This window comes from Eschrichtius robustus, chromosome X (assembly GCF_028021215.1).
Source record: "Eschrichtius robustus isolate mEscRob2 chromosome X, mEscRob2.pri, whole genome shotgun sequence".
NCBI classification, from domain to species: Eukaryota; Metazoa; Chordata; class Mammalia; order Artiodactyla; family Eschrichtiidae; genus Eschrichtius; species Eschrichtius robustus.
The window spans coordinates 41,439,450-41,511,538 of NC_090845.1; the positions used below are offsets into that span (position 1 = coordinate 41,439,450).

General features: G+C 41.2%; 1 protein-coding gene across 2 annotated transcripts; it reads right to left on the reverse strand.

Moving 5' to 3' along the window:
* Positions 1-13,887: 13,887 nt before the first annotated feature.
* On the reverse strand, positions 13,888-40,677 carry NDP (norrin cystine knot growth factor NDP). Of its 2 annotated transcripts, none has more exons than XM_068533743.1 (3): positions 40,537-40,677; positions 26,135-26,504; positions 13,888-14,533 (listed from the first exon to the last, which is right to left on the reverse strand). In XM_068533743.1, the coding sequence occupies exons 2-3, from the start codon at positions 26,294-26,296 to the stop codon at positions 14,306-14,308; spliced, it is 390 nt and encodes a 129-aa protein (XP_068389844.1). In that variant the 5' UTR covers positions 26,297-26,504; positions 40,537-40,677; the 3' UTR covers positions 13,888-14,305. The 2 variants fall into 2 exon arrangements, with proteins under 2 accessions (XP_068389844.1, XP_068389845.1); XM_068533744.1 differs by lacking the exon at positions 40,537-40,677 and adding an exon at positions 33,633-33,715.
* Between the last annotated feature and the right edge of the window lie 31,412 nt (positions 40,678-72,089).

Consider the following 72,089-nt stretch of genomic DNA (forward strand, 5'->3'; position numbering starts at 1 on the left):
CTGGTCAGATTTTTACAGCCCAGAATTTCTGACTAAGAAACCTCAGCTAAACTGAACTGGTAAATGTCTTCCCTTTGCTTAACAAAGTAACACAAGGAAGGTATTAAAAGCAAGAACACTTTGGGAACGTTCTGTTTGGGCAAGTGTAGTGACAAGTGTTGAAGGTTTGCTCCAAGAGGGCTTCTCTTTTCTTTTTTTAAAGATGTTTGAAATGCTTAAGAGAATTTGATCTACTAAATTTTGGGAAAGTTTTTCACACTAGATTTGTGAATCTGCCTTTGTAAATGTGAGAGAATCAAATGTATTAACTTTGTAAATGTAGTTTGAAATATCTAAGGTAATTCGAGTAATTAAAGTTGAAACTGGTGTTAAATATTGAGGAGAATTTGATATGTCAAGTTTATGAAATAAGTGCACATTAATTAAATGACCAATTTAAGTGATGGTTCTTTTTCTTATACAAAAATCACTAAGGTTATAAATATAACTTATAAGTTGAGCTTAAAAGCTTAAAAATATAGGTTTTTATATTTATTACTTTGATAAATTTAATAGTTAGACACAAGTAACTATAAGAATATTTTTCTGTGCATGAAAGCTCTTTGCACAGAAAACTCAGTAACACTTAAAATTTTTCAAAGGCTTCACAATGCACCTAAAATTAAGTCTAAAATCCTTAGCACAGTGCAAAGTTCCTGGAGAGGCAAGTCAACCGCTGCATCCCTTTCCTTGTCATCCCCATGCTTCTCCATCCTCTGCCTCACTTCCCATACCTAGTCTCTGGGGGCTACCTATTGCTGGCTGCCAGCTGCCCTACCCCCTATACATGCCGGTGCCATCTTAACCTTCCTCCCCATCTGGCTCTCTCCTGCCCTTCCTTCAAGTCCCGGCTTGAATGTCTCTTCCAACCAAGCCCCCTCTGAAACAAACTCGTATGATATTCTGTACTTGGCAAGTAAAATCCACATTAGAATTCCCACCTATGTATTAATTGCTATGGGCTCCCCTGGACTCTCAGGGGCTGCTTTTTGGGCAGAAACAACCTCCTCCGAGTGGTACCATTTGGCCAGGTCCCTAACAGGTGTTTTCTAAAGCAACAAGCAAGTTCCTTGTCTTTTGAGATTCAGTAAGAAGGCCACAAGTGACACTTCAGACCCCCAGGACGAATCCCCAACCACTGATGTTTGAGGCAAGGGAATGCAAGCCCTCTGCCCCTCATATGACCACACCCTCCCAATGCAATGTCCCCTCTACCCAGTCTTTCATCTGGGTGCAAAGTTTTGGCCAAATCTCTTCATCTATGAAAGATACCTGATGACTAGCAGGGCCATAATATTCTAAAGAAATGGAAATGGTACAATTGTATAGGAAAGAAAAAGAAAGAGAACTTTGACTCTTACTTCACTCCATTCACACACAAAAAACTTTTTGGGGATGTATTATAAGCATAAATGTAAAACCTAGAACTATAAAGCTTCCAGAAGAGGACCTAAGAGGATATTTTCACCACTTTGGGACAGGCAGATTTCACACACAGGACAGAAAAAGCCTTAACCACAAAGGTTTGGGGTTGTTTAGGTTGTTTATTTAAATAGTTCTTTTATTCTGCCACACTGGTAAGTGTTATATGATATACTTGCCAAGCTGATATTTGAAATTCGATATTTGATACAGTCCCTTTCATTTCTAAAAACCCCAAATCTTAAAAAGTTCATACTTATTAACATCACCAGAAATGTTATCCTAGTGGATCCTGGATCAGAGGAAAAAAAAAAAAATTGTTATAAAGGATACCATTCAGATAATTGCTGAAATTTGAGTATGGAGTGTATAATTTTACTCAGGTCATGTAAGAGAATGTCCTTATTCTTATGAAATGCATGATGAAATATTTAGGAATATAGGGATATTTATATGCCATTTACTTTCATATGATTCAGGGAAAAAATACGTATGAGAGAGAAAGAGTGAGAGAGAGAGAGACAGACAGAAACAGAGAGAGACGGTGAGCAAATGTGGCAAAATATTAACAACTGAGGAATCTAGGTAAACAGCATATGAGTGTTTTTTGTACTTTTCTTGCAACTCTTCTGTAAGCTAGAGTTTGTGTTTTTTTTTTTAATTTTAAGAACTAAAAAAAAAAAGTTCTTGCTGAAATTGAATTGAATCCTGTCCCCCAAAGACTCCCATCTCTTTGGATCTAATTCTGTCCCTTATGTGATCTTTCTGGACAAACTGATGTCCTTCCACTATGATAGCATTTCAGACATCAGAATGATGGTATCATGACTCTCCCCAACTTTTTCTCACCCGGTAGTCTGGATGGGAACTTCACTTCCTTCCTGACCTTTACCCTGCACTGCTCCCTAGATCTTCTTTCTGCTCCACTCAGGGCAGATATAAACACACATGTACACACACACAAACACACATACCCACAAGTATATATACTAAGTGTGGCATCCTACTTTGGGAACCTCTGTCAGCTCCCACATGTGCAGAGCCGTCCATGGGAATGCACAAGGAGTTATTTTCTTCCTTGCATAAAAAACCTCAACAATGTCAAAGGTTTCTCAATGCGACCGTGACACAGCCTGTCACCCGCTGCACTGGCGAAGAAAAACTGGAGAGCGAAGCATTGTCTCTTTTGGCAGGACCATGAGACAAATGGAGCCTCAGGAACTCACAATGTGTGGAAAAGAGAAGAAATGACATAAAAGCCTGCCGTAGAAAGGTTGCTATGGTGTGATGTCTTTTCAGAGCCAGAAAAAAAAAATGAATGATGGTAGGTTTCACCAGTTCTTTCTTAAGTGAATGAATGAGGCTTTCCCGAAGAAAACTGTCTCACAACATGAATGGCTCCATCACACAATCTGGCGACACAATCAGACATTCGAAACCGAGATCGTTATAAGCTCTAGTCAATGCACAAAGACACAAGATGAATCTGAATTCTGAGGATGTATATTCACATTTGAAGTATTGACTGATGGCATGGATTGCGTGAGACCTGCCTAGAGTAGTCCGGGACATTTAGCATGACCAAAACCTTGCTATAGCAATGAACACCCCAGAAATGTATTGTTACCAAGATACCTCAAAACGTGTTTGCGAGGGTGTTCCCAGGGGCCTGGCAAAGGAGGTTTGAAATATAGCCAGATTCTTGAGGTCCCTTCCACCTCCTTGATTCTGAGCATAAAGGGTTCTTGCAGACTCTGTGTTAATAGTAGAACATGAGCACCATCTAAAGGCTACATACCAGATGTCTTGCCAGTGTGAACGTTGCTTGAAATGCTGTTTGCTGTGATATATGATGCTTTGGGGGATTGACACCGAAAAATTTTGCCTACCTAGAATGAAGCAGTGGGCCACTATCACATGCTATGTGTCTGGGATGGTTATATTTCTGGAGAGGTACATGTTATCTGTAGTGCTTGCCTGTTTGAAAGAGTAGGCCATGGTTGGTTTGGTTTTTTTTTTAATTTTTATTGAAATATAGTTGATTTACAATGTTGTGTTAGTTTCAGGTGTACAATAAAGTGATTCAGTTATACATATATATATATAAACATATATATATATATATATATTTTTTTTTTACATTCTCGTCCCTTAAGGGTTATTACAAGATATTGAGTAGAGTTCCCTGTGCTGTACAGTAGGCCCTTGTCATTTATCTGTTTTATATATAGTAGTGTGTATATTTTAATCCCAAACTCCTAATTTACCCCTCTCCCCCCTTCCCAAGGGTAGGCCATGTTTATCAGAAGCTCTATTGGCTTGCTGTATTGTAGGTACCTGTTATTCCTTAGCTCAGACTGCCAGTGGGCCTAGTCTGAACTTGGCCATTGGCGCAGTGGGGGAGGAGGCTGAAGGGCGGGGAGGATTAGGCAGTTATCCAACAGCCATCAGCCTTGGTGGGAGAGATGGGGGCTCCAGTCCTGCTTTGCTGTTTACTAGGTTTCTGGCCTTAACCTCTCTGATCCTCTCATGCATAAAACAAGTCTGTTCAACTAGATTATCTTTAGGGACCTCTCCTGTTTTACCATCAGTGTGGCCCTGGGTTCTGGGAAGGTGATGTAGACAACCTGGTCCCATACCTCTATTTTATATCATTGCAGGGAGCAAAAGAAAATGATCCAGGTAGGTTTCTGTTGTGTTAAACCCAGTTGAGTTTTACCCAAATCCTTTGTATTCAAAGCCAAGTGAAGTCTGACTTAAAGTTTCTTTGGGAAGTGTCCAGGGTCCCGGTGATAAGCTGGAGTCCCCAGATTACCTAGAAGTTACTAAGGACCTATTAGAAATAGGAGCTGGTCTTAAAAAGACTTGAGTGGTAGGAGGTTTCTAAAATAGATTGACCTTAGATCCTGACCCTCTGATACAGTCCTCCAATGCGAACGTGACTTCTGAGGGTCAAACCTTGGTGGGTGCGGGGACAGAGAATGGATGGAGCAAAAAGAAAAAGAATCTTAAGCTTAGTAGACAGAGATCTGTGGTTAGTTTGCCTCTGCCCCTTAACTGGTTGTGAGACTCAGGGCAAATCACTCAACCTCTCTAAGCTTTGGTTTCCCTGTCTGTAAAATGCACCTACCAACCAAGTTGTTGAGAGGATTAAATTAGAGATTGTACTCATCCGTGTCTAGCCCAATACTGGATGCAGCATAAATATTCCACGAATGATGTCATGGGCTTATTATTTTAAAATCAGACTCTCCTGTTTGAGGCAACACAGTGAACAAAGAAAGGCTTAAGGTTCTCGGGCATTAGCACGGGGCCCCAGCAATAGAATCGGAGTCTCAGATCTAACAATGCCCACCAGGTTCCTCTGACACACAGCCCAGGCTCTTGCTTTTGTCTTTCAAAATGGCCTCTCTGCTCAGTGCTTCCTTAGTGTCTGCCATCGGCTCTGCCTTTCCCCTGCACGATCTTGCTTCTGCTTTTAGCACAGGTGGTTTTGCTGTCAGGGTATTTGAAGTTTTCCTTTGATGGCCCTGCAACTAAGCAACTTAATTACGAATGAGCACTCTGCCTAAAAGCCTGTATCGCTCCGCTCGCTCTCTTTTTTCCTCAAATACCCCTGGCATATCGCCAGGGCCTCGATACACAAAAGCAAAGGGATGGCTGACCCACCCTCCCACCACTGAACGACCCCCATCCCTTCCCATACATCTGCTGCTTGCTGCCTTTGTTAGAAGGGAAGAGAGGAAGAGTGAGCTAGGAGGAAAGGATCACGAAAATGTAATACATTTTTCATGAAATGTAACATGTTTAACCTTTTTTAAAAAAGTTCTCAAAATGAATGATGCATTATCAGCAATTCATTCTGTTCTGAGATGGGTCAAAGCAATATTTTAATGAGCTTACTTCTATTTTTTGCTTTTTTAATTTAATTTTTATTGGACTATAGTTGATTTACAATATTGTGTTAATTTCTGCTGTACAGCAAAGTGAATCATTTATACATCTACATCTATCCACTCTTTTTTAGATTCTTTTCACATATGGGTCATTACAGAGTATTCGGTAGAGTTCCCTGTGCTGTACAGTAGGTTGAGCTTACTTCTATTTTTAATCACGTATATAAAATATCACCCATGTACAACTCTTGAAAAGAAGAAAAGGAAACATGGATAAAATCAATAAGTAAAAATATCAGGTTTCTCAGTGGTGAAAGTACAACAGAAACAGACTGTTTAGAAGTAACTTTACCTTGAGAATAGGTGAGTGTTAGAGCAGGGCTCTGTGTGTGTGTGTGTGTGTGTGTGTGTGTGTGTGTGTAAAGAATATTCATGATATGGGAAGAGATCTTCATAATCTGGTCTACAAAACTGAGTATTGGAAAACGTAAGTGACTCACTCTGGATCACACAGCTGGTTGGTGGTGGAGCCAGGAGTGCATTTGGGTTTCCTGACTCCTAGGATATTGTTGAGCAAAGCCACGTGGACAGTAAAGTCTCTTAAATGTCCAAGTAACTATTGTTTGTGAGGCTCTAAACCAATTCAACCATAATTTGTTGCCTCAACCTCTTTGATCTTGTTCTTAGACTTGTCCACCATATTTGCCCTTTTTTTCACAGGGATTTCAGGACGTATATTTCCAAAATAATGTATGGTTGGAATTGACATGCACTATGACTATAAAATAAGCACCAGATTTCAAAGACTTGTTGTGACAAAAAGAATGTGAACGATCTCAGTAATAAATTTGCATATTGATTACATGTTGAAACGATAACATTTGGGATAGATTCGATGGAGTAAAATATGTTGTTAAAATTAATTTTACCTGTTTAAAAAAATTTTTTTTAGTGTGGCTACTATGAAATTAAAAATGATTTATGTGGGGAATTCCCTGGCGGTCCAGTGGTTAAGACTCTGTGCTTCCAATACAGGGAGCATGGGTTCGATCCCTGGTCAGGGAACTAAGATCCCGCATGCCATGTGGTGTGGCCAAAAAAAACCACAAACAAACAAGAAATGATTTACGTGGCTCACATTACAGCTTCAGTCATACAGAATTGGAATTTTCCAATTTTAATTAGATATTCTACTCTTTGCTCAAATCCAATATTTGCAACAAAGGTTTCTGGCTCTGGGTAAATGACTGCTGTTTTGGCAAAATAGAAATTAATGTAAGAAATAGATGATTTAGATATACTAAGCTGCGCTAATCAATAATTGTGCTGTTTTGGGAAAATGTATAAATTGTGATAATCCATAGGTGTACTATTCTGCAAAAGTAGAAATTAATGTGAGGAATAAATGATTTAGATGCATTAATTTGTACTATTTAATATAATTCCCCCTTCCTTGTGGTGGAACATATAGTCCCTGACTCTCTGGTGTCCTTAAATTTAAATTTAAATTTAACCAAAAATGTGCCTTCATGAAGTTCTTCCAGCAGGCCACTACTCAGAACATACTTCAGAATAGGCTCGTTAACTCACAGCTGCAAGAGTTATTATTAAAGGGGGGTGTGAAGCAGGGGGAGAGAAGACAGGGTTTTTGAGAATAACTGAATGATGGGAGGAAGAGAAGGCTGTACATTATTTTAGAGCAAATTAATTTCCCAGAAAAATATTTAAAAACTTGCACATTTCATTGCTTTAGTTGTTTTCATCTAAGCCTGATTCATGCATGGAGGAGGGCAAATAAAATGATCTAATAAGTGTCTTCTGCCACTAGAATGAATGTAATTTTAAGGCAGAATACACAAGCTAAAAATTAAGCTGTAAAATAACAACCAGCTCTGATTTATTTCTACCAATTTAGTACTATAACCTTAAAAATGAAAACTTTTTATCGTATAGTAATATAACAAGAAATGTTAAGAATGCATAAATTTTTGCTGGGGAAAAATATGGATAAGAATAATGTTCAGCTTAACCAAAGCTCTATTAGAGAAGTTACAACTTGTTTGAACTCTGAATGCATAATGCAAATGGTTACTAATACTCATGAGTGCTACTCAGTGCCAGGCATGGTTCTGGGTTTCTACACATCAGGTATTAACTCATTTAATCCTCATAATAGAATCATGAAGTCTATACATAGACTCATCCTATCTTACAGATGGGAAATCCAAGGCACAGAAAGGCCCAATGGCTTGCCCAGGAGTCACATGGCTAATAAACAGCCGAGCAAGGGTGTGAATTCAGGCAGCCTGGCCCCAGAGTTCATGCTCTTAACATGCAATGATACGTGTGCTGAGCACTATGAATTAGTGGGTAAAAGTGGGCAAACAGTTATTAAGAAAGTCTTAGAATGTTGGTTTCAACAGCAATAATGAAAAATTCATTTTCATGGTTCATGGGAGACTGTGATGCAAGAAGAATCAAGAATAGAGCACTGGCCAATGGCGTGAGCATTGGTTGAAAATTCAGGAGACACAAGATCAAAAACCTCTATAGAATGAGAGAGTTGGATGACATGCCTTCCATGTTCCTTTTTCGGACCACTGATTCCGTTAGCTATGGTTTCTCATGGCTTCTTCCAATGACAGTTACCTAAAAAGTCATGAATCACAAATGAAGCTGTGGAGTTTAATAAGGGCAGGCAAAGGAGACTGTCCCAGTGTGAAGAGGAAAGAATTGGATGGTAGTATTATGGAAAAAAACACACAGCTGGTGTAGAACAAGATTGAAGAGGACACATTGTTAAGAATTTAGTTATTTATAACCATATGCAGGGGGCTTCCCTGGTGGCACAGTGGTTGGGAATCCAACTGCCAATGCAGGGGACACAGGTTCGAGCCCTGCTCCAGGAAGATCCCACATGCCGCGGAGCAACTAAGCCCTTGCGCTACAACTACTGAGCCTGCGCTCTAGAGCCCGCGAGCCACAACTACTGAAGCCCGCGCGCCTAGAGTCCGTGCTCCACAACAAGAGAAGCCACCGCAACGAGAAGCCCGCGTACTGCAACGAAGAGTAGCCCCCCGCTCTGCGCAACTAGAGAAAGCCCGCGCACAGCAATGAAGACCCAACACAGCCAAAAATAATAAATAAAATAAATAAATAAATAAATAACCCAAAACATACGCAGGGTTTGGAATGTCAGCTCTTACAAGGAAAGATCTTTGCCTCTTTAAGTTTATTTCCACTGCGCATATGCATGGACAGTTACTTTATATACACTTTGCGATTATGATGGCAATATTAGGTTTGGTGATCATTTTGAAGATAATGAAGAATTCTAGGATACCAAAAAAGAAAGTCCGAGTGATTAGAAACCATAAGAATTTATTCATACTATCTGTGAAGTGGGGACAATATTAACCTCAAGGTCTGTTGGGAGGATTAAGTGAGATAAAGCAGAGAAAAGTGCTAAGCACGATGTCTGCTTCATTACACTCTGTTAATCAAGGTTAAAAATGATGCTGGTGCTGAAGACGACAATGATGAGGACAACCATGATGATGACAGTGACATGCCACACAAGTCAAACTGCTCCCAGGGATCCATGTCTAACTCTGAACAATTTTAAAATAAACCATTCAATTTACCATGTATGTATAACACTAGGATATTGAAGCTACTCAAAAGATTACAGCCAAATGCAAAAGGGTTTTAAACTCACAAGCACAGCTTTGGTTTCATATATAATTTGAAACGTATTTATTTTCTGCAGAAGTTTGTATTTGAATAGTACATTCTCTAAAGTTCTATTGGGTCAAGGCCCTGTATGCTTTGTGTCAACAAGCTCTTCACATTCCGGAATCGTAGTTTACTAATGAGAACTGACAGATACCAACACAAGATGGTTTGGTGGTCTTTTCCTTCTGTCTTCAATCTTTAGAAAAAAGAAAATGAAGGTGTTTGGGAATCGCAAAGAAAGCACAGACTTTAAGATCAGAAGACAGCCTCTGGTCTCTTATCCATGAGATTTTTGTAATAATTAACTTACCTCATAAGGATGAGATACCATCTGTGCAAGTGCTGTACCAATATAATGTTATTATTGAAAATCATAGCTCCTTACTTTTAAAATGGCCACCTTAAAACCAAGCACACAAGATTGTCGGCTTTGTGGATTATCTCTGTATGTCACCAGTGCACTTATTATAGTCATCTCTCACCCTCTCTAGGTTGTGCACATATGAAAATCAAAGTTATGGCTTTTTCACCACAGTATCTCCAGCATTTAGCATTCTAGTTGACACATAGTAGGTGCTGGTACATATGTTTAAGCTATGCATTTAGAGGAAGCAGAAACATTGATTTGAACCCTAAATATTATTGGCCACTTAAGAAGACAAGATGGCGTAGATACAATCGCTTCCTTTTACAGGTCAATAAAATATGTAAAAGTTACTGTTGCAGGTTTGGTTCCCAAGAGTCAGAGGCTGAGATGGAACTTGTGATGCAGGGTATTTATTAGGGGTCAGCACCTGTGGAACACAAGGAGGGAAGCAAGTGCGGGCAGGAAGAGAGGTAGAGCTGACACGCCTCAGCCAACCCAGTTGGATGGCTCTGGAGAGAGAATTGCCCGCTAGAGTTGTCTTTCATCAGACTAAGATAGCCAGCCTCTTATTACCCCACCTACATATCAGTCATTGGATGTGAGAGCCACCCCTGGAAGAGGATGCCCTTGGGCAAGGTGACTCTGCAGCTGAGGCAGACCTGGAAAGGATTGACAGCTGAGGCAACAAATCCTTCCCTGGTGCAGGCACGTCCATGTTCACCATGGTCGCCAGATTTTAAATGTTCTGTCTACCACGTGAGAAGATGGCATTAATATTTGAGGGCACAGCATGTCTTTAATCAATGAGAAATTTGGAATTACATTCATAATTGAGTTAAAGAAATTACCCACGTGTTCATAGATTTATGGTAGAATATACCAAAATATTTCATTAATATAGTGAAGACTTACGGGCAAACATTGATTTGTTGGCATATGATGTCATTTTCTCATGAACTATTGTCCTTCAGCAAGTAGTTGCTGGGTACCTGTTAGCACACTGAAACAGGCTTAGTAATGCCTGTTTCAATGTGCAAATCGTCCTCCTGGGGTGTAATGATACAGCTATGGGCAGAACCTCTCTTCCCAGATCCAAGTCTCTCCATTATTCTAGCTCAGGAAGGGAATGGGCTCGTCTGTCTACCAGGATGTGGCTCTGCCCTGGGGTCAGGAAGAAGGCAGCATCAGCAGGATATGGCTTCCCTTTCCCATCTAAGCCTTCCCAAACCCCTGTCCCCCAGGCATTTGGCGTTCCATCTTGGGTAGCTCTCTTGCTCGAGTGTGTATGTTTCAACGGGGCCTGAAGAAGCGACCAAAAGCAAATCTGTACCTTAATTTCTCCAACGTCACAAAGAAGAAATCAACTTCCTCAAACAGTTCCCCAGTCATAATGTGTAGGCAGCCTGTTCTACCTAATACAAAATAATGTGTTGAGTGGATTAGCAAACACTTGAGTTTAGCAGAAAGCCAACTGCTATTTCCTCAGGACCAGGCACAGTTGATTTGTCCTTCATTCTAAACTTCTGGGGAAAGTTCAGGAGGTTACGTGAATAAAACTGAAGTGATTGGTCTGGGAAACTGAGATCCCAAGAAAATCAGTTCAGTCCATAAACTTCTCCATTTTCCACTATACTATTAACTCATTATTATTAAATGCTTATGAATTATGAGAGCAAGATCAGTTTACAAGAGGCTTGCCCTGCACCATTGTGGATTATCACACAGATTTTTAAGATGTAAGCTACTGAGATTATAAAATATTTTAATTTCCCTTTATTCATACAGAGCAAAGGGGGAAGACATTCCTTAGGCATTCCACAAGTAGTGTTTTTAAATGATCAATGTTTTCATTTGGTTCTCTCTCAATCCTTAGGGGTAGACATTAACATAAGGCTAAATATGTTTAATTTTTTAAAGATATAATGCAAATTCCATAGTAACTTAATATCCAATAATGTCTAAATTCTCTCAGTTCCCAGGGCTATTTTTAGGTCTTTAGGAAAACTATAACTCTTTTTCCTCCTTCTCAGCCTTGATATGCCCCCATTAAATTTTTTTTTAAATAAATTTATTTACTTATTTTTGGCTGCTTTGGGTCTTCGTTGCTGGGCACGGGCTTCCTCTAGTTGTGGTGAGCGGGGGCTACTCTTCGTTGCAGTGCGCGGGCTTCTCATTGCGGTGGCTTCTCTTGTTGTGGAGCACGGGCTCTAGGTGCACGAGCTTCAGTAGTTGTGGCTCGTGGGCTCAGTAGTTGTGGCTCACGGGTTCTAGAACGCAGGTTCAGTAGTTGTGGCGCACGGGCTTAGCTGCTCCATGGCATGTGGGATCTTCCTGGACCAGGGATCAAACCCGCGTCCCCTGCATTGGCAGGCAGAGTCTCAACCACTGCGTCATCAGGGAAGCCCTGCCCCCATTAAATTTTACTCTCTCTCACTGTACTCTTTTCCAGCCCATTCACCATAATCAGCATGCAAGATCCTGAGAAAAGCGGGGCTCCTTTCACTGGCAAGGGGAAGGGAAGAACCCATGGCTGCAGAGAGCAGGAAGTCTGGGTTCTAGTTCCAAAGCCAAGATGACGTGTGTGACTCTGGGCAAGTTCCTGGATTTCTGCAGGTCTACATTTGCTCATCTATTTAGCGAGAGAGGAGAATGGAAGCTTTTTAATGGCCCTCCCAATGCCACCATTCTATGATTCTCTAATGTTCCAAGCATATTCTACTTTTTGCCATGGGGGAAACTTTGACAATAGACCACATAAAAGAATTTGAAGGGAACACTTTCTATGGCTTCAAGAGAATTTGGAAAATAATGACTCATATAACTGCCCCCCTCCAGTCCCAAATTGGTAGTAAGGAAATAAAGACTGGAGTTTGGGGCATATGACTCTCAAAGCAAATTGAGTTTTCAAAGCCAGGAAGAGATATTTTAAGACTAGAAGTATTATTTTCACTTTTTGATTAGTGACATGAAAGAATAGCTATGAATGTGACCAGCAGTTAATACTTTCATTATTGGTTAAGAACTATAACCATTTAACTTTAGGTATTAAATTTAATTCTTTTTTTTATGGCAAAATTTCTCTTCACGTAATGGTCCAAATTACCATTTCACATTTGCCTTCAGAATGGGGAGAACTTCCAATTTAGTGGACTGGCTGGCTCTGTCACTATGAAGGTTAAGATCAAGGTCAAGGTTTAATAGTATTAGTTTCATTGCATTCCAAAGCCACAAATATAAATTTAACCCCAGAGATGATGGTGTGTGAATTAATTTCCCACAGGTTGGCTGTACTAACAGCGGGGTGCACCATCACCTCTGGTGAACCAAGACAGCATGGTGTCAAGGTTGCCTTGGAAACTGAGTTGCCAGTCTGGGTTAGTGTTGAGATGCCTGAAGTGGATATAGCACTATGCTAGCACCATGAGTATTCTTGCAAATGCTCATGCGTACCATTGGCCCTGGATCACTGGACGGTCAATGACACAGAAACCATTGTTTGTGAACTATTTGTTTTCCTTCTGGTTCTTCAGACTTCATTTATGGATACTTATTTTCTTCTGAGAATAGTGGCTAAGGGAGCCAGAATGCATCAGATTTTGTGCTCATTCAGCAAGCTGAATTCTGAGACTAAAGGCCACATTTCATAAGCCCCCCCCCCCCACCCTAGTACATTGATTTCAAAAAAATGCCTCCACCGTGCATTCTGAAACCCAATCTCCCTCTATTTCTGGATCCCCCCCCACACACACCATAGGGGATGCGCTCTGGTAGGATGTTGAGTAGGAAAGAACAATCCTTACACCGTCAAAATTTTGAAGATACTCTCTTTTTATTTCAAAACATGGGAATAACTCAAATTTTGAGCCTCAAGGACCAAAATATATTTGAACCAAATGTTCAGAAGACGAGCCAGGCCACCATTTTCGGCAGCAAGCTTCCCACGGACAAGTGGATATTAGAGAATGATGCCCACGACATGGCTAAAGCTATAGCACACCCACAAATAGATTCGTACTTGGTTGTCTAATTTGCATGCATGAGTATAGAGCATTCTCCATGCCACTAGTACATATATGCCTTTTTCAAAGTCAGTGCAGGATCCGTATTTGTGCAGGTCTTTAAAAGTCTGCTCCCTTACAACATGTTAACATAATTTATCTGAGAGAGCCTCAAGATGACAAATTCTTTAAGCCACTTTTACTTCCCCAAAGTCATTTCTGAATAATAATGATGGCTATCAGGAGTTCCAGCATCACATAGGAGAATCTGTTTGTTAGTGATTTTAATGTCAGTTAGCTGGCTGTGAATGAACCTGGCTAAACATATCCACATGCTTGGTGCCTGGAATTTGAAATTGGTAACCTTTAGCAACAATGGCAACCTTAGACCAAATGACAAGATAAAAAAAAAAAAAAAAAAAAAAGCCAGAGGATGTCCCAGATAGAATTGGGCTTTCCTGCTTTCGAAAGCAAATGCTTCCCTAATCTGCACCAAACAGTGACAGCCTGACCCACTCTTGCATGGGGGCCTACTTTTCCCACTAATGCTGAATTGTTGGAAACCCAAACAGCATTCAGCGCCAAGGGGGAAATTGCCTGAATCTGAAAAGGAACCAAAAGAAATTGTACCAGGGAAAGGAGATGGGAATGGAAAACAAGTTCCCAGAGTATCTCTGTCAACAAGCATGTAGAGTCTTTATTACTAGAATACGCAGAATCCCGTGGGAATTGCTACATATTTTTTTTTTTTGCCTTAACTCTTCCCTTGCCAGTCCTTCCCTGGCTGGTTGAACTGCTTCAGCGAGGGGGAGGGACTGTCCCATCCAGAAGCCACTCAACAGCAGGCCTCAGGAGCTGCACTCCTCGCAGTGACAGGAGAGGATGTACCGGTAGGTGGCTGTGAGTCGCATGCCCCCAGAGCAGCGCAGCCGCAGTGCCTTCAGCTTGGACGTCTGGGGCCGGCAGCAGTGACAGGAGGAACGGAAGGGCTGCTTGAGGACAGTGCTGAAGGAGACCAAGGGCTCGGAGCGTGACGCCTGGCTGCAGTGCCCCTCGCACCGGGCCAGGAGTACCATCTGGGGAGAGAAAAGAAGTGATTACCCCCATTGTGGAAGCCAAAACTTCAGCCAGGTCCCGCAGCATCCTTTAAAAGGCCCTAACACTCCCGGCTGGATGAGTTCCTGCTGGAGAAGACCAGTGGCTCTCAACCCTGGTCACACATTGGAATCACCTGGCAAATTTGCTTTTCTTTTATTTTTTTCCATGATTTTAAAGTTTACTTTAAAAAGGTAAATGTCTCTCAATATTTAACAGGTAAAGAAAATATGATATTGGTTTATTTTATGTGGTTGTTATATTTTATTTTCCAAGTAATACCGCTTAAGAATATTTATACACCTACTTTTAAGTCCACAGTTTAGCACTCTTATTTGTATGGCTTTAAAAGTTATAGCACAAGATCTTTACAGTAAGGATTGGAGAAAAAGATTCATTCAGAACAAAGCCTGATATAATATAAACATGTTTTTCTCTGTACTTTATTTTAAATACATTAATTTTTTTAAAAAATTAATTAATTAATTTATTATTTTTGGCTGTGTTGGGTCTTCGTTTTTTCTGTGCGAGGACTTTCTCCAGTTGCGGCAAGCGGGGTCCACTCTTCATCGCGGTGCGCGGGCCTCTCACTATCGCGGCCTCTCGTTGCGGAGCACAGGCTCCAGACGCGCAGGCTCAGTAGTTGTGGCTCACGGGCCCAGTTGCTCCGCGGCATGTGGGATCTTCCCAGACCAGGGCTCGAACCCGTGTCCCCTGCATTGGCAGGCAGATTCTCAACCACTGCGCCACCAGGGAAGCCCAAATACATTATTTTTTAAATGATGCTCATCTGTTTTTCCATCTGGTGGTAAAATACTAGTGCAAATTTTTATCAAGATAAAGTTTACCACAGATATAAATAAATTTTTCCAGTTGAAAATGGCCCTTCAGCTGCCATTAAATGAAATTTCCCAACTTAAGTGAAAAAGAATTGGTAGCTGTCATTATAAGCAAAAATATAAAGTACTATAGCATCACCTACATTGCTGCAAATTCGCTTTTAAAATGTCAACACCCAGGCCCCATCTCAGACCAAGTGAGTTAAAATCCTTTGGAGTTGAGCCCAGGCTTTCGTGGTTTTCCAAGCTCTTTAGGTGATTCCAAAGTGTGCTGAGGGTTTAGAACCACTGGACACGGCCCACCACCACGATGTGCAAATAAAAACCAAAGAACAAAAGAAATTTCTACTGACAGGTGGTAGTCTACCGTTGGACCCATGCCAGTTCTATTAGTCTGAAAATGTAGAAAGTCATTCCAAATTGCCATCAGGGGTAAATAAAGAATGACTACAGAGAAAAGGAATTTGCTATGTGCAGAGAATTACTAAAGAAAAGGAATATAGTTTCTGAAGAAGAAAAAGAGGATAAGTTAGTGATACTTGGGAAGAAATATTCTGGGCACCACAACTTGAAACAAGAGAGTGAAATAGAAAAAGGGTATGTTTTGGGACCTGGAATCACACTTCTGGGCTTATACACTGAAGGATCCTGAGATTTGTGCAACTGAGTTTTCAGTCATTTAGGGCAAATACTAGGATGCATTCCTTCTGACCATCTCCATTTCCAAACGTAAGTTAGGATGATAATAAAGCTTGGGTTGAAGTAGCAGAGGTTGCATGTTCTTTATAGTGGCTCTTAGTGTGGCTTTAGTAAACAGATCCTTTAAGAATCTGGTGCAAACTACCAAAGGTATCCCCCAAACAATGGACATAAGCACACACTTTATATTTTGCATATAGATTAAAGGGATGGAGCAGAGGCTCATTTATGCATCCCATACATAAATGGTATCCTGGGAGTGGCTGTCATGGTGGGGTAGGGTGGGCAGCTTGATTCATTAAGCTATACAACCCTATACATTGAGGCACAGAAGGTGGGGGGAAACCTGAGGTTATTGGTGTATGTTTATGTGGGAGGGTCTGGCTTGGTGAACTTCATATTAAGTGATAGAGAAAAAGTTGCCCTATAATTCCAGAACCCACAACAAGAACATAAAAAGTAGAACTACTCAAATAAAAGATTAAAAGATACATAAATATGCATGAAACTGTTTGACATTTACCTCATGGTATTTTAGGAATTAGCAATTATTATTGAAACTCACCAGCTATTAAGTCTGATATCATCCTATAGGATAGAATTTAATGCCCAAGAATTAAAAGTAGGAAATGGCCTGCCCATCTTTCCAAAAGGAAGAGAAGATGACTTCTGGTAATTATAGATCATTAACATCATTATCTGAAAAGATGCTGGAATGAATCCAACAATCTCTTAACAACAAACAAGACAATATGAGATATTAGGAAACGACTAGCCGGGCTTGGTGAAGAATAAGTTGGACTAGACCTACTGATTTATTTTCTCTGAGAGGCCACAGAGGCAGGGAGAAAATGGTAGCTGTAAGTCACTTTGATTTTATTAAAGCTTCAATTCTATCCTGCCTGCCCTTCACATTGACAGGGAAAACAGACATGATCTGAAATGGGTTTTGAGAGATTATGCCATAGGTCTATATTACACAGGCCAGTTCTTGGTGCCCGCCCCATCCCTCTAATGAGAGAGAGAGTTCGAGGTCTTCCCAGTCCCTTCTCACCCTTTCTAGTACGTGGGAGTAGTTCCTTGACATCTCACTTTGGAGTAATGTTGAATTTGCTCATCTCTAATGTGGATTATCTATTAGGCAGATTAAGCAGTTCTTCAAAGAATCACCTCCCCAAATGGAGTCTTTAGAGATTCAATTTCAGTCTGGATGGGTATATCTAACCTGTGCCAACAGACTTCATTCAGAAGGGCAGAGACATGGCAGTGCATCGTACCCAAATGATACACGTACAGGTGAACCAAATGCTGACCTTGAATGACCAGGCAACTAGCACTGTCCATAATATGACCAAGTCAGCAATCTAGGGCCATTTGTAGAACTAACCTAATAGTGATTTCGCTAAAAGTCTTCAAGGTCTCAAGCTCTGCCTTCAGCTCATCCTGAAGGACAAGAACTCCAGCACTGAAGACTCTGGGGCCACCTCCAGTGGGTCCCTCTTCCTCAGGAGCTGGACTTTCTGGGCAAGGAGAATGCAGAGACATGTACAATAAACACCTTCAGTGGCTGCCACCAGCCTTCAGAATAAAATCCAAAATCCTGGACAGGCATTAAGGCCCTCCATGACCTGGATTTCACATATCTTTCCAATCTCACCAACAACTGTTCTCATTCTCATCACCCCCTCTCTATTTGGATCAAGCTTAATTACTTAGGAGTCCATGGAACTGCCCTGAATTTCCCTGCCTCTTGCCTTTGCCTTTCCTCTCTCAGGAACGTCCTTTTCTCCTGGCTGTACTTAATGAAATACCAACTATCCTCCACTGCCAAATTCAAATGCCCTCTCCTCCAAGAAGACACCATGAAATGATTATCTGGCCCTTGACGTTCTCAACATACATGCAAATCCCCTCTCTGGGAGATTCCCAGTACAGTTGACCCTTGAATAACATGGGGAGTCAAGGGCACCAACCCTCCGTGTATTCCAAAATCTGCATATAATTTACACTTGGCCGTCCCTATCTGCGGTTCCACATCCGAGGATTCAACCAGCCACAGATCGTGTACTGTGGTAATATTTCCTATTGAAAAAAAATCCGCATGCAAGTGGACCTGTGCAGTTCAAAGCCATGTTGTTCAAAGTTCAACTGTATATAGATGCCATCTCTATCTAGCCCTGTTTTGTGTGTGTGTGTTGCAGGAGTCAAGCAGGGAGTTTGGAAGATAAAGATCCATGAATGAGTGTCGTTAGGAATGGAAGGTATAAATACCTACTTCCCAGATTCACTCTTTTTTTAAAAATGTATCCATACATATATATGAATCATTTTTAAAAATTAATCATTAATTTATTTATTTTTGGCTGCGTTGGGTCTTTGTTGCTGCACGCAGGCTGTCTCTAGTTGCGGTGAGCGGGGGCTACTCTTCATTGCGGTGCGTGGGCTTCTCATTGTGGTGGCTTCTCTTGTTGTGGAGCATGGGCTCTAGGCACGCGGGCTCAGTAGCTGTGGCTCGTGGGCTCTAGAGCGAAGGCTCAGTAGTTGTGGCACAAGGGCTTAAGTTGCTCCACGGCCTGTGGGATCTTCCTAGAGCGGGGCTCGAACCAGTGTCCCCTGCGTCGGCAGGTGGACTCCCAACCACTGCGCCACCAGGGAAGTCCCCAGATTCACTCTTGATATTCACATTTTAGTCTTGGCCACGCCTCACCTGTATTACAGATTTAATGAACAACTTCTGACCTCTTCCAGACCAGAGCTCCTCAAACTGTAATGGGCATGTAAATCAGCTGAGGATCTTGTTAAAATGCAGATTGTGCTTGACTAGTTCTGAGTGAGGCCAGAGATTCTGCGTTTCTTGTAAGATTCTGGTTGATGTTGGTACTGCTGTGCTAACACCCACACTTTGAGTAGCAAGGCTCTGGACCTGTGAAAGTTTGAGAGGCTCTGCTCTAGATACATCACTAGATAGTGATCATTTCGCTAATAATAATGATGGCAGCCAACATTTATTGAGTGCTTACAACATTTAATCTCACTTAATTCTCATAACAATCCTATGTGAAAGGTACTATTATTATCTGTACTGTTATTACAGATGAGGAGACTGAGGCTTTAGAGAATTTGAGTAAATTGCCCAAACTCACATATCTAGTAAAACACAACACTGAAATCAAACCCAGGTCTGTCTAAAACCAAACCCCTGGTCTAAACCACTATAATATCCTGCTTCCTGATATTAAGGTGCTTGCCTGAGGCATGTGCCAACTCACACCCTACTCTAATCTTCCTTGACCTGCCTCTGGGAGTTGTAACCATATCATAACCACACGAGTCTGACCTTTTTCTTATGGGCTTCTTGGGACACATCATCACCACCTCCAAACTTAAGCAGAGCTGAATCTTCTAAGAACCATGGCAGTCCTAAATAATATCTCCTCCACTGTCAAGACCCTCGCCCGTTGCTCCGTCCCCCAGGGATCTGAGGACTCCCAGGGACTCCCAGCAGTTCATTGGATGATACCACATACTCTCTAACTCCTTAGCCAATTCATCCTTCAGTTCAATAAAACTTTGACACCTTCAGACATCTGTTCACCTGCCAAAACACATTGGCCCCCGGTTTATGGTCAATGCACATTCCTCATACGTGGGTGACTTGGCTGTATTTTATTAGCTGCTCTGCATTTTGCACTGCGCTTAACTGCTCTTAATGAAGAGCATACACGCTACTCCACTATCAAATCAAGAAATGAATTTTTTTGGACAAAGAACCCACATGGAGCTCCACCACTAAAAGAGTGTGTTCAGTAGGTGGTTATTGCTCATACAAACTTCTATTGAGGGGCTTCCCTGGTGGTGCAGTGGTTAAGAATCCGCCTGCCAATGCAGAGGACACGGGTTCGAGCCCTGGTCCAGGAAGATCCCACATGCCATGGAGCAACTAAGCTCGTGAGCCACGGCTGCTGAGTCTGCGCTCTAGAGCCCGTGAGCCACAACTACTGAGCCCGCGTGCTGCAACTACTGAAGCCTGCGCGCCTAGAGCCCGTGCTCCACAACAAGAGAAGCCACCATGATGAGAAGCCCGTGCACCGCAACGAGGAGTGGCCCCGCTCGCCGCAACTAGAGAAAGCCCGTGTGCAGCAACGAAGACCCAACACAGCCAAAGAAATAAATAAATAAATAAATAAAATAAAGAAATAGAAAAAAAAAAAAACACAAAAGAAACCTATTGACTTTTCACGACTCAGGTGGGTGACAGATACACGTTATCTGCTTTTGGTCCAGTTTAATTTTTGCTATCTTATGTTCCCCCCCAACAACTGGCTTGATGTTAGGAAGCTAGGCAACTTCTCCAGCAGCCCTTTTGTATCCCCCCAACCCTGGAGTCACTTGGCTCCAGCTGGATGTGATACCTAGTTCCTTCTAACACGAACAGGGCTGCTGGGTTCAGGGTATTAGCTCAAGGATAGATTCTTTCACGTTCAATCTGATTTCCATGTGCTCAGGTTAAGAGTAATGGAAGGTCCTTGGGTAATAATTAAGGAATAGTAATGATGATGATACGTAACATGTATTGAACGTTTACTAGGCTCCAGGCACTGTGCCAAGCCCTTCACAGGCAAGTTAATACTTAACAACTGTTTCAAAAGGTAAACTCTCCCCACTTTACAAATTAAGAAATTCAAAGGCAGAGGATAAGTTACCGGCCTAAAGTCACATAGCTGTACAATGGAGGGCCAGGATTCTGAACCGAGACAGCCAGATTCCTCAGCTCTCTCTCCTAACCACGGTGCGATACTATTAGGCCATGAGAGTCAGCCTTTCAAGCCTTCGAGTTTCATAAGCTGCTAAAGTCGGTCAAGGGCAAGTTCAGGCTACACTGTGAGGGTTGTAGCCAGCTGTGATTCCTGGGTCCAGACCAAGGACTGCACCCAGAGACCTCAGGCTCCTTCTCTCTCTGGGGACCTACCACAGTTCTTAGACAGTTAGGCCTTTTGATGCAATACACAACTGTCTTCTGAGTGAGAGAAAATCCAAACACAGATGGTTTTCATCACCCCTTGTTGAAAGACTTGCCATCTCCAAAGCCACTTTCCTTTCCTGTCACGTGGGGCCCCTGTGAATTCCTGGCTCAGGCCATGGTCTCCATCAATATCAGAATAAAGACCCACCTGTCCCATCCTAGAATAGAGCTTTGGCTATTTTACCTCAATCGAGTGAGAAACATATTTTGCCTTTTTCTCAACAGTGAATACTGTGCATCCCTTATTCCATGGCACCCCTTGAAGCACCCCCCTTTCTCCTCAGGAACATGATTCACCTCTGCTTCTCCCATTCCTCACTTCACCAGCACCCTCAATAAATGACTGTTCAGATCATCTCCAGAGAGCCAGGTCAACCTGCAGCTAGAAGCCGGTCCCTTCACTCTGGTTACAACTCAAACTGACCTGAAGAGACCTTTGCACCCAGAATGCTTCCCTTCCCTCTCTCCTCCATTTGCTTGTAATCATTATGAGGGCAGAAACGTAGTCTGTGTTTTCTTCTACTTTTGTGCCTCAACTGCCCACCACAGTATACATTTGTTCCTTTTTCTAAAAAATATCAAGTCATATCTGCCCACTAGTCAACTGTGTTATAAACTCAATACTCCCGACTCCCCTCGTTTCTCCTACCATGCTGTGAGCTTCGGGGGCAGCCCTGCGCATGACAGGTCCCCTTTCCTCAGGGAATTTCCCCAGGCTTTGTGCCCCGAACCCTCTTCCTCCTTCTCCTCTGGGGCCACCCCCCTAGCTGCTCCTGTGGCCCTTCAGGGTTCAGACAACCGTATGCCTTGGTTCTTCGCTCTCCTGGCTCGGGGCCACCATCTGCTGCTCCTCACCTAACTCAGACTTCACAGGCCTGCCCAGCTGGCTCACTTTCCCAGTCTCGGTTCCTGAAAACCCCTCCTTGGCCTGAATCCAGAACGCACCCCCTCCAATCCCTCCTTCCTCCTCTCACGTGGGAAGGGAGGTCAGACAGCAGGATCTGTTTCTCTCTGCCTTTGATCCCCCCCCTTTTAGCACCCAGCACAGTGGCTTACATTTACTTTGCCCTTCTGCGTGCTCCCCCAGCCCTGCCAGGTTTCTGTGTTTAACGAGAACCTCAGTGAGGTTCATTTTCCTAATCCTTTAAGGCTATAGGAGATCCCAATAGTTATTGAGGTTTCGGTGGTTGACTAAAATAGAACAGTGAGTCTAAACACCTGTCCACTTTATAACTTCATCCTCAAGATCATACTATCATCTATTAATGTCTATTATATGCCGAACACTAGGCTGGATGCGTTACAAATATTATCACCAATACCCATACCCACACTTTTAGGGAGACAGCATTAGCTCCATTTCACATGGGAAGAAACTGAGGCACTAAAGAATGACTTCACTTCCCCCTAAGTCACCCATTTGGCCAACTGTGGAGCTGGAATTTGAAACCAGGTCTCTCTCACTTCAAAGCCTGGGATCTCAGTTCCCTTGAAGATTCCCCAGATATCTCATTTCCACTAACCACTGACCCTTTGCTTGTTTGCTTTACCACCTTTACTAAAAAATTCAGTGAAGATTGTCAATGAAGCTGCCACTCCCAGAATCTTTTGTACCCACTCCTAGGAGGTGTTACCACTGAAAGCCACCAGGCGCATCCTAATCTGTGGCCACACTGACCTCCTTCGTGGACCACTGTGGCCAGTCTTTTCTGCCTGACTCCATCTCAGCCCTTTCCTGAATTGCTGGGAGATGGGCGACAGGTCCCCGGGTCTGGCCAGATGCAAGTTCAGATAGTCTCATGGAAGGCTCCCAGAAAAGCTTTCACTACTATTTTTATTTTTCTACAAAGATTGCTGAGTGTAAATCATGATTTTTCAACAGACTGGAAGTTGAGCCTGAACTTCGAAATAGTGGCTCCCATTTGCAGCAACATGAATGGACCTAGAGGTTATCATATTAAGTGATGTAAGTCAGAAAGAGATCTTAAATACGACAAAGGAACACATCTACGAAAACAGAAACAGACTCAGATATAAGAACAGACTTGTGGTAGCCAAGGGGGAGGGGGTTGGGGGAGGGAAGGATTGGGAGTTTGGGGTCAGCAGAGGCAAACCATTATATATAGAATGGATAAACAACAAGGTCCTACTGTATAGCACAGGGAACTATATTCAATATCCTGTGACAAACCATAGTGGAAAAGAATATATATATATATATGTATATATGTGTATAACTGAGTCACTTTGCCATACAGAAGAAATTAACACAACATTGTAAATCAACTATACTTCGATAAAATTTAAAAAAATCATAAGAAAAAATAAATGATGGCTCCTACATTCTATTTGCATTCCTCCAGTAGGAAGAGCCAAGTGAAAGATGAATGAATTGAATGAAATGAATGAAAGATGAATTGAAAGATGCATGCTCTGAGGCAGACATTGCCACTCCTGGGCTAAATGACATCGAACAATCTACTTAATTCTTCTTTCAGGTTTCAGTTTTCCTTACCAATAAAACGGGAATGATAATGCTTTCCATCACAGGTTTGTCAGCAACGACTAGATCATATAGTATGAGGTGCCTGACACCTATTACGTGTTCAAGCAGATGCTCTCCCTTCCCTGAGCCTGGGTCACATTCTCGCCTTTATCTGTCTTCCCGAGACCAGACACTGGATAAATGGGAGTCGGGAAGCATTAACAACTGACAGGCAAGCAGTAGTAAATAATGGGCTTTGAACCTCACGTTGAGGGGAGAATTTTTGCAGAGAGGAAAAATCTACCCTAGTCTCCTCTTTGCAAAAATCCCCATTGGTCGTTTCTGAGGCACAGGCTACATGTTTTATATCCCAAATCTGTAAAGATGAGCAATTTTTCTAAGGGAAACCCATTAGAGAGAAAACCAGCCTGAGTCTGTGAGAATTAAGAATTATAGAATATCTCAAAATGAAAAACAGTTTTTGTTCCCGGCTACATAGAGAAAATCTAATCCAGAAAGGGTCTGGGTAGTTGAGATTCTGCCAGGCATATTTTATGGCCAAGGAAGAAAGGTTTATAATTGCAAGCACCATTTACATAAAACTATTGCTATATTTGGGATAGTTTGGGATGTTTGAAAACAGATTGTTCCCATGAAATTACAAACATTTCTCTACAATCACAATTTTGCTCTATTTATCATGGTATTCTGGAAGAAACAGAGGTGAACAAAGGTAAACTAAAGTCTGTTTGTAGGACTCATGCTCAAGCACTGTGGGTTTGTTGCGTTTGAGTTAAGGCTATATCTTCTTTGACCTTTCCTTAACTAATGTGATAATTGCTAAGGCGCTCCTCCATCTTTTCATCAAATCTTTCCAGATTGTTCTTTAGTTTTCAGAGATGCTCCAATTTTCCTGTTCCTTCCTATCACCACATGAACACTTTCTTTGAAGTAATTTTATTTCCTTTCTTTTTTAAACATTTTATTTATTTTTGGCCAGGCCACGCGGCGTGTGGGGTCTTAGTTCCCCGATCAGGGATCAAACCCGTGCCCCCTGCACTCGAAGTGAAGTGCGGAGTCTTTTTTTCTTTGTTTTTGAAGTGAAGAGTCTTAACCACTGGGCCGCCAGGGAAGTCCCTGAAATAATTTTATTTCCTTTCTCTTTTTAAAGAATCATGATTATGGAGGACAACTCAGCAGAGGGAGAAATCATCCGTGGAATAAGAAACACTAAATACGAGTGCTCTCTATAGGGGGAGTGGAGGAGAAACTAATAATTGCTCTAGTCAACCTTACCTCAGGCCTACAGTTTCTGAGCAATCAGTTAGAAAAACATGTCCTATCTTTTTTTCTCAGTTTGTTTTATATTTTGTCCTAAGAAGGGATTGCAGGCTTGCAAAAATTTATCTATTTACTCTTTTTTTTTGGTTCGACAAGTACAAATAAGAGCCAGGAAGTTTGGGTTAAAGTGAGTTAACCCAAAATCTTATCTCCCTAAACTAAAACAAGCCATCATCATTGAGCTATAATCAGAGAAGTTATGGAAAATTTAAAGGCAGACAGAAATCGTAATGTTTTTAAACGGAGGGTAGAGCCATTAACTTATGTGGTCTCAAGTTTAGTGGTTGATACTACCAAAACTTCTTAATTATACCGGTAATTTAAAAAAATACTTGCCATGTGAGAATATTTAAGTGGTTTTAGTCTCAGGACTGGAAGTGAAAATCTCTGAGGTTGGGCTAAACAAATTCTTATTTACCAAATGTGGGCAAATTTCATTCGTGTGACTGGGGGCCGTGAGAGTCGTGAGAAGTCTGCTTCTGGGTCTATTTTTCCCTACTATGTGCCTCCCTTCTGGGTGGTCCAGGTGGCCTTGGAAGCATGGCATTCCTTCATACACCCCGTCTCAACACTGAGACATGACTTTTGCCTGTGCAAAAAGACACACAACCTACTCCAAACAAGAATGACGTGGCTGATCAAGGTAAACATGATAACTTATCAAAATGCCATTTCTGTTTTGAAATCATTTTAACATAAACATGGCAGGTAGAGAAAGGCATGGGCCAGGAAACACTTTGAAGAGCCCTCCCCCCCAAGAAGTACGTTTCACTGCTCAATCATATTTCTTGTATTCCCTTCCTCTTTATTGCTGGTGGAGATAGAAAGAGTTACGATAACCTGTAGATGCCATTTTCTTTCTTGAAAAAGGACCCCACTGCTCCATCACTTTCACAGCCAGGGACGACACACACCCCTCCAACCTTGTGCCTAGCAACAATTTTATTGTGAGAAACTTCCAGCCTTTCCTATTGACTTTGAGCAGGCTGAAAGGAGAGAAGCTGGCTGGGTGTGTACATGGTCAATTAGGCAGCTTTACTGACAAAAGTTCAAAGCACGGTGGGAAACCCTAAAAGGATGATTCTCTGGCAAGCCCTGTGGGTCAGCCATATAGTTCTCTGTCCCTTGTCAAAGGAATAGGGCTTGTCTCCTGTTTCTGGGAGTAAGGCTACTCTCACAGAGATCTCGAGCTTACCTTGGAGCTACACTTGTACAACGGGTGACTGATAGAATCGACATAGTGGTGTCTCATGCAGCGTCGAGGATCGGAGTCCATCATGAATGAGCTGTCTGTATCTCCCATCAGCGCCAGCAGGGAGAGCATAGAAAAGGATGCAGCTAGTACATGATTTCTCATTGTTGTAAGGGAAAACTTCTCAAGAGGAACAGCAGAGGGAGGCAAAGGACTAAAAATTGGAAATGCCTTCACCTCCTAGGCTCCAGTTCCTTTCAAGGAAAGGGCAGGATCCGGTTGGAGCTTTCTGGTTGTCATTGTTCTTTGTATGCCGGAGTTTTCGTCTTACAGTTTGCACTCGCAATCCATCATCACTGTATCTGAGGCACAGCTGGAATGAAAACAGAAATTATTTTCCCCAGAAACGTTTACCCAGAAAAACTAATGGAACCCTGGAGGTATTGAGTAGAATTTTTCCATGTCATTCTGAGTGGAGAATATTGGTTTCTAGAGTGTCATTAGCATAAGCTATCGTCCATTTCACACGCTTCCCCCATAGCTTACGGTACATATTTATAATCATTTGGAAGTGGACACAATGGTTTAATGGAAGCGCTTGTTGACTTTAATTGCTGGAGGATAGTTTGACCCCATAGTCAAGTGGTTCTGGCCAGAGCATAACTCGATTGGGTGCTTTCATCCTTATCCCTGGCTGGTGGGGACGAGAGGGTCTATTCAGTTTCTCGGTAAGCTTTGATGTCAGTGTCAGCTTACAGGGCTAGAGAGAAGGCAGGTCAGCGCTAACAAGCACACGCCACGTCCCACAGGAAGGAAGTACATTTTCCATGTCCAAGTCCAACCCACCCATCCACCTAGTTTTCCACTTCTATGCTCTGGGCTCATCCTGTTTTTGTGTGAAGCCCCGTGCCACCCAGCACCAATGATAAGCTGCATCGGAAATACACATTACACTAACTGGCCTCCAGTGCGGTTAAGGCAACACATGTGTATTTGTCAACAGACTCACGCATTTCTGAAGAGCCTTTGTAGCCCAGGCACACGTATAATTTGAAAAAGTAAGTGGTTGCTAGAGCAGAGACTTATCATTAAAGTGGGATCATGCCATATCTGAAATTTGCCTTGTTCTTTTAAGCATATACCTCTTGGGCAAAGGACTTGGGTCCAGAATCTCCTCAAATCGCCTCACTAACCCCACCCCCCAAGGCATGGCCAACACTATCACACCAGCAAACAGAGAGCATCAAAAATATTTTCAAACATTTAGGAAGATTGGGGGACTTGACATTACATCTAAAGCAAAAGGAACACAATAATTAAACCTTCAGAAAAACTTTCAAAGTTATTTCAGATAAAAGTTTGATTCTTTTGCTTCATAGTACAACCTTTTTTTTAAGCTTGCTACGCATGGACAGTCTGAATAAACAGAGCAAAGCACTGATAAGATGAAGAAGTTCAAGTCCATATAAGTCAATTAGATTTGCTCTAATATAGTGGCCCCAGACCGCCTTAACCTCAGTTTAGCTGTCTTGCGAGAGTGGGGCAGGGGACCCCAGGAGGAAAAGAGCGGCAATGGCAAAACTTCAGCACGTGTGTTTCAGGGAAGCCCTGTAAATTGCAGGAAGAGCAGGGAACAGTAATGAGGGGACCCACCTGGACTCTAGCACTTCCATTGATTAGCTGGGGGACCTGGTACAGGTCATTTAAGCTGTTCCAGCCCCAGCGTCCTCATTTGTAGAATAGGGGAGTGGGAAAAATGGCATCTGCAACCCTCTCTTGCTCTAAAATGCCAACATTTTAGATACTTATGGATTCAGTTACTGCCATGTCCATATGCAGGAGATAATCCTAAAGTTGAGGATACCATATTTTCACGCAACTGTGCACCACTTTCCTTTATGTGCATGCTAATGGCAATATTTCATTAAAATTGATCAAACCTGAGCCTAAAGCTCCAAATCAGCAGAGGATGCAGAAGAGCATTTTTTGTTTTCATTTCAGCTGCATATTCTAGGTTTTCCTCTGCACATTACATTGAAACTCAGCAAGACTTCAGCTCAAAGAGCCAGAGCTTTCTTGGGTTCCATGTTCAGAGGCTACAGTATTGCTGACCATTTCCTGAGTTTCAATATGACTGTATTTTCCCAAATGGTTAACTGTCTCTTTGAAGCCTTAATTAGTCTCCGAAAGAGAATTTATTAGATTTCTCCTTTCACCATTCCAGTTCACAGATATTTCCCCCAGGAGTCAATGGCAAGAGGATGAAGGGGAAAAGCAGACATTCCAGTCCTGACCTTCCCTCTCCACTGCCAGCAACTTCTTTTTGGAGCCATGGCCAGGAGATATGGTTAAATGAGCAATGCAAATGAAAGAGAAGCATGCATAGCATGATGGTAGAAACAAGCAATGACATTGACAACAAAACCCTATATACGTGTTGGCATTTGCATTTATTCCACAGAAAAGGAAATATAATCGGCCCTTAAATGTAGAAGATGGGCACCCTCACTCACCTAAGAGAAATGAAAATTAAAGCACTTTGAGACACTTTGTTCAACCAGTCAGAAGTCTGATCATGCACCCTGTTGGCAAGGCTGTGGGAAAACAGGTCTATTTTGGAGAAAGTACAGTAAAAATTGGTACAAATTCTGTAGAGGCCAATTTGGCAATATCTATTAAAATTGAAAATCTGTATAATTTAGACCCAGCAATTTCACTTCGGAGAACTATCCTACATGTGAGATCACACAAGCATATGGTTATTCACTACAGCATTGGTTGTCATGGCATAAAATTGGAAACAGCACAAAATTTCCATTAGTAGGGGACTGGTTAAATATATTACACAACGTTCATACAGTCGAATACCATGCAACTCTATAAGGAAGAATGCAGAAGCTCTACTGATTTGTGTTAAAACAAGGAGGGATAAGAATATATATTTGTGTTAATTTGTATTTACATAGAGAAGCTCTGGAAGGATACTCAAGAAACTGTACAGTTAGTTACCTGCGGGAGTTGGAGGACAGGCACGGGAGAAAGACTTTTCGTTGTATAACTTTTTTAAAGTTGTAGATGTCTGAACTTGTGAATGTATTGCCTATCCAGAATTTCATGAACAAATAACACTTTCTCTTTTCAAATCAAAGCTTGGCTTAAAAATAGTAATTAAGTTAATGGATGTTTAAAGTTTGTGCCAGTTTGAGTATTTTAATAGTATTAAACTTTTATTCCTGATAAATATGGGAAGACATGCTAGTCTCTTAGTCAAATATTCTTCCAGGTGGACCATTTTGTTCTTGTGCACTACTGCCACCTAGTAGCAACGTTCTGAATTGCAAGCACAGTTAAAAAAATTTTTTTTTCCTGAAAGGTGAATAAAATAATTTTGCAAGCAAATGTTATGACATTTATACTGATAAAGAGCTAGTTAATGTCACACAGAATGTAACTTTATTATCCGATTTTCTCTTTAAAGATGATAAGCTGAACCCAGAAGTAGTGATAAAGTATAAAAGAATGACAGAAGAAATATTGCTTCACCACTAATAAGAAATAGATTTTTCATTTCAACACGCTCATAAAGCATGATACTTTTTGTTCAGTTGTTATATTAAACTCTGAAATGAGAATGCCAGCAACAGTGTAAATATGCCACAGAACTCACAGAACCCTCGAAGCATAAAGGTATGATCCTTGCAACATAACACTGAGATTTTTGCCTTGTGTTCAAATGGAATGAACCAACACTGTTGTGTTGAAGAAGAAATGAACAGAATGCTCAAGAAAAGAGTGATGTTAATTAAGTCAAGTTGCCTTAACATTGTGTTGGTCCGGATGTGCACAGGTGAGGTTGTGCAGAGTGCCCAGGGAAGCACTCACAAAGGGGAAAATCAAGAATGAAGGAAGTTTTCATCACTCGAGATCCCAATTTTATGGCAGCCTAGGGGTATCTTCGTCTGTCTTGTAGGAGCTTCTGTCATTTTTCTCAAAATTAAATTAATTCTAACTTGCTTTAGTTTTGTGAAAGCCATGTAGCATAAAAATCAAATGCTGCCTATCAAGACTTAGAACCTCAGCCCAGCCAGTGATGGATTGAATGAGAAGGCGACTCTCTTGTTGAACTCAGTAGACCTGGGCTGCTCCGTGCTCTGGGTACAGTCTCTCTGAGACATGGACTTGGCCGATGTACAGAGCCCACATTCTAATAGCTCCAATGTGGAGCCTCTGCTGGAGGAGAGGCACGTAGGCTGGCGTGCCCGACTTTGGAGCTACCCTCCAAACGATACCAGTGGAAAAGAACAACTGGTGCCCAGATTTCCCCACCTGTCATTCTCAGCGAAATAATATAGCAGAGCTTACAGCAGACCCAGCCTCCTGGGTGAGAGATGGTGTTGTATCTACAGATCAGCTCACTCTTGGGCTGACCTTCTGCCTGGCAAAGGGTAAAGTGCTGGTTTCACACAAGTTATTCCAGCAACTGGCTAAGACAAGTGGCATGTGCCAGGAGTGGCCTTATTCTCGCCCTGCTTGCCAGACAAGGGAGGGCCGTGCTCAGTATCCGTATTTCCCCCGGGGGCTGTTTTCAGTATAATACATGCAGGTATTGCCTCCCGTGGCTTCTTTCTACAAATATATATTTAACACATATTCACTGAGCACCTACTATGTGTTTCCTTTTGCTCTAACAGATGAGACTCAAGGGTCAGGGGAGAAAATAGGTCCTATTCTAGTTCCCTCTTCCAGCTCACTGCATCCACAAGCAAAGAGTCTTGGCCCGCTGTTTTCCTGGGCAATTTTTTTAGACACGCTGATGAACTCATTTAACATCTAATTCATATGCAACATCCTTTGCTTCATTTCTAAGAAGATCAAGCTAAGCAGATGAAATATAGTGACTTTGGAATGCCATCAGTGTGCCAGACAGAATTATTTGATATTTACTATCATTTAAAACTATCATATCAGGCATGAGTAAGGTAAAGATGGCAGAACATAAAGCCTCTCTCAAAGGAATTGCAAAAAAAAAAAAAAAAATCAGAGATTTAAATGTGGAAGAAAGCTTGCCACTAGGTAACACTTCATACTGGGATTAGAAAAGCAAGAAACTCAAAGTCTCATCAGAGAGTGTGAAGTGCTAAGTAGCCCCTTCCCAGGAACTCAAAGAATTCCAATTGGAACTAGTCAACTAGATGCCTTGGAGAATAAGTCAGATGCCTCTTCCGAAGGCACTTAATTTATAAACTGTAAACAGCCTGTTGGATTTTATAAAGCATCTCATGTGCTCAATGAATGGTTTTTGATATTATTCCTATCTGGCAGCACATCAGTAGTGGCCAAGAAGCCAAGCCTGGGCTGCCCCAGAGGCAGCCGTCCTGACCACACACGCTGCCAGCCCTCCAGCCTGCCAGCCCCTGGTATCTCCAAGGATGGGCAGCTACAAGGTCAGTGGGGAGGGAGCAGCTCCTGCCCCTGTCACCTCATGGTGTCTGTTCTACAGTTAGAGGTGGCAGAGCGTAGGAGGCAATGCCTGCCCCCATAGAGCCATCTTAGGAGAAAGAGGACATCCTTGGGATTAAACCACAGTTCTCCAGTCTGGGATGGTCTGTTCTCTCCCAGCCTGCATTACTAGGCAGGCATGGCCAAACTCAGCGGTGATGGTGATGGAGGAAGAAAAGAGATGGGAGAAGCAAAAGGGAAGGAGAAATAGAGCCCAGGGAAGAAGCAATAAATCACAAGCCTGGGGTAAAGAAGGGTGTGAAAAAGAAGGATTAGGAATAGAAGTAATTTCTGGTCAACTGTCAAGTGGCCCCATCTGTGTGTGTGTCCTTGGATTGAATAGTTTTACTGTCTGGGGCAAGACTGGTGTGGGAGGACTGGACCTAGAGACTGACTGAAACTTCAAATCCTGATTTTTTCAGGAAATCCAGAGAAACCTCTCATTGTGATCCAAACTCCCACTTCCCTACAGGTTTCACCTCTTCCTCCCCAACCCATTTCTAGCCTGTGTTCCATGTCCCGGTGTTTTGCATTCATTTGCCAGAAACATTGGATAACTATTCCGCAACCTTCTGAAACCAGAAGAGCATTCTACTGCTGTCTGCTCTGGTGGAAGGAAGGCTGATCTGAGGAGCCGCAAGCTCTGAGCCCTCCCTTCCCGTCATTGGCTGTGTGGTCTTGAGCAAGTCACTTGCCTTCTCTGGACTCAGTTTGCTCATTCACAAAATGTACGGATTGTTCGAGATGTTTCTATGGTTCTATCCATTTCTAACATTCTCTAACTCTACCCAAGCTTCTCAGAGTACTTGCCTGCTTTGGGGCTACATGTTCCCCAAAGAAATATGACACAAAGAGTTCCTTGCTTACTCAAGAAGTTAACGATCACAGAAAAGTCCAAACAAGTTCTAATGTGGTGCCTAAGCCCCGTGGTGAGGCTGTATTGGTGGCCCAAAATAAAAATAGCCCGCCATAACCAGTTGACTTGGTGTTTGAATGTACCAAATACGGTTTATAAATTAATAACATGTTGTTAATAATAGGAAGCAGTTAGCGAGGATACTTAACCAGTTCTTATTTCTCTTAAAGCTGTCTTAAAATTTGTAGTGTTTCTTTCCAGTCTCTACCAAATGGGGAGAGGAGAAAGCGAATAGTAGTCAATCATGGTAGAATTAAACTTCTTTCAATTGGTGATGATGAGGATATAGGCTGAGTTCAACCCTCTTGCACCTTTCCTAGGAATGACCCTTATTCCTAACAGATTGAGCCGCAGGTCCTCATGCCCTAGTGGGGCCATTTATGATGCTCTGGTTCAGGATAGAAGAGGAAGATTGGTTAGAAGAGTTTTCTTCTCTGCAGATGTGGTTAAGAGCAAGGCCGTCCGCTTAGTAAAGCATCTATGGAACCTTTGTGCTAGGGTACCTGAAGCTCTAGGCTGGGACCTGGGTTGAAAAGAGTTGCCCATTGGGTACGGGTCTTGTTTCCTGTGCTGGGCTTCTGCGGGCTTCTACAGTTTCTGTGGAAAGACTCATTCTGAGTTCTTAACAGTTGACATAACTGACTTTTAGAGAACAAACCTTGCATAAATTGGAAATGACCGAGTCTGATTACCCATGTGTCAAGAAGCAGGATACGGCTGAAGTCTTCTCCTCTGGGGGTTTGGATTATTTCTGTAAATCTACCACTCCACTAAAAGCTGTGACTGATATGGTGACGAGCTGTCAGAAGAGGCTTAGGGGTGGGCTTTCTGGGGTGCCAAAAATCAACAATAGCCCTAAACATGGAGTCCCCTTCCATCCTTTCACCAATAATAGGGAGAGAGAAAGCCACAAAAGAGGTAACAGAAGAGACGGAAGAAGGATTATTTTTATGTTTCAAATCTGCCACTACCCTTTCAATGATTTCAAATAGCAAAATTCCAGAAAGGGAAGGTTCCCTTCATTTCACCCACTCCCTCCCAGGAAGGGGGTTTCACATGAGGAATGAGAAACACTCTACCACTTACCTTGTGTAAGACCCTTTGGAAGGAAAGCAGGAAAGTTCTGAGACACCCAACCCAGGGCACTTGGTCTCGCCAACACATGAATGTACACTCTCCCTGTGGAAAAGAAAAGGTGCCCTGGTGTTCTGGGGACCCTGGTGCTGAGTTAATTTGACACTTGCTCTGCCACTGGGCTGCTGGCTGTGGTATGGCCTTAGGAGAAGAGAGATAACCAATGTTAGCTCAGGGTACAAGCTCCCTTTTACCCTGGAGCCAAATGAGTATGTTGGCTTTTCTTCAAAGTGTCCAACAAAGTGTTTCCAAAGCTGCATTTGAATCTCCTCACCCACACTTTGGAATGATGGGTAGTGATCTCACCTAACAGCTGTAGAGCCCTTAGTTAGAAATTGGGCATAAACAATAGAGCAACTCAGTATTTCCATTCCCCATTCAATTTGCCTTTTCTGCCCAATGAGGGGACTTGAATACTGGATTCAATCCGGTGGCAATTTGGAAGCAACACTTGTGGACACAGACTCATGTCAAAGGGGCAAGGTTAAAAGCACGGGGAACTCTACTCAATGTTTTGTAATAACCTATATGGAAAAAGAATCTGAAAAAGAATGTGTATATATATATATATATATATATATATATATATATATATATATATATATATATAACTGATTCACTTTGCTGTACACCTGAAACTAACACATCATTGTAAATTAACGTATACTCCAATACAAATTTTTTAAAAAATGAAAAAAAAGCCAATCACATAAAAATATGTTTCCCTTATTGCTAATCACTCTGAATTTATTGGGCTTTTGGTTTTCTGTTCGTAGTTTGCTTTGCTTAAACCACACACACTCTGGCTACGTCTTTTGATTGCCAGTTCCCCTGTGACACTTCCATTCTGCTGCCTTTGGATTTCAAACCTCAACAGACACATTTTAATTCTGAAAAAAAGTCATTTTCCGTAATTTGGGGGTGAATCACAGAAATGTATGAAGTCCTTGAATATTGCCTCGCGCTTTAAAGAAAAATTGGATTTTAAGAACTGGATTTCTTGGACTCTTCACATCCATATTAAGAATGTGTGTGCCTACATTTTACTTCGAGTTAAGGAAGGGAGATATTTTCTTCACTGTAGGAGTTGACTTCCTTTTCTAATGTCAAGTAAAGAAGGCAACTTCAGAGTTCAAACCCCTCTTCCTGGGAGGGAGTAGGTGAAATTAAGGGAAGCTCCCCTTTCTGAAATTGTGCTATTTGAAAATCTCCAGTGGCAGATTTTAAACATCAGAAATAATCCTTCCTCCTTCTCTTTGCTTCTCCATGGTCTGCTCTTCGCCTATTTTTATTCCCTATTGATGGGAGGATGGGAGGAGACTCGATCTTTAGGGCTATTGTTGGTTGGTGGCACTACAGAAGGGTCGCCCCTGAGAATTTTCTGACACCTCATCAACTTTCTTGAATGTATTAACCTGTTGCCCTTTCATTTTTAAAGAATCTGGCAATTGGTTGGATCACAGCTTAAAAGAAAAAGTTGGGATTGAGCCCGGCCTTGGAGGAGAGAAAATGGTATGAAAAAATTCTTAGCTTTTGTAGAAAAACAAAAAGAAAAACATATCTACTGCAAATCTTATAGAACTGAGTTTAAAGCTATATAGTCCATGTTCGTGTGCAGATTCGGACATGAGGGTGAAATGGATTCTGATTGGATGAATTCCTGATTCTAAGCATGAGGGATATATTGCCTCCTAAAGTTACCCATTCTTTGCACTTTCTGAGTCAGCAGTCTTTCTAACAAGAAAGTGGTTGTCCCAGACTGTGAACCCCATCCAGGGTGTTACATTCGGACTATGGAACATGGGTCTGGGGGTGTGACTCTCAGCAATTATAGGCTCACCCATCAGACTCTGAGACCCTCTGATGAGGGGCACAGTAAGCGCGAAGGGGGACCAAGCAAGCTATTGCCAGACACACAAGAAGAAAGCTTTGCAGATGTGAGAGCATCTGGCATCAGAAAGAATGCCATCGGCGCAATCTTCCTCAAAAACTCAAATGTGTGGGTGTGTGAATTTGCAGCACGCAACCTGCGCAGCCAAGCCAGTCCCTGCCTCGCCCACCCCACTGCACATGCACGGGGGTTTCAGCAGGATTCGCCACCCTTTGTTTTCTCCTGGACGCAAACAGAGAAGCTCTATGGTTGCTGATCTGAAGGGTGAGGAGTGGGTACTACCAGCTGGAATGTTGCCACTGGCAGGGGCAGACAGGAAAATAGGAAGGCTCTTAATGTCCTCCCAAAGAAAACCTTTGATGGACAAAAGAGTGGTTGTATTTTTACCCTCTCTCTTCATGCTGCCAGGCGTCTTTAAATAGATTCTCTAGCCTAGGGACTTGTATGGAATAATTCATATTAAAACCCAAGAAGTGGCAGAGGAGGGGAGTTGGTTCTTTCTTCTCTTTCTTTTCTTTCCTTTCTTTTTTTTCCCCCTTCTTGTCAAGCTAACAGGAAAAAGACTCATTTTAATTCAGCTGTGTTCAATTTTTCCTTTTGGGTCTCTTAATGAACTTTAGCTAATTCGGAAAAGACTACCAAAGCCCCCAGGAAAAGAAAAGGGCTAGGAACCTGCATTGTAGAGCGCTCCTTAATACCTTTTGGCCCCGAGGACATTAGCAGCATCTTTTAAGGATGTTGCACACAGGGGGTGACACGAAGCTCTTAAATGGGAATGTCTAATTGAGAAGTCCAGTTCCTTCCATTTGCAACTCATAAACCGATCTGTTGTTCGGCTGTTAAAAGAAAGAAAAAAAAGAAAAAAATCCTCCCCATCTCCCCAGCCCCATGCTGGGTTCGGTTCAACCCAGGATCCATTTCTCCCCTCTCCCTTTCACAAAACGGGTTTCATAAAGACATTCAGGCCCGCGCTAGCCAAATTAAAAGTCCCGTCTGTCCTTCTCTTTCCTTGGGAAGGGAAGGATGTGGGAAGGACAGAGAAAGGGGGCAGGGCGCGGCCCAAGGATCCAGGGAGCTTTGTTTCAAGTCACTTGTCTCTCTCCCTTGAAACAGAGAATAACCACATTTCTCTTAATGTAGGCCGAAGTGCATCCAGGCGTTCCCATAGCACTCCCACCCCCGGCCCTTTGCCGGAGATGTGCGGGTCACTGTGATGGTATGTTTGTCCCTGCCAACCCGGTTCACTCCAGCCCTGCTCCCAGCAGCCTAAAGGGCAGCCCGAGCCATGAGGCTGCTCTTCTCTGCGAGTGGGTTCAGGCTCGGGGCGCTCCGAAAGGACCCCCGATCCTATCAGCCCGGCAGAGCTGCTGCCAAGAATGACATCCTGGGAATACTATGGAGATGGGGAGACCTCATGGGCTGTTGTCCCCAGATGGAACAGGACCCAGGCTGTCTGGAAAACAGGCAGAGCAAAGAGCGAGCTCACAATGGAAGGAGCTCAGGCGAGGGGAAAAGGGGGCGGGGTGGGAGTGGTGGAGAGCAAAAGCAAAGAAAAGCCACATGCCACCCAGGAAGATTCCAGGGAGGGCGGGAGGAGGTGGTGGAGGAAGGACTTGCAGGAAACAAGTACCCAGACATGGCACTGCCAGTCTAGCTGGATTCTTTTCTGAATTAGATTATGCGAAAGAAAGAGGGGAAATATATAGCCTGCCAGCTGTTCAAAGGCTTACAACCTTGCTTTTATTGTCCGGGTAAGTTGGTGAGGTGGGGCATCAGAGGAATTCCAAACATACCATCCCAGAGAAATTTTAATATGTTCCACAGTGTCATACACGAAGAGGAAATGACAGCTGATCACAGCCAGGGCAGGCCACAGCAATCTGGGCCTCGGAGCTCACCCACCCTCCCATGGCCCAGCTTCCCTCTTCTGCTTTAGCCCTTCTCCGTTCTGCCACCTGCCGTCCCATCCCTCCTGCTCCCACCGGCTCAGGCAGGGGGCCCGGACAAAGTCGCCTTAGCTGACTCTCATGGGAGGAGGTGAGGATGGCCTGGAAGGCCGCTGGCCAAGAAGCTGAGGGCTGGCTAGGGTGAGTCAGGCCCCCCAGGGAGTCAGAGGCATTTTAATCCAACCACAGGGGATTATCTGCTGATAAGGACCAAATCAAGGACTCTGGTGATGCTGTCTTCAGGGTATTTCCCCCCAGTAACCTATCCGAGGCAGAAAACACAAGATCGGATTATTTGAAAGCAACACCGTTAGTGGCTCTGACGGAGACCTGGGTTTGGGGAACAACTTCTGGCAACTCCTTCCCAGGGTCCTCTTGAATTTAGGCCAGGCCCAGAGGTCACTGGTTTCGATCCTGGGGGTGGGACAAGTAAGTGGTGGGAGATAGTGACTACATCTTCCTCCATGCATGTTTCTAATTCAATGATTCACCAAGTGGCCCTGATGTCAGTCGCTGAGTAGGTGACTCACAGCCATCCCCGATACAGACAGCACGTGGTCCTTTCCAAAGGGGGCTCAAGGGAGCAGAGAAAGGATAAACTGCCCCTTTTCTAGGCTTCTCCTGCCCAGGAAGGAAAGATCCAGGCTGTGCTAGCTGTGAGTGACGTGTCCCCAGGATCCGGTGATAAAGGCCTAAGGGGAACCCCTTTATCATAAATGGAAAGAAAACCCACCGATAAGCGACAATCATTTCCAGTAAATCTGGGTACCAGCAGATATTTGAAATAGTTCTTTCTAACAAGGAACTCATTGACCAGTTTACCCACTGGCCAAGTCTATTTCTGTTCCAAAATCTAACTGGAGATGGCATACAGACTGAGAATTAGGGCGCAGGACAATGTCTCGTTCACCTTTGCATCCACCAGGACTAGCATAAGTTATTGAAAGAATGATGGCATGAATAATTAACCAATAAGAATAATAGTGCTCGAATTGTGAGTTCTTAAAATACAGTAAAAATTGCCAGCCACCACTGGTGGCTATAATTCCGAGAAACTCGCCACATTTTTCAAGGGCCGAGGAAAATAAATGAGTTGGAAATTGTTAAATGTATTGAAAAATGATTTATTTTCCCCTTGACAGTGTCATTGGAACATGAATTAAGATTGAAAACTCCACAGGCGTGTTTCCATCTGTGGGTGTCAGCTGCTTGGTACATGGTCATCAAGAAGGCTTCAGCCAGCACTCCTTTTACCTGAACTAAATGTATTTTAAAGTAAATGATGCAAAACATTGCATTTTGTGCTCAGACCCTCTCATATAATGGTCTGAATCATAGTTTAAGAAAACTGTTTTGGATCGGCTAAATGCTTCGTTAACAGCAGTAGCTTAAAATTGTACAGCAATAGAATCCATGGTATCTTTTCAGGCTTTCTCAAATAAATAATGACTATCCCAGGGTTGTAAATTACCTCATTCAAAAGCCAGATTCTCATTCAACAACGCTTGTTAGGTTAGTTATTAGAGAAAATCAGAGGAGTTCCCCCATAAACCAAGTTCCCGTTCCACGATGAATATTGGTCTCTAGGAAGCTAAGAGTTTACTTTCAGAAGCCAGACTGGTAAGAAAAAAAAAAAAAAAAAGGGCAGATATCTGCATTTGGTCGAAACAATTGAGGAGCATCTTGTAGTCCCCACTGCATTTGATAGACACCTAGAGCCAACTCTGCATTTTAGGCATGTCTACATTTTCAAATGCACCTGGTATTTAATGTTATGTGTTGGAGCAATCTGCCAACGCCGGCTCCTTGTAATTAAAATACACTAATATCATACATGAAAAGAGACATGTTTCACAGCATCCATATCTGCTATTCATGACAGTTACAGAGCATAGAACGCGGGACTCCCGTCTTGCCAAATAGCTTCCTTCTCTGCACCTGAACCTCAGCAGAGGAGGGAGTCTACCTCTTTCATGCAGGTTTATCTCGCCTCCTCGATCACAATGAGCCTCAGTTACAGGGTGTTCTGAGTCATTAACATTCTGTACACAGTCAAACTTCCCGTCCCCCAAGAAAGAGTTATGCCCAGGCCTCCTACAGCCCAATTGTTCATTTAAAGAGAGAACTTGTATTCAGGAGCTTGCAAGAACCCTCCGAATATTCCTCAGGTGTTTGTAGGAGTCATTCCTACAGGTCCCGGTCCCTGTGCTGGTCGCGAGCATCCTTTCCCGGTCACTGCTTGGACTGGGGAGCATCGGTCGGCTGCAGGGACGAGCTGATTACTAAAAATAACCCTTTGCAATAAGGCCAAGGCAAACAGCATGCATTTCCTCGGACTTTTTGCCCAATCAAAATCCTATAGTAAATCCATCCTCCTCTCTCCCCGGCGCTCCTGACTGCATCTACGGAATTGAAGATGTTGCAAGTTGGGAGAAAGGTGCAAAGGAACGGGATTCCTGTAAAGCGTGACACAGAAAGCTAGAAATAAATGTTGCCTATTGTTTGAAGTCATTCTAAGCGCTCCGGCAGAGCCCTGGCAGGAGATCAGCAGCATACATAAGTAGTAATAAAAGTAAACAGTGCGCTTTTAAACTTGCAGTCTTGCCCGCGTTCATAGTGCCCCCGTTCTAAGAGGGATGAGGGCGGCGGGGAAGATACTGGGGCTCCAGGAATCCATGTCGGCGAGTAGCTGCTTCTCAGTCTCCTTTCACGGGGTCAAATATAAGAACCATTACAAAGTTACATCTAACTACGCAGAGTTTGAAAATCCAATCTCTTTCAGTCAAACCCAAAGAGATTTTCCAGCCTCTCTGTGAGGCTCCCTTGCCCTGTCACCGACTTCAAAGACCCGTTCATTTACAAAACACAATGCTAGCCCACTACAGATTAATGCAAATTCAATTAATGCAAATTTAAGTGGTATTTAAAGGTTGTCTCTTTGTCTGAGAGGAGGATGAAATGCTCCTTTTGGAAAGAAGTAATTTCCTAGGCAAGCCGTCAGCGCTGTTTTCCTGCTTACCTTGGGGGAAAACGCAGGGCTCCTTTCTCCCCAGACTTTTCTGAGAGCTAGAAAGAGGTCCTGTTACTTCCAAATGCTTTTGTTCTTCTGTCCCTCTGTCACATGGCTTGCCTTTTATATTTGCAACACACAAAAGTTAGGACTGTTGTTTAAGCGACACAGGGAGAGAGAGAGAGAGAGAGGCAGAGAGAGAGGGAGAGAGAGAGGGAATGTCAAATGGAAAAGTGCCATTGCAGTCATATATCAATCAGGCGTGCGGCCGCAGCAGCGCACTAGCAAATGGGAATGCCACGGAAATGTGAGGCGCCCGGTATCGGGGACTCGCAGCCGCTGCCCACCGCTAGGCTCCCTTCCACGGAGTATCTTACGATGGGAACGGCATAGGAGTAACAAGGGCGAGGAAGTCCCCCACCCCCTTCTTCTTCGTCTTCTTCTTCTTCTTTTGTGGTGTTATGGAAATAATAAGGGGCTAAATGATCTTCGGGATTCAGTTCTTTGGCAAGCATGCGGCCGCCCTAAAGAGGTGCCGTCCGCACGAAAGACACGGAAATACAGAGTGGCCTTCTGCTTAATGATTCAGCAGCTGACCGGGATGAAGTTGAAATTCTCAGTAAGAGAGGAGAAACATGGGAATCAGAACTCTTTCTCGGGCAATGCTGTGGAAGCAAGTGCAAAACGCTGCCCTGTTTTATTACGGTGTGGGTGGGTGGGTGGTGTGAGTTCTTTTCTGAGCTGTTCATCCAGTGAATGATTTTTAGCAGCAGATCCATGATTAAATCCACAACAGTACTGAAATCAGCGCCTTCTTTGGCATCATTTAGAATAAAACACTAGACCTGATTTAGACACAATGACAAAGTGGGAGTCCTTGACTCCTCGAGTTATGTGAGCGTGAGAATAACAGGTAAAGCCAACCCACGGCACCACAACTAGTAGAAAAATGACAAAGGTAACTACGTGTGTGGGCTAAATGCCTGCTAGCTGGATAATACTGTTATGAGCTGTAGGAATACAAAGGGAACTATTTCCTAATTCTTGCCCTTAAAAGCTGAAAATGAAGACAGAAAGCCATCAGCAACTTCTGTGGAAAACACAATGAACCATTGAACCATTTATAATTTTTTTTTTATGTCAGATGAACCCAGCTCCAGAATGTTTTTTTTTTTAATGAACACTGATGGAGAATTAAACTGAGAATATAAAAAAGTGATAAATATCTCATAAAACTTAATTATTGATGCTGAAACTGTCAGGTTCAGCTAGATCACGTCATTTATTATTCATTCATAAATTGGTAATCACATTATTACTTTTCCACAGAACCTTTACTTCAGTCACTGATGTTTACAGGAGGTGTCTTCAATTTTTCAGTTTGATCTCCACCCTTTAGTAAGAAGCCCCTTTTCTTTTGCTTTACCAGGAAAACCCTGTCTACCTGGGACCAGCCAGTCACAAAACAGAATCCACCTACAAGGATAAAGGATAAATGACAAGTTCGAAGCCTTGAAAGAAAACCTGGCACTTGGCCAATGATGATATTGGCTGAAATGTCTTAAAAGCAGAAGATCAAAAAGCAAATGGAAATTGGAGCTTAAAAATGGAAATAATCTGAAAGGGGAAATGACTTGTAGCTGAGTAAGAGCCATGGAAATAGTCATGAACACATTTTCTGGCTCAATTTTGTGGGTCAGATCGAGAGGGTGGATAAATCCTTTGGCCACCAACATTTTCAAATATCAGAGCTTGACGTCCATCAACATTTTCATTTCTCCTGATAATTTGTGTTTTTCTCTCAACATATGTTCACCACTCCACTCTGCTATCTTTTGCCTTTGGGTTCTCAGAACCACTCTATCTGCTCTGAAGTAACATGAAAAGGTGTGGTTCTTCCTGGTTGGAATTTTCCAGCCTCCTACAAGCTGCCCTTCTGCAAGGCACCACAGAAAGTGTAAAAATTGCAAACACATTGATTGCTTGGCCACAGAAGACAGGCTGTCTCCCAGATGGGGCCCCACTGCTCCCTCCAGCCGTTATTCTGTCAGGGGTGGCGAAGAATACCATCTGCTGCCCCTTTCAAGAGGGAGGCTTGCCTCCGCCTCTTGGGCTCCAGAGGACCTGTTTCTGAGCCTATCAATGGGTATCTGGCACCAGCAACTCTTTTCATCACATCACCATGCTTTTCAGAAAGGTCACTGTGCCACATGTGGTTACTTTACCAGCCATCATTAACGTTCCTGAGAAAGAAGGACTCTCTTTACATTTCTATCTACGCCAAAGGGGATGAAAATACTCCTGCTGTTATTTCATATGCACTCAGGATGGGAAGAGTTTGGAGAAGAAGATGTCTATCAGCTGGATGGGAAATTCTTTAAGGGACCCTCCTGAGCCTTTTATTTCTGGTTCTGCTTTTAGGTTGCCTCTCTCTTTCCTGGTAGCTCTAGTGGATATTTACAGGAATTGCCCAGCATCCAAATACCCCCGAAGGGATGGGGACTCCCAAGGCAGGTGGGAGGCAGGATCTGAAGGGAGCAGGTGTTTCCTCTCCCCTCCTCAGAGCAGCTGGAGAGCCAGGCGTGCCCAAGCCTGGCTCACCAGATGTGCCATTCAGGAGGAGTGGCCAAGACCTGCAGACATTCAGAGGTTATTCCCTATGGGCGCACTGGAATCAAGAGCCCAGAGGTTACGGCAGCCAATGTCAAGTGCAAGAGAGCCCAGCCATGTGACAAAGGGTGTTCCAGGGACACAGGGTCCACCCATGATGGCATTTGGAGCATTCTGGTCTTTTGGGCTGCATCCGTGTTTGTCACCATTTTATGAGCCTGGATCTCCAGCTTTCCTGGTGATTCTGTGAAGTGCCCCCCATCACCACACCCACAAATCCTGCCAATAAATTCCTTTCTGCTTTAATTAGCTAGAGACAGTTTTTGAGGTTGGCAACCAGGAGTCCTGACCTGAACACTGCATTTTCCAGATTTAGGTAAATTAACATCATTAACATACAAATGGAAATGTAGCCTCTCCTTCTTCCTAGCTACTTTTCCAAACAAACAAATGGTCTCAGATTCATTGTCAGTCTGCTATAGTCTCTGCTACAACATTTTGAAAGTAGAAAATTTCTAGGTGGGTACATAACAAGATACATATATATAATATGTACTTATCAAGACACCCACCAAAAGCCAATAACATTTGATATCATATCTACATGGATACAGATAGGGGTGTGGCGGGGATGTGTGTGTGTGTGTGTGTGTGTGTGTGTGTGTGTGTAAAATCCCAACACACCAGCACAGTCTGCTAGGCATGATTTACAATTATCTATGAGAATACTTGTCTTTACCATGCTCATGAATATAATAGTATTCATTCAAACATATCTATTAATAATAATAGCAACTATTTAATGGGTGTTTACTCTCTACTGGGCTTTGTGCCAAATATCTATATGCATTATCTCTTTTAGAGAGATACACAGTAACCCTATAAGGTAGATACTATTATTCTTTATTTTGTAAGTGGAGAAGCTGAAGCTCTGAGTGGACAGGTGATTTCCCTGAGGTTGACCAAGCAAGCAAATAGCAGATAGGAGCCCTGGCTTTGCTGTCTTTAAAAGGCCAGGACTTAACCACTATGCCACGCTGCCCCTATTCAACAGAAATTCACTGAACTGTGCTTTTACAGTAATGCTCTATTATTTGTGGGAGATGCAACTAAAAGTAGGACATAAATCCATTTCTGAAGGTGTTTGTGATACTGTAAGGAAGAAAGAAACTTTCACTTATGAAGACACTGCAGGGTATAACGTGATCAGGATGGTTCATCCAAGACAACACCCCTGGGTCTTGGCTTTGAAGCCACAGGGGGGGAACCAGAGGATGAAGATGAGTTTGTGGAGTGACACACAGTCCGACTTTTGGCTGGGCCTAAACCTATACTGTGGTGAGCCAGGAGGATGTGGGGAGCAGAGGAGGAGCCAGGCTAGGAGCTGGGGCCAGATGAGGTTAAAAAAGAGAGAATAGAATAGGAAGGCAGTCTGAGAAAAAGGAGAGGTTTTGTAAGTGGAAGAAGACTGAGTCAGAGGAGCAAAGATAAGTAGCATGGCAGGGATGCCAATAGGTACTTTCATTCATTCATACATTCATTCAACAAATATTCTTTCAGTGTTTCGTACCTGCCCGATGTCATTCTCATTGGGGTCCGGCATTGGATAAGACAGACAAAGTATCTGTGGTAATGGTCTAGGAGTATGTCAGCAAGGGCACTTTCAAGGCAAGTAACAAAAAACTTGAATATCGATGGCTTAAAACATAGGGAAATTTATGGCGCTCAATCAGGAAGTAATAGTTTTAGGGTTGGTACAGTAGCCATGGTATCATCAAAAACTCAAGCTCCTCCCACTTCCTCAACATTGCTGGCTTCTGTTCTCCTCTAGCAGATCAATTCATGGACGCAAGATGGCTGGTGGAACTCTAGAAATCACATTGAAATTCAGGAGTCAAGACAGAAGGAGAGAAGAGCTTGTTTTTTGTCTGCTTCTTCAATCAGGAGGAAAGTCTTTCCAGAAACCCCAAGGGCTTCCCCTTGCATCCCATTGACCAGAACCCGGCCACATTCCCACTCCAACAGTAATCTCTGCAAAGGGAAGCACAATTGCCATGACTAGTCTGACCCAATCATGATCCACGCCCTAGAGCTGGGTGCATGGCAGACTAGACATAGTCAGATTCTTGGTGATGAAAGAGGAGGAATGGTAGGAGTAGATAACCAGTAGTATCTGCCACAGTGAGAGAGACAATATAAACACCAGGTGACTTCAGAGTGTGACAAATGCTATGAGGAAAATGAAATAGTAATGAGCTAGAGAGTAACTGAAGTAGTGCAGGAAGAGGGGTGAGTTAATAGCGTGACCAGAGTTGGTTTCTCTGTGGACATGACATTTGAATGTAAATGCTAAGAGCAAAGTTGGCAAGCAGAAATGCCAAGGTGGCTGGAACAGAGTGAGATGGGCAAGTGGTAGGAGATGTGGTCAGAGATGAAAGCAAGGGCCATATATATTATGTAAAGCTTGATTGTAGGCAGTTTGGGTTTTTGCTCCTGGTTGAATTGTCTCCCCCAAATAAAATATTTTGAAGTCCTAACCCCCAGTACCTTAGAATGCAACCTCACTTGAAAATAGGGTTTTTATAGAGATAAATTAGTGAGGTCATTAAGGTGGGTCCTAATCTGATATGACCGGTGTCCTTGTAAAAAGGGGAATCTTAGACACAGAAACAGACATACACAGAGGGAGGATGTGAAGACACACAGGGAGAAGATGGCCGTGTGACTGGAGTAATGCATCATAAGCCAAGGCAGACCAAAGTTTGCCAACAAACACCGGAAGCTAGAAGAGACAAGGAAGGATTCTCCCCCTGAAGCCATCAGAGAAAACATGGCCCTGCTGACACCTTGATTTCAGACTCATGGCCCCCAGAACTGTGGGACAACACATTTCTGTTGTTTGACCCACCCAGGTTTTGGTACTTTGATATGGCAGTCCTTGGAAACAAACACAGTTTTGTTTGCAAAAGGATGGCAATTCACTGGTGGGGTTTAAAGCAATGATTGACATTTTTTTTAGAAACTCACTCTGGTTCACATGTAGAGATGGATCACAGGAAGATGAGGAAGTGGGAAGTGACAAAGAGTGGAAGGAGGGAGGTCACTGAAGTCTCCCAGGGAAGAGAAGGCAGTGGCTTGCACTATGGTTGAAGTACTTCAAGAGGAGTGGAGTGGACAGATTTTGGATGTACTTGGGGGTGTGTGTAGAATATACAAGACTTACTTCTGAATTGTTTGTGGGAGAAGACAAAAAGAGGAAACTTCAATCTGATTCTTGCCCCATGGTGGACTAAGGGAAGCACAGGTTTTGTGAAGGTTGGGGCTGGAAGCATATAATTCAGTTTGGAACAGGTTCTGTTTAACATTCTTATAAGACATCCAAGTTGGAATGCAGAAAAGATAATGTGACATACAAGTTTGGATTTCAGGGGCAGTTTCAGAGCTGGAGAAAAGACATTTGGACATTGTCAACCTATGGAGGGTATTTATAGCTATGCAGCTGATGGAGATGCTGAGGAAGAGAATCTAGCTAAAGAGAGATGGGGAACTAGGCTAGAGCTCTGGAGGTCACCTATGTTGTGTGAGATTGAAAAGAAGAGATCAGAGCGGTAAGCGGAAAATTAGGATATTGGGCCTTCTCCAGAAAAACAAATAATAAGTTTCGTTTGTCTGTTTTTTAAGTATAGAAAGTTGTTACCTAAAAGTAGAGAAAGGAAACTATGGCATTAGACCTCTGCTTCTCAAATTTAGAATTAACTAGAGAGCGTTAAAATGCTGATGCCCAGGCCTCGCTCAGGTTAACCAAAACAGACTCTTTAGGGCTGGAGACTGGGCATTTGATATTTTTAAAAGCTCTCCTCTCTTCCTCAAAAAATTAAAAATAGGACTACCATATGATCTGGCAATCCCACTCCTGGGTATTTATCCAAAGGAAATAAAAACAGGACCTTCAAAGAGATACGTGTACCCTCATGTTCACTGTAGCGTTATTCACAATAGCCAAGATATGGAAGCACCTTAAGAGTCCACCAATAGATGAATGGATAAAGAAGATGTGAGATATATATTTATATATATATATACATATATATATACATATATATATATATATTTATATACTCACACACGCACACACACAATGGAATATTACTCAGCTGTGAGAAAGAAAGAAATCTTGCCATTTGGGATGAATTGATGAAACTTAAGGGCATTATGCTAAGTGAAATATGTCTGACATAGAAAGACAAATAGTGTATAATCTCATGTATATGTGGAATCTAAAAAAGCCAAACTCTTAGAGACAGAGAATAGAGTGGTGGTTATCAGAGGCTGAGGGTTTGGGGAAATAAAAAGATATTGGTCAGACAGTACAAACTTCCACTTGTAAAATGAATAAGTTCTGGGGATCTAATGTACAGCGTGGTGATTATAGTTAACAATATTGTATTATATACTTGAAAGTGGCAAGGAGAGTAGACCTTAAACGTTCTCACCATGAAAAAGAAATGGTAATTATGTGACAGGATGGAGATGTTAGTTAATGCTATGGTGATAATCATTTTGAAATATATATCATATCAAATCAACATATTGTGCACCTTAAACTTACACAGTGTTATATGTGAATTATATCTCAATAAAGCTAGGGGGAAAAACAAAAGGAAGATGAGGAATATAAATAAATACATAAATACATAAATAAAGCTCCTCTTACAACATCAAAGGCACAATCCATTAAATAATTAATTTATGAGTTGGACTTCATTAAAATCAAAACTCCTGCTCTGCAAAGGCAATGTTAAGAGAATGAAAAGAAAAAAGCCAGGGACTGGGAGAAAATATATGCAAAGGGCACATCAGATAAAGGACGATTACCCAGAATATACAAAGAAATCTTAAACTCAACAGTAAGAAAACAAACACCCTGATTAAAAAATGGGCAAAAGACCTGAAGAGATACCTCGTTAAAGAAGATACACAGATGGCAAATAAGTATATGAAAAGATGCTTCACATTATATGTCATCAGGGAAATGGAAATTAAAACAGTGAGATACCGTTACATGTCTATTAAAATAGCCACAATCCAGAACACTGACAACACCAAATATTGGTGAGAGCAACAGAAACTCTGATTTATTATGGGTGGGAATGCAAAATAGTACAGCCACTTTGGAAGGCAGTGTGGCAGTTTCTCACAAAACGAAACATACCCTAACCATGTGATCCAGCAATTGCGATCCTTGGTATTTGTCCAAAGGAGCTGAAAACTTATCTCCACACAGATATTTAGAGCGGCTTTAGTCATAATTGCCAAAAACTTGGAATCAACCAAGATGTCCTTCAGTAGGTGAATAGATAAACTGTGGTACATCCGAACAATGGAATATTATTCACTGCTAAAAGGAAATGAACTATCAAGTCTCGAAAAGACATGGAGAATCTTCAATGTGTATTTCTTTACAATTTTATATGTCAATTACATCTCAGTAAAGCTGAATTTTTAAAAAATGCATCTTACTAAGTGAAAGAAGTCAAACTAAAAGGTTACGTACTGTATGATTCCAAAAATATATGACATTCTTGAAAAGGCACAACTATGGAGACAGCAAAAAGATAAGTATTTGCCAGGGGTTGGGGAGGGGAAGGGATGAATAGGTGGAACACAGAGGATTTTTAGGGCAGTCAAAATACTCTGTATGATATTATAATGATAGATACATGTCATGATACATTTGTCTAAATCCATAGAATGTACAACTCCAAAAGTGAACCCTAATGTACGCTATAGACTTTGAATGATAATGGTGTCAATGTTGGTTCATCAGTTGTAACCGATGTACCCTCTAGTGCAGGATATTGATATTGGGGGATGTTCTGCATGTGTAGGGACAGGGAAAATATGGGAACTCTCTGTACTTACCACTTAATTTTGCTGTGAACTTAAAACTGCTTTAAAAATTAAGTCTGTTTTTTTTTATAAAAAACAACAATATGGCATGCTCCCTTCTTTCTGCAAAAATATTACCCAATTAAAGGAGACAGCTTCAGGAAAAAAAACAAAACAAAACAACAACAACTCCCCAGGCAATTCTAAAGCTCAGTTAGAGTCAAGAACCAGTCTTTAGCCATTATAAAAGTACCCAGTCAATCAATTCAATAAACCATTTTATAATGTAAATTCAAGCTAATGAACCACTAGATATATGCTAATTTTAGTGAATAATCTTTTTTGGCATCTTTTCCACCATTTTATGAGCATCTTCAAAGCGTTGAGAGGACATCTTTTCTTACAACATACTGTACATCTCATCAAAGGCATAACTCGAGACAGTCTTTGGTTTATAAAAAGACGACGAGAGAAAAAAGACTCTCAGCTCTAAATTTAAGCACCTTTTGAACTTTGTAAAAATCACTTTAAGAGCCACATAGTTAGTGTCATAGAAAAACTAAGATGTTTATCTAGCCCTTTTCTTTTAAAATACATCTTTCTGTCCACGAGTTACTCCATAAGGATAATGAAAAATTATTTTATACCCAAGATTAAAAATGCAAGGATTCAAAGCAGCCCAAAGAACGTTTGAGAAAAAAAGGACTTATATTTAAGGAGGAAACAAATCCTCTAACAAAATGTGTTGTCTTGCTTCATTATGGTTCTAAAATTAGCCCTTCTTTAATTAGGTGAGAAATAGGGCTATTAAAATCATCAGTACCCTGCCAAATCGCTGGGGCTCCTTGCTGGAGGTAAGGACCTCAATGTCCATTTTATTTCAAAGACCTGATTCCCCTCACCCCACAGAACCCCTCAATAGTATCTGACACAAATGAGCGACTCTTCCTTAAAATTCATCCTTCTCTTAGTCTTCATCCTGTGATAGGATCCACTCCTACCATGGCATCCTTTCCTTCATGGCCTCAATTCTCTTCTAACCCACCTGAGTGATTTATCTAGTTCATGGCTCAAATATTACCTCAAGGTCCATTTCCGTTCTTAGTCTACTTTCTGAACTTCAAAACAAGAATTTCCACTTATTCCCGAGAACTCACCATTTAAATATTTCATTGGCACCTCTCACTGGGTGACTAAGTCCAATTGATTATCGTCTCCTTTCATGTTGCTCCATGTTTTGCATCCTTAACTCAATTGCACCACAGTTGCCCCAGCCTGGAAAATCTTATTAGCTCTGTAATTTGGAGAAAGTTGTTAGCTTCTTACAAACTCAGTTACCTCATCTGTTTTATGGGTAAAGAAAAACAATTTAAGAGGCTCGCTGTGAAGGTTATTTGAGACATTGAACTGACACTGCTTTAGATTTCAAAGATTATTGCTCTGTGTCGTTGTTAGGCAAGGCCCTGCTGGAGAACACCTAAGGAAATGGTGAACTCAGTCCCAGCTATAAACAGGACCAAGGTCTTCGACTCCCATATTATGATGCCTATAAAACTACTGGCAGGCTGGGAAGTAATGACTTTCTCCATAGTGAAACAGAATGGTTTCAGTCATATTGGAACTTCAATTTCTTATGTTCTTGCTATAAAATAATAGACTCTACTGTCAAATCTTAACTTTCTCAAATTCTTAAATTTCACAAGACTGAAAAATATTCCCTTCCTTTTGTATAAAATGTGACCTTCATTTAGAAATAAGGGATTTTTCATTAACTTTGCATGTCTCAGTGATCATGGACAAACTACATTCACTAGTAGCTCAACAAATTCATGTTAGGTCACTTTTAATCCTATTTAAGGTCAGTTTCACAGAGAAAGAATTATTATAAGAGTTTGTACTGACAGCTTGTAATTAATGTATGCTTTTGAAAGGATGAACAGTCATTGACTGGATGTTCAAAGAAAGATTTTTTGATCTTCCCCCTACACACAAATACATGATACTACTCATCATATTTGACACTTCTTTATCTTTCCCAAAAGAATTTTTTCACATATTGAACAGTTCGTCTTCCCCAAAAGTATGACTTTTTCAATGAAAACTTAATTTAAAAAACATATTTGGTGGTTTGAGTCAAGAAAAAATAACAGGCTTAGAGCTATTCCATAGTTGTTCTATGCAATGAATAAAGGCAGCTTCATTTTATCCATTTACTTATTCAATCTGTATTTATTAAACACTTACTGAGTACAGAAAACCCTGCCTTTCCTTACCTAATTGATGAATCATTATATTTTCAGAAAGATCCTCCGATTTTCCCAGATATCTGAGAAATGATTTTCAGAACTTTTTTAGCCCCACTCATTCATTCATTCAACAAATTAATTTTTGAGCAGTGCCAAGCCCTGTTTTAGGCCTTGGAGATAGAGTAGCAAACAAGACGGATAAGGTCCCAGCTCTCATGAAGCTGAAAATCTATTAGGGAGACAGGCAATCTCATAAAGAAATATATAATATACTTTCAGGTGATGATAAGTGCAAGAACAAAAATCAGACAGGATAAGGGGATCTAGCATGAAGGAAAATGCTACTTTAGATTGGGTGGTCAGGAAATGCACCCAGGAGGAAGTGGTATTTGAACTCAGACATATGGGTGAAGTAAGTCATGCAAGGGCTAGGGGAAGACCATTCCAGGCAGAGGGACAGCCTTGGGATGGGAGCAAGCTTAGCATGTTCACGATGAAGAAAGGAGGCCACTGTGGCTGGAGCAGAGTGAACAAGAGCAAGGGTAGAAGAAAATGAGATAAAGGCCAAATCATGTAGAGCCTCGTAGCCACGATAGGACATGTAGAGTGTATTCTAAATGGAATGGGAGGCCACTGGGGAGGTTAGAACTAGATGGTGACATGACCTGATTCAAGTTTATGAAAGATGACCTTGGGTCTTTTGTGGAAATAGGCAGTCGGATTAGGAGGCCAATGCAGTGAAACATGGTTGAATTCTGACTATATTCTGAGCATAGAGCTCTTGCAGAACTTGATAATGGATCGGATTTATGGTACGGATATAAAAGAGGAACTGATGATGACACTTAGGTTTTTGGTATGAACTGGTGATTGATTGATGTTCTTCATTTAACTGAAATAGGGAAGATTAGAGGAGGAATACAGTGGATGGGAGTGCAGAATCAGGAGCTCTGATTTGGACAGAACAGAGCACCTATCGTGCAGCAAGTACAAATGATCTGCTGGCACGTAGATCAGACCTGTAGGAACATCATTCATGAGGAAAAACTCAAGAAGACAGGACCAGGGCAGATATGTGAATTCCCTGCTGCCCCTCACATCTCGGGTAGCTTCACCACAGATGCCAGATGTGGGAGAGGGATGTGACGTTTGGGCTGTGGGGCTTTTAAGTTGAATGGTTAAGGAAGAAACAGGTTCTTCCCTGATATAATGAGGGGCCAGGATGTGACAGCAATATAACACAGTAGAACTGTGCTCCATCTCTATCCTGCCAGTCTCTCCTTTGGGGTGATCAGGGACCAGGATACAGTGGCAATTGGATACAGCAGAACTTTTTTCCATCCCTGTCCTGACAGCTCCTCTTCTGATGTTGTTGAAGTAAGAGAAGGATCCAAGGTACCTGTTGCAGCTGTATGATAAAGACAAGCTAACAGCGGCATTTGCCTCATCAGTGCTCATGACTGGAAAAGTACCAGCCTCTTTCAGGGCATGCAGGGAGGGCTGTGGTCCAAGGCTTGTTGTTGACCAGGATTGATTGCCTTAAGCGCTAGTCTTAGCCAATTTCTATGGAGATTTTCAGGAGGCCAATTCCTTCTCTACAGGGGATAATTCATGAGCAAATTAACACTTACCTCTTCATAAAAACTTGGATTGAGTTGGTAGTAGTGGAGCGGTGAAATGTGATTGGATTCTGGAAATACTCTGAGTTTAGATTTCCCAAAGAACTTGCTGGTGGATTGACTTTATGATTCAAAGAGAAAAAGAGCAGTCAAGAAGTATGTATGGGTTTTTATCCTGAACAACGGAACACTGACAGAAATCAGGAAGGTTGAAGGAACGGGTAGTGGGGTGGAAGTGAAATCAAGAGTTCTGATTTGGAAATGCCTAATAGACAGCCAAGCAGAGAGGCGAACAACACTTGGAGTTCGGGGAAGAGATCTGGATGGAGGATATAAATTTTGGAGTCGCCAGGATGTAGGTGCCTTTTAAAGCTGTTACTGAGTCCAAGCTCACATTGCTCACCGCACGACAGGCCAATGAGTCAAAAGATGAGTTGTCGGGGCAAGGAATAGTGACTTTATTTCGAAAGCCAGCAGACGGAGACGGTGGACTAGTGTCCCAAAGTCAGCATTCAGGCTTCTTTTGTTCTAAAAGGGGAGGGGGTGTGGCTAGTCGCTGCAAACTTCTTGGTACAGGAATCCTTTGTTCTGGCAGCTGCCCATGTAGGTCTGATCACAATGTTCCTATAAACCTCCAACGAGACAATTGTTATTTTCTGTTCTGCAGCTTTTAATCTCTGTATGAATGAAAAATTGTTATACCTTTAAAGGTCAGAGCCCGGAGAATGGGCTATCCTGTACATTTCAGGCTCTAGGCAACGTTCTTTTACAACGGTGTAAAGCCAGCACAGGCAACATAGCACAAGGGTTAGAGCTGAAGGAATAGATCCAATATGGAGTCAGGTTTGTTCTCTGTTACAAAGCCATGGGACTGGATCAATTTAGGAGCAAATGTAAGAGAAAAAAGGAATGCAAACTGGCAAACTGAACCCTGCCTGGGTTATGTCAATATTTAGAAGCCTGGAGCAGGCCTAATGTCTGCTTCTCCAGGCAGACTCTTGGTTGCCTACAGCAAAAAAAAGAAGAAGGAACATTCAAGCGCAATGTAATCTAAAAATAATACCTGCGATTTACCGCATAAGGCAGGTCTGAGATAGATCTGAAGCGTCATTCTCCAAGGTAAAGGGGTATATTTCTACACATACAAAACATGATGAACATAAAATTTTAAAAGCATGGTTTTCCCCTCACTCAGCTAAGGAGAATTACCTGTCATTTAAATATAAAATTGACAAAATTCCATACTTTGCTTACTGTTTCAGAGACTTCAATTAAAATCATACAATTATTCCAAAGCTTTTTGAGCAAGGTTTGTTTTTCTTTTGAATGCAACATTTTATCCTATCTTTAATAGGGCTGTATTTTACTCTCTTCTCCCCCAAAACTATAGAACTATTAAATTATTGGGCATTCCCCTCACATGATATGTGTATTTTCTGTTTCAAGTCTAGGTTTCTAAGACCAGTGTTTCAGTTACTCAGCAAATCATCAAGGAAATTTGAAAATGGCATTGACCTTTCCTCAACTTTTGGATCTAGAACCAGGAATTGGTTATGGCCTATGCTAAATGAACTAGACATTAAATCATGATTAGTAATGCTTAATCAGGAACCGAAAGAGTCTTGGTTGGTAGGAAGGGAGCAACAAATGTCCAACAGTAAAAATAGGGAACCTTTCTTGTCCCTCTTTGTTTTAGCTTATTCCTTCCCCCCAAAATAGAAGGAGCTGATTTTTTATAAAAACAATTAGGACCTAATATATTGGATTTCAAAATTTGTCAGGAACTATATATGCGTGAGAATAGCCAAGAAATTTCTGGAAAAATAAACAATGAATAATAAAGGGTGTGGCAAAACATCTATTACTCACCCCATGCTCATGTACTCTTCCACATTTCTCAGCCCCCTTGCTGTGCATGGGACTGTGTGACTAGTTCTGGCCAATGGGCCGAAAAGGTGTCACTTCTGGGTCACACCATTTAACATCCTGATACACACTCTTCACTTCTGTCTCCCCATGCTTCAGTGACCTGGAGGCCATATATTGAGATTGTGGCATCACACAGGGAAGCAGCCTGTGCCACTGAATCTCCAAATGGAAGACAACTGGCCTGGAGAGTTGCCTGACCCACAGTGGAATTCGTGTGAATGTGCAATAAGTCTGATATATTAAACCATAGAGATTTGGGGGGCTTTGTTTTGCCATAGCATTATATACGTATACACTGATACAAAAAGAAACTTTCCTCAAAAATATGACTAAACAGATCAGTGAAATATAAAAGGGTTCATAAATAGACCCATGTCTATTTGGAAGGTTAATATGTGACAACGTCTTAAATCAGTGGCAAAAGATGGATTACCGGTACATGTCTCAGTTAACAAAATTAACCCAAAATTTAGTGGTTTAAAACGACAACAATCATTTGTCATCTCTTGTAGATTTGGTGGGTCAGGAATTCCGACAGAACATCACAGAAAAAGCTTGTCTCCACATCATGCATGATGTCTAGGGCCTCAGCCGGGCAGCTCAAAGGCTGAGGGCTGGAGTCTTCTAAAGGTTCATTCACTTGCATGTCTGAGGCTGGCGATGGTGGCCATGGGCAGGGGACCTAGTTGGGACTGTCAGCTGCAACACCCACATGTGGCCTCTCACATAGCCTGGACATCCCCGCAACATGGTGGCTGGGTTTAAGGGTAAATGCAGCAAGAAAAAGAGCTATATTGCCTATTGTGACCTAGACTGTGAAGTCACACAGTCTCACACCTGTGAGAACACAGGTAAAGCTTGAGGCAGGCAACACAGATGTCACCTCTTGATGGAGAAGTGTCAATAGCATGTTGTAGAAGGGCACAACGAATGGGATATAGATATAGATATAGATAGATATAAATATAGATACAGATAAAGATATAGATGTATATATGTATATATACACATAAATAGCAGCCATCTTTGGAAAGTATAATCTGCCATAGTGCAAATGGTTGTTTGTTAAGGCTCAGATACTACTTTTGGACAAGCTGTATGCCCTCCTACTACAGAGATGAGAATAACAAATATATTCTCATATACAGATATTATGGTTTGAACAGATTGCTGAAACTCTAGCTAATAACTGTATAAAGAAGAGATGCAACAGATAATCTTTTCTAAAATTAAAGACATGATTTTTGGTAGACTTTCCTCAAATTACAAACTAGTATATAGATTAAATTTCCATAACCATTATTTTATTTAGTTATCTTGTATTGTTGGAAATACTTTGGGTCCTTTACTGAGATATTTTTAATGTCCAAAGCCTTGAAAAATTCCAGGCTAAAGATATTTTTGTTAAATTATATGAAGTAGAGCTTCAGGCTCTTATTTTCCGTGTGTCTATGCACCATAGTAAATGAAAAACAATTTTCTAGGAGAATCTTGGCCTTGCCCATGGTTTTCCCATGTCTCACCTTAAAGCAAAGTTACTATGGCTTTCCATGCAGGCACACATTCTTGTTAGATGGTTCCTCGTTTTTCACAGAAGGATATCAACCCTACTCCCAGGCGACTGATCAATTGATCTCTGCCAAAGTATTCCAGTATGGGAGGACTAAGCGTCACAACTTATCAGAGAGCACAGTCTTAAACTCTCTGTTGCCCTATTTGAAACTGAATATTTGTCTGAAATAAACAGTGTCTAGCAGGATTACTTGAGGGATACGGAATCCACCCTGTAGCAAGCCAGTACTGTCATTGCTCTGCCCACATCCCCTTGGATACCTTTTAACAGTGTGCAACCCCTCCCACAACTTTTGCAACTCTTTTTGTGAGGACTGACCTCAGGCCACCCGAACCACTTTGCCCACAGGCATTAGAGCAGGAATTACCAGGAAGTTTACATCACTCCCACCTTACCCTTGGACCCCACAGCCCTTAGCCGGTGCAGGGGAACAAAGCACAGTTCCTTTGCCCGGAGTCCGGACAAACTTGTAATTCCTCCTCCAGAGCTCCCTGCAGGATCAAGCTGAGGCTGGGACATCACCTGAACACACATCCTTGCTCAGCTTCTTCCTCTCCTCTATCCTGTTGCCCTCACTCTCATGCCAGTTTCTCCTGGGAACACTTTTTAAATAAATCACATGTACATGAGTCCTCAAATTAGCATCTGCTTCTAGAGAACAAGACCTAAGACATAATCCTTCTCCTTAGATATTCTTCTATCTTTCTGTGAATTAAAGTGACTCTCTAGAGAGTGGGATACTTGAACTACCTGGTACAGTTTTAATGAATCAGAATCTACATACCAATGAGATCCCTAGTAGATCTGTATGCACGTTAACCTTCCAGAAGCACTTTTCTGAGAAAGAGTCCTGTCAACTGGTTCAAGAAGTAAGACATTGGAATAGACCGGAAACTGGAAGAAATCACAGACCTTGTCAAAAATGAATTATTGCATTATTTTCATTTTTATAATATTCCAATGCTATTTAAATAATTCCAAAGTAGGGAAAATGATGGAAAGCTTCCAATTCATTTTATGAAGTTAGCAAAACCCAATATTAAAACCTGATAAAGATTAAACACTCAGAGAGAAAGCTTATTAAATAATCTAGTGAATATATAGAAACAAAAATCTTTAAACATAGCATTGGCAAACTGAATCCAGCATGAAAAGAAAAGAATAGTACACCACAATGAAAAAGAGTTTATACCAGGAATGCAAGGATTATTTAATATTTTAAAATCTACTAACATAATTTATCACATCAAGAAGAGAAAACCCAGAATTTCAATAGACGTCCCCAATTAATTAATAGAAGATAAAATTAAATATCCATTAATCATAAACATGTGTAGTAAACTAGGACTAGAAGAAAACTTTCTTAAAATGATAAATGGCATATTTTGCAAACCAACACTTTACATAATTCTGACAGGCTGTGCAACTGAGGTCAGGAATAAGATAAAGATGCTTAAAATAATCACTATTCTTTTTTATTTCTTGTGAGTTCCAAACAATATAATAAAACAAGAAGAGGAATAGGAGGTATAAATATTAGAAAGGGAACAAAACTAACGCTATTTTCATTTTTTTTAACCTACCTTGAAACCTCAAGAAAATCATTCATGAAAATGTTAAAACTACTAGGAAGTGGTGGATAAGAACATAAGTATACAAGTATCAATGACTTTTACATATTAAAAAATAAATATTTCATCTACAAAAGAAGCAAAAAATATACCATAGTTTCAAAATGTGCTATACTGTGTAAAGAAAATCAAAAAATACTTTAACAAGAGTTTAAAATGGAGAAAGACACTGTATTTCTGGATAGGAAAATCCATTATTATTAAAGTGTTAATTCTTCCCAGTTTGCTTTATAAATGTGATACATTTCTAATCTAATCCAATACCAACTGAACATTCTTGCAACTTGACAAAATGCTTTCAAAGCTTATCCAGAAGAATAAACATGAAAGAATAACCAAGAAAATTTTTAAAAGAAAAATGAGAAGGAATCTGAAACCAAATGTTGAAATATATTATAAAGCCACAACAATTTGAGCAATGTGGTACGGGCACAGGACTAGATGAACAATTCAAGGTAAGAAAAATAGAAAGTCCAGAACAAATGCAGGAATGTTTAAGAACTGATTCACTTTGTTATAAAGCAGAAACTAACACACCATTGTAAAGCAATTATACTCCAATAAAGATGTTTAAAAAAACAAACAAAACAAAACAAAACAAAAAGAATTTAGCATAGGATAGTAGTGTCATTTAAATCATATTTATTATATAATTTGACTAAATACTTGTGGAAAAATTAAGTTAACTTCATTATATGCCAGAATAGCTGGGCTAAGAATGTAAATTTTTAAGATAAAAACACGAACGTTCCAGAAGAGAATACAGATACACATTTATCTAATCTTGGAGTGCAGCAAGCTTTTCTAATCATGACACTGAAAGCAACATCATTTTAAAAAATGGTCTATTTGACTGTATAAAAATGTTACACTCCTATGCATAAAGGAAAACCAGTATATATTAAAAGTTTAAGCATATTGTGCTTTTCTATTGGAATAGCATAAACAAAATTGGGAACACATCACTGCCACACATGAAGTTTAAAAGTAAATATATACAATAAAGAGCTTTCAGAAATCAAAAACAATTAAAATTGGCAAAGGCCATGAAAGTGTAATTCACAAAATTGCAGAGCCAATCATTTTATTTTTAAGAAAATTTTAGCTTCTTTAATAATAAAGTACAAATTAAAACAACGGGGTATATATCACCTTTTGTGTATCAAACTGACAAGAGTTAAATAAAATTATAGTACACAAAGTTTTGTCACGTGTGTAAGCAACTGGTACCCTTGAACACAGCTGGTCAGAGTGTAAATTTTATGAAGTTCATACAGAAAAGTGGTCAGTTATGTTTAAAATCTTTTAAACGTTGACCACTGGTCTTCTGGGAGTTTGTCCTAAGGAAATAATTATAAATTTTTGCAATGACTTACCTATAAGTATGCCCACAGCATCATTTCTTATGGTAGCCAATCTTGGAAACCAATTAATTATCCAACAATAGAAGATTGGCTCAATAAATAAATGCCTTTAATGAAATACATAGAAGCTATTAAAAATATTTTTAAAGAATATTTAACGGCTTGGGAAAAAGTGCATGAAATATAGTTTAATTAAAAACAGATTGAAAAGTAATATGCAGTTTGAAACGTTTGTTAAAAATTTTATTCATGCATAACATAAAACAGGAAAACACGCGCCAGAATGTTAACAATGGTTTTTTCCTAGATGCTGGGACTTTGGGTTATTTATAATGCCTTTTTTGTGCTTACCTGCAAGTTTCATATTTTCTTCAATGAAAATGTACTCTAATATAATCAGAAATTATAAGTACCATTTGCAGCAACATAAATGGACCTAGAGATTATCATACTAAGTGAAGTAAGTCAGACAGAGAAAGACAAATATCGTATGATATCACTTATATGTGGAATCTCAAAAAAAAAAAAAAAAAAGAAACAAATGAACTTATTTACAAAACAGAAACAGGCTCACAGACTTCGAAAACAAACTTAAGGTTACCAAAGGGGAAATGTGGAGGGGAGGAGGGATAAATTAGGAGTTTGAGATTAGCATATACACACTACTATATATAAAATGGTTAATCAACAAGGGCCTACCGTATAGCACAGAGAACTCTACTCAGTATTCTGTAATAACCTATATGGGAAAAGAATCTGAAAAAGAATGGATATATGTATATGTATGACTGAATTACTTAGCTGTACACCTGAAACTAACACTACATTGTAAATCAACCATACTCCAATATAAAATAAAAATTAAAGAAAAAAAAACCAAACAGAAGAAAAAAGAAATTATAAATGCATTAAAGTTTGTCATGATACACAATGCCACCTTCAGGGTATCACCCAGGAGAAATTCTTGTCCATTCTTAACACCAACAGCCAGTGGTAATTGCTCTTGTCCTGAGCAGTTGACCTGTTTTTATCTGATGGACCCTATGAACCATGTAAACTAGAAAGCTTGGAGACAACCTATGTCCACCTCTGTAAACAAGGGTATGAATCTATGTGACATGCAATTGTTCCACTTAAAACATTGTCATCTTGTAGTCTGTGTATTCCAATAAGTCAGCTGACGTGTTTCCAGGAAAGATGCGGGGTCTGTATAAAGTAACGACTATACCCACTAAGGACCCTGAAGCAATAAGAGAATTCCCCAGCATACAAGAACCACAGGGCCCAGAAGAGAAAGTTCAGTGCTAGACCTGCAGGGTAACTCATCCCTTAAACAACTGGGAAGAGTAGGTCATTCGTTCAATCAACTAACATTAGCTGAGGTCTATTATGTGCCAGATACTGTTCTAGGTGCTGAGCAGCCATACAGTGAATAATGAGAAAATTACACAATTCCTGCGTTATGGGCTGAATTGTGTTTCCTCACCCCCTCCCCCAAATTCATATGTTGGAGTCCTAATTCCCCAGTACCTCAGAATGTGACTGTATTTGGAGATAGGGTCTTTACAGAAATAATCAAATTAAGATGAGGTCATTAGTGTGGGCCCTGATCCAATATGACTGGTGTTCATAGAAAAGGGGGAAATTTGGACACAGACATCCATAGAGGGAAAACAATGTGAAGCCACAGGGAGAAGAAGGTCATCTACAAGCCAAGGAGAGAGTCCTGGAACAAATCCTTCCCTCATAATCCTGAGAAGAAACCAGCCTTGCCTATACCTAGATATAGGACTTCCAGCCTCCAGAACTGTGAGACAGTAAGTTTTTGTTGCTGACGCTATCCGACCTGTGGTACTTTGTTGCAGCGCTCCTAGCAAAGAAATCACCTGCCGTCAAGAGGATAAGGAGCAAATAAGCACAAACAAAAAATAGTTACAAATTGTGGACTGTCCACATTGAGTCCTCAGGAAAGACTGCTGTGGGGAAGCCCAGTTTAAGCTATAACCTGAAGGATGAGAAGGAAGTGGCCTGCGAAGAGGGGAAAGCATCCCAGGTAGAGGGACAACACACATGCAGGTCCAGGGCAGAGAGGGACTGAGCTGCTTTGAGAATTCAAGAATCAAGTGAGGGTGAATGGGTCCTATAAGGAGGCAATGGCAACAGACATCAGAACCCACTGAGATTCTTCCGTCACTTGTGTTCGAACAGGTGTGGTGAAGTGTAATGAGTCCTCAGTCCCAATGTGGACTCTGTCACTTATAACTGACCTGATTTCTTAATTGAGTCCTCCATTATAAAAAATCTTTTCAAGGGAACCCTCCTATACTGTTGGTGGGAATGTAAATTGGTACAGCCACTATGGAGAATAGTATGAAGGTTCCTTAAAAAACTAAAAGTAGAGCTACCACATGATCCAGAAATCCCACTCCTGAGCATATATCCAGAAAAGATGAAACTCTAATTCAAAAAGATACATGCGCCCCAATATTCATAGCAGCACTATTTACAATAGCTGAGACATGGAAGCAACCTAAATGTCCATTGACAGATGAATGGATAAAGAAGATATGGCATATATATATATATATATGTACACGCACACACACACTGGAATATTGCTCAGCCATAAAAAAGAATGAAATAATGCCATTTGCAGCAACATGGATGGACCTAGAGATTATCATACTAAGTGAAGTAAGTCGGACAGAGAAAGACAAATGCCATATGATAGCACTTATATGTGGAATCTAAAATATGACACAAATGAACTTAGTTACAAAACAGAAATAGACTCACAGACATAGAAAACAAACTTATGGTTACCAAAGGGGAAGGGGGGGAGGGATAAATTGGGAATTTGGGATTAACAGATACACACTACTATATATAACATAGATAACCCACAAAGACCTACTGTATAGCACAGGGAACTATATTCAATATCTTGTAATAACCTATAGTGGAAAAGAATCTAAAAGAATATATACATACATATATATATATATATATACATATATACATATATATATATATATACACATATATATATATATATATATATATATATATATATATATATATATATAATCTGAATTACTTTGTTGTACACCTGGAACATTGTGAATCAACTATACTTCAATAAAAACATCTTCAATCACAGACACATGAATCCAGAAAGCCTGGTGATGAGAATAGAAAAAACTTTCAGAATTCATACTTTATTTTGGTAAAGGTGTGCTTCATGATACTCATTCTCTGTACTTTTCAGACTCTTTTCCCCTTCCTGAAACTTCCTGATGCCTCTCAAACTTCTAGGTCACTGCCTGATCTTGGTGAAATGTATGAAGGAGTGCGGCCACCAAGTCAGCGCTTAGCATAGGGAAAGTAAGCAGAAAGACTATGACCCCCATGGTCATGTGTAGATGGAAGTTTGTACCTGAGAACTTCTCTAAATAAATTTCATTCTCTTCATGTCTCCACAGTCATCCATCAATCATTCGAGTTCACTCATTCAATTACACACTCCTCCTCTTTCTGTCACTGAGGACACACCGCCTCATTTTGCCATGAGGTCTAACTCCCAACCACCCCATGGAGCTGTTATCCAGCTCTTGGGCAGGCAGGCACTTAACTCAGCTCTAATAGTGTCCTGACTCAGAGCAAGATTTTATTCTTATCACTAAGTCCCCAAAATGCTTATTTGGTTAGCAGAAAATGTCCACCATGTAGTTACTTCAAAATGGATGTTATTTACGGTTCCATCACATATCCAGCTGATCATTCAGTAAGTAAATTAAAATAGATTGGCCCTTTAAAGCTATAGATTTTTCAAACTCGTGATTTTGAGCAGATTTCTGTATTCACTTTATGTACAGTACAAAGACAAGACTAAAATGGCTTCAAGATATTCATTCTAGTTAAACCAAAGCTCATTTTAAAATAATCTAGTGAAAGTCATTTTTCTTTTCAAATAAGTTGAACAGAAAGGAATTCTTTAAAAAGAAAAAAAGGAGATCCAAGAATATTATGAATATGCCATGCAATTTAAAATTTAATACTGCAGCTTGGTTCTCTGCTAATCCTTTTGTGCATTTCTGCTGCAGACATATGGCTTTGAGAGCCCATCTAGAATACTAATAAACAAATAATGGTTGCGCACAGCTGATAGAACTCCCAGTTATAAGCATAGATGAAAGTAAGGTTGATTTTACACATACTACCTTGCCAGTTTGTATTCAGACACTAATATTATTACTCCTTTCTTTTCATTTGCATGCTTATTATAAGTCAAATAGATCCCTTCCCCGCCGGGGTATGTGATTATGGGTACAGAGCCCCAGGGACCAGTGGAAGTGGGCTCTGGCAGTTTTCTGGGTCAGGGACCATTTTCCAACATGACTCCAACATGTCTTGCCCTTCTTTGTCCATTACTACAATCTCCATATATCCAGCTCTGTTGAGAATTCAATAACTTTGAAATGTCAGGGAATGTTACTGGATGCCCTTCCAACACCAATGCATGGGAACTTTCCAACTAACACCATTGCCTTTTCTCAATAAGTATTTTCTTCTACTCCCCTATAGCTTTTAATACAGTTGACCATTTCCTCTTTGAAATCTTCTCCCCCAGCTTCTGTAACACCACATTTTGTATATTTCCATTTCTGTGGTTCAACATGGAATCCACTAGATGTTCCTTTCCACTGATTTACATATCACAAACCAATCAATCCTCCTCTCCTCTTTCAAAACCCCTGAGACCATCCCATATTGATTTGACCTGCCACTGACTGCACAGTATTTATACCATTTTGGTCAATAACCAAATACGGCTCTGTGACATCTTTTGTAATGTAGCCTTATATTTTAGTTAATCTTTACACTCTTCTTAGAGAGAGAAACACACTCTGCTGAGACACAGAGAGAGAAACAAGTTACCAATTTGAAATACGATCTGAGGGTCCTTCCCCTTGCCCTTCCAGTGACAGGCATCATCAACTCAGGAAAGAATGAATTGTTAGAGCAGAGTAAAGGGGCAAAATGTACTCAGTTTTGGGTTTTAATTTAAAAATCAGCTTTTGAAACTTGTGGCAGAGACAATGGTTTGAGAGCAAAAGATTTGACTTCCAAGAGTGTGGTCTTTTTCCGTTTTAAAAGCCAAGGCATCTCAGGGCACAAAGTCTATGCTAAACAAAAGAAGTGGACGGACGGTAGGACCAGCCTGGAGAAGAGATCACAATGACCTGGACTGGGCAAAGCAAAGAGATTCAGATCGGAGGAGGGGCTTTTGCAGGGAGTGAGAGATGAGTATGGGAACCTGCACTCCCTTTCCAGTTGGAGTAAACTCTTGCAAGGAGGCTCCCCAAGCCCTCCTCTGTGGAGTGAGGATAGACAAGTGACAGTGGCTCTTGAAGGTTGAGAGGTCCAGGCAGAAGGACCTAAGGGAGACTTGGGGGCCCCCATGCACTCCAGCATGGCACAAGAAGCCATGCTAGGTCTTCCCAAGGGTAGGGGTAGCTGAGAGAATAATGGTGGAACTTCAGTATTCCCAGTTTGGATAAAGATGAAAACAAGTGACCAGCAGAGACCATTGACCAGAGGCCAGATGGAAATATCTGGGCAGGTGCCAGTGAGTGCAAATGCCAATGATGTGCAGAGACCAGTAGTAGCAGGCCCACACTGGTTCCTCTGCTGAAGTTCTTTCCCCCAACCTGGCCTCCTACTGAGCCTGTTGGAACTTAGCTACTACCCCAAAGACAAGGACAGAGAGGGAAAGCTTTGAAATGATCAAGAAAACCCTCGATTGACTAAATTTATGCAAAACTAACTACAGTTAAGTTTCTTTTACCAAGCAGGGTGAAAGCTAGAGAGAGCAGTTATAGAAAAGAGGTTTGGAAAACTACAGTAAATCAATACAAGTTGCATGTTTTGGGTACTTGGGCTTAATCAAGCCTAAAGAAATTTACTAACTACTATGCAACATCTCTCAAACTAAGACAGGTATCTTCTTTAAAATTTTATTTTGTTTGTTTTCCTAGAAAGCATCTAGAAGACTTGGTGATGGCTGCCAAATAACCTTTGAATGGCTGAATGATCAATTAAATAATTTGAAATTTTCAGTTAGTGGCTATTTTAAGATGAAAACAACAACGGCCTGAAGTTTTGCATTTCACACAAAGATAAAGAGGACTACATTTTAAAATTGGATGTTCTCCCTTTTTCTTACAACCCATTCATTATTCTACTCAAAAAGCAGACTTCTTGTTTCAGGGAGGTGAGGAGGTGTAGCATATGCTTAGTCTTCTACTTTTATGGAAGCCATAATGCCAACCTTGGAGAGATGAAGTGACCCAACAACAAAGGGTTATCTGAGCACCTGTAAGGAAATATCTTTTCAGTTCATCTTCACAGTCATGAACTAGAATGTTTTGACGCAGATGAGTAGGGAAAAAAAGCTCAGGTAGTCATCATTAGGGGAATAGAGGACAATAGCATTAAAAGTGGAACTATAGAACAATTCTGTAGAAATCTGTCATGCATATCTGCTGATAAAAATATCTGAGCTGTGAAAACAAGGCTTTAAAGAACCATTTAAAATATCCCATTAATTGCAGCAACATGGATGGACCTAGAGATTATTATACTAAGCGAAGTAAGTCAGGAAGAGAAAGACAAATACCATATGATATCACTTAGATATGGAACCTAAAATACAACACATATGAACCTACCTACAAATCAGAAACAAACTAACAGACATAGAGAACAGACTTGTGGGAGGGGGGAGGGATGGGCTGGGAGTTTGGGATTAGCAGATGCAAACTATTATATATAAGATGGATAAACAACAAGGTCCTACTGTATAGCACAGGGAACTATATTCAATATCCTGTGATAAACCATAATGGAAAAGAATATGAAAAAGAATAAATATATGTATAACCAAGTCACTTTGCTGTACAGCAGAAATTAACACCACATTGTAATTCAACTATACTTCAACAAAATTTTTTAAAAAACAAACAAAAAAATAAATTAAAAAAAATCCCATTAAAAAGCCGACATATGATTGTGACAAAGAAAGGTACCACTTGGCGGAGGATGTTGATAGTTGTGCGTGTGTGGGGACAGGGGGTGTATGGGAACTCTCTCTGTTCCTTCTGTTCAATTTTGCTGTGAACCTAAAACCTCTTTTAAAAATAAAGTCTATTAAAAAATAAAACCACCATATTAAACCTGTAGAAATAACAGATTGGTTGTTGCCAGAGGCTTGGGGGAGGCGGGAATAGGGAAAGGTTGCTTAATGGGTACAGGGTTTTCTTTGGGGAATGTTGAAAATGTTTTGGAGCTAGATGAAAGTGGTGGTGGCACAACAATGTAAATGTACTAAAAGCCACTGAATTGTTCGGTTGAAAATGGTTTATGTTATGTGAATTTCACCTCAATTATTGAAAAAGCCACCATACAATAGATGAGCTTCTTCAAACTTATATCTCATGGAATTAGAGTTTCCCAGCATGGTCCTCAAAAAGGACTTCCGTGATCCAATTTGTTTCGAAGCAGTGCACGTGTGTCCTCTTCTTGGCTATCCTTCTCTGCATTAGTGTATTAAAGTCTCTGAATTGTCCTGCGGTAAAGCTCTTAGTGTTTGCTTGAACAAAGACCCTCATTCCCTGCTCTCTGCATCATATCTGATAACACCACACAGAACCCGTTTTGGGAAATAATACTCTAGACCTTTGCAAGAAGAGAACACCCCAACGCATTCTTGTTTTAATTGTTCTAGGAAAAAGATTTTTACACAACAACTTTTTCTCAGTATTTGCTGAAGACCACTTAGCCTTCAAGCTGAAATAACATGATTTCTGAAGTCTTTTGATAATACTCAAGGCAATAATAGGTGGCCTTAATAAACCCAATTCTAAATAAATGATGAGATGTTAGAATAATAAAGACAATGACGCTCTTGACTACCACTTGGTTTGTAGGCGGGAGTACCGTACTAGGAAAACTTATTATCCCAGCCATAAATAGATCAGCTAGCCATATAATTTGAGATTTTATTCATTTGCACAAACTGCATTTTATATATACATCAGAAAATATGACACAGAGTGTGGGCATATCTCAAATAGCTGACTTTTTAACAGCAGATATAAAAATGTCCGATACAAGGGCAATTTAATAAAATGAAATGGCTCAAGGCTATCTCTTCATTGCAAGGAAATGTATCCCCATGAATCTTCACCCTAAGGCCATTTCTTAGATCCCAAAAGTGTTGATTTAATAATAATTACCACGAATAAGAATGTCTGTGGAATGGAATTGACTATTTTATGATTGAAATCAGTTATTCTCAGCCAGGGGTGGGATACAGTTGGTGTGGGGCAGGGGACAGAGCGTTCCATTCTCCCAAAGAGATGCTTCAAAATCTCCTGGAGGGATGTTTATTTAGAAATGAATGATCCATATAATCATTACAGATTTGATTTGAATCACAATAATTAATTCACTTTGAAGATGTAATCACAATTAAAAAGGTGTGGGAGTTTTGATTCCTCAAATGGAGACATGCGTTAGGAAAGGTGGAGAAACAAAGAAGAGCATGTTGTCTAGAGACAGATTAAACACAGACAGGCTGTCTGTTTCTTCACCACCCACACCACGCATTCAGCTTCCTGAATGCCCATGCCCCAGATGTCCCACTGGTCTGGACTTCCCCGAGCTGAGAGTGAGTGGGTGGCGTATGAGAGTTCCAGGAAACAGCATCCCAGGAGCCCATGCTCTGACTCAGGCTTCCCCTGGACAAGTATCTGGCTCTATACTCCCAGAATTCCTGGCTTTGGCATCTGGGACCACCTGCCCTGCTCTTCTGACTTTCTTCAAAGTTACAGCACCAGGAACAAATAGATTCCTATTGCCTAGACGAGCTGGGTTATAGGAACATCTCTAGCGTATCTGCCTGCCTCAAAATGCCATCATGCTCATGCATGCGCACACAGCCACACATGTAGGTGCCCCCTCCCTGCCCCCCACACACATACACACACTGGCCCTATTGGCCATGTTTATTCTAGCTGACCCTGCCCTCCTGGCCACTGCTGATTGGACCAGGGCTGCATAATTGACCCACCTGGACCACTTTCTTTCTCCAAGGAATTTAGAATTGAGACTCAGAGGTACTGGCCATTGTACTGGGAGCTAAGACTGCAAACGAAGAAAAGGTTGGGCTAGGACTATCCTATTTGACCCAGAATGTCTGAAAAAGCAGGGAAAGTCATCCTGGAGAGGGAGAGAGAGAGAGAGAAAGAGAGACAGAGACAGAGACAGAGACAAAGCAGATAAAATGAAGCAGGTTTAAGAGAGCATGTGGCCCTGGAGGGATGGAGGAGCCCTGCTGTGCTTCTGATGGCTTTTCAGGTCCTGGTTCAAGGGCCTCCTGTACTCTGCCTTGGTTTCTTGGTTTCTGAGATGCCTCTGTATTGTTATAATAAATCCTCCTCATGCATTTTTTTTTTCACTTTAAACATCTTTATTGAAGTATAATTGCCTTACAATGGTGTGTTAGCTTCTGCTTTATAACAAAGTGAATCAGTTATACATATACATATGTTCCCATATCTCTTCCCTCTTGCGTCTCCCTCCCTCCCACCCTCCCCATCCCACCCCTCTAGGTGGTCACAAAGCACCGAGCTGATCTCCCTGTGCTATGCGGCTGCTTCCCACTAGCTATCTATTTTACATTTGGTAGTGTATATATGTCCATGACACTCTCTTACCCTGTCACATCTCACCCCACCCCCTCCCCATATCCTCAAGTCCATTCTCTAGTAGGTCTGTGTCTTTATTCCCGTCTTGCCAACTAGGTTCTTCATGGCTTTTTTTTTTTTTCCCTTAGATTCCGTATATATGTGTTAGCATACTGTATTTGTTTTTCTCTTTCTGACTTACTTCACTCTGTATGACAGACTCTAACTCCATCCACCTCATTACAAATACCTCCATTTCATTTCTTTTTATGGCTGAGTAATATTCCATTGTATATATGTGCCACATCTTCTTTATCCATTCATCTGTCGATGGACATTTAGGTTGCTTCCATGTCCTGGCTATTGTAAATAGAGCTGCAATGAACATTTTGGTACATGACTCTTTTTGACCTATGGTTTTCTCAGGGTATAGGCCCAGTAGTGGGATTGCTGGGTCGTATGGTAGCTCTATTTGTAGTTTTTTTTAAGGAACCTCCATACTGTTCTCCATAGTGGCTGTATCAATTTACATTCCCACCAACAGTGCAAGAGTGTTCCCTTTCCTCCACACCCTCTCCAGCATTTATTGTTTCTAGATTTTTTGATGATGGCCAATCTGATCGGTGTGATATGATATCTCATTGTAGTTTTGATTTGCATTTCTCTAATGATTAATGATGTTGAGCATTCTTTCATGTGTCTGTTGGCAATCTGTATGTCTTCTTTGGAGAAATGTCTATTTAGGTCTTCTGCCCATTTTTCGATTGGGTTGTTCGTTTTTTTGTTATTGAGCTGCATGAGCTGCTTGTAAATCTTGGAGATTAATCCTTTGTCAGTTGCTTCATTTGCAAATATTTTCTCCCATCCTGAGGGTTGTCTTTTGGTCTTGTTTATGGTTTCCTCTGCTGTGCAAAAGCTTTTAAGTTTCATTAGGTCCCATTTGTTTATTTGTGTTCTTATTTCCATTTCTCTGGGAGCTGGGTCAAAAAGAATCTTGCTGTGATGTATGTCATAGAGTGTTCTGCCTATGTTTTCCTCTAAGAGTTTGATAGTGTCTGGCCTTACACTTAGGTCTTTAATCCATTTTGAGTTTATTTTTGTGCATGGTGTCAGGGAGTGTTCTAATTTCATACTTTTACATGTATCTGTCCAATTTCCCCAGCACCACTTATTGAAGAGGCTGTCTTTTCTCCACTGTATATGCTTGCCTCCTTTATCAAAGATAAGGTGACCATATGTGTGTGGGTTTATCTCTGGGCTTTCTATCCTGTTCCATTGATCTATGTTTCTGTTTTTGTGCCAGTACCAAACTGTCTTGATTACTGTAGCTTTGTAATACAGTCTGAAGTCAGGGAGCCTGATTCCCCCAGCTCCATTTTTCGTTCTCAAGATTGCTTTGGCTATTCGGGGTCTTTTGTGTTTCCATACAAATTGTGAAATTTTTTGTTCTAGTTCTGTGAAAAATTCATGCATTTTTTTTAAACCTAAGATAGTTTATGTAATTTTCTGCTACTTGCCATCAAAAGATCTGTCACAAAAAATTAAAATTTAAATTACTGATATGAATTTCACCATTTATCTTTATACTGTGCAACACCAGTTTTTAATGCACATACAAGAGCACTTAATTCATATGAAAAATCAGTAATATTACTCTATTCATATTTTACAGCCTGTTACACATGTATACATTTTGTTCTTACCAGCACAGCAGATAGGCTGTATGACATTAACATGGAACATAACATGTAACATTACACATAGTTTAACATATTCCCGGGTTCCAAAGATTAGGACCTGGACCTCCTCAGGGGCCATTATTTTGTTTAACACAGTGAGTGCCTTGGCTGCTCCACATGGCCAGCTTCCTGACAGCATAGTGATCTCAGGATAGTCAGACTTCTTACATGGTGGTCGGTTGGCTCTTAGAGCGAGCTTTCCAAGTAGAAAAGCCTCAGTGTGCAACCATTTATCAAGCCTCTGCCTGTGTAGAGCTTGACAATATCCTACTGACCAAAGCAAGTCATATGCTGAAGCCCAGGGTCAATGTGAAAGGGACTACACAAGGCAAGAGTACAGGGAGGCGTGGTTTATTCAGGGCCACTATTGCAATCACAATTACAATTAGAATGTTCTGTCCAATAAGCTTTGCACATCATCCTCAAATGTCCAAAATTACGAAAGAGGGAGCATTGTAAATAGTACAAAATGTTTGCTAATTCAGGAAATGATTGTTCCTTTGAAATGCAAACGAGAATAGACATATTGTGACACCACTGACTTGTGCACCTAACACAGATTCCCTGGGCACCTCTTGTGCCTCCGGTCTTGTTGGATGCTAAGCTCTTGACCAGCCACTGAGGGCTTCAGTGAGAAAGGCTCTTTTATTCCTTTTACTTATTTTTTAATTATTGTGATAAAATATGCGTAACATAAAATTTACCATGTTAACCATTTTTAAGTATATAGTTAAGTACATTGCATTAAGTACATTAGCATTAAGTACATTCACAGTGTTCTGCAGTCATCACGACCATCCATCTCCAGAACTTTTTCCAAATTGAAACGCTACGCATTAAACACTAACTCCCTATTATCCCCTCCCACAGCCCCTGGCAACCACCATTTTACTTTCTGTTTCTATGAATTTGACTATACTAGGTACCTCATAAGTGGAATCATACAGTATTTGTCCTTTGTGACTGGCTTATTTCACTCAGCATAACGTCTTCAGGGTTCATCTATGTGGCGGCATGTGTCAGAATTTCATTCCTTTGTAAGGCTGAATAATATTCCATTGCATGTATATACCACATTTTGTTTATCTATTTATTCACTGATGGACACCTCTTTCCTCCCTTTGGCTATTGTGAATAATGCCGCTATGAATATTATTCTGCTGCATTCTTTTTTAAAAAATTGAAGTATAGTTGATTTACAATATTAGTTGCA

Coding starts and splice junctions, on each gene's coding strand:
- NDP (XM_068533743.1), bottom strand. CDS start 26,296: ATGAGAAATCATGTACTAGCTGCATCCTTTTCTATGCTCTCCCTGCTG. Junction 14,534..26,134: donor TGTACAAGTGTAGCTCCAAG/GTAAGCTCGAGA, acceptor TTCTCTCCCCAG/ATGGTACTCCTGGCCCGGTG.